This window comes from Nicotiana tabacum, chromosome 8 (assembly GCF_000715075.1).
Source record: "Nicotiana tabacum cultivar K326 chromosome 8, ASM71507v2, whole genome shotgun sequence".
NCBI lineage: Eukaryota > Viridiplantae > Streptophyta > Magnoliopsida > Solanales > Solanaceae > Nicotiana > Nicotiana tabacum.
This window is the reverse complement of record NC_134087.1, coordinates 113584660-113656748: the sequence shown is the minus strand read 5'-3', so window position 1 is coordinate 113656748 and position 72089 is coordinate 113584660. Positions and strand designations below refer to the sequence as shown.

Here is a 72089-nt window from a genome sequence, read left to right as displayed (position 1 = left end):
GGCATCAAAAGAAGGAACAGGTGATGGAATAGGTCCTTCAAATCAGGACAACCTGACAGGGGGAGCTAATCAAGGAGAAATTGAATCAAACCCCCTAGACGAACTTGTTCATGAACTTGTTCCTCAGTAACAGAACATGGAAGAGACATCTAGCAGAAACCAGTTGGTTGTGAAACCTCACAAGTATCAAAGTTCTCATCCCATTGAGAACGTTATTACTGATCTAACATCTGGAGTCAAAACTAGATCACAGCTAAAGAAACTGTGTGCTTTTGATGCTTTCCTATCTCTTATTGAACCTAAAAATGTTGTTGAGGCTTTGCAGGATGCAGATTGGGTGAATGAAATGCAAGATGAACTCAACCAATTTGAAAGAAGTCAAGTTTGGCATCTAGTTCTGAGACCCAAGGACAGATCAGTCATTGGTACAAAATGGGTCATCAGAAATAAACTTGATGAAGATGGAACAGTTACAAGAAACAAAGCAAGACTGGTGGTACAAGGATACAGCCAAGAGGAGGGCATAGACTATGATGAGACATTTGCTCTAGTTGCAAAACTAGAGGCAATCAGACTCCTCATAGCCTTTGCAGCACACATGGAATTCACTTTTCATCAGATGGATGTCAAAAGTGCCTTCCTGAATGGCTACCTAAAGAAAAAGGTGTTTGTGAAACAACCTCCAGGGTTTGAGAGCAAGGAATGTCCTGAGCATGTGTACAAGTTAGGCAAGGCTCTCTATGGGCTTAAGCAGGCCCCAAGAGCTTGGTATGAACGACTATCCAAATTCCTACTGGAGCATGGTTACAAAAGAGGTAAAATTGACAGTACCTTATTTTTAAGGGAAAAAGGTAAAGATCTCCTTGTTGTGCAAATATATGTGGATGACATCATATTTGGGGCTACCACTGATAGGCTGAGTAAGGACTTTGCAAAACTAATGGGCAGTGAGTTTGAAATGAGCATGATGGGTGAGCTTAACTTCTTTTTAGGCTTGCAGATCAAACAAAGTCCAAACGGAACCATGATCCATCAGTAGAAGTATACAAAAGAGCTAATCAAAAAGTTTAAAATGGAGGAATTTAAAGAAATAGACACACCTATTGCAACTGCCACCAAATTAGATATTGATGAACCTGGTTCATCAGTCGATCAAAAGTTGTATAGGGGTATGATTGGTTCAGTCTTGTATCTTACTGCAAGCAGACCTGACATCGTTTTCAGGGTAGGCCTTTGTGCTCGTTTTCAGGCAAATCCAAAAGAGTCCCACTTGACTGCGGTAAAGAGGATACTGAGATATCTGAAAGACACCACTGATCTGTGTCTCTGGTATCCTAAAGGTAGTAATTTTGATCTAGTTGGATATGTTGATGCTGATTATGTAGGTTTCTTAGTGGACAGGAAAAACACCTCAGGTATGGCACATTTCCTTGGTTCATGTCTTGTGTCATGGGCTACCAAAAAGCAAAATTCTGTGGCCCTATCTACTGCTGAAGCTGAGTATGTTGCTGTTGCTTCGTGTTATGCTCAATTGCTATGGATCAAACAATAGCTGATAGATTTTGGAATTGAAGTGGGATGTATTCCAATATTCTGTGATAACACTAGTGCTATAAGTATGACAAAGAACCATGTTTATCATAAGAGGACTAATCACATAGATGTTAGACACCACTTCTTAAGAGATAACTATGAGAAAGGATTGATTTCAATAGAATTCTATGCTACTGATAAACAAATATCTGACATCTTCACTAAAGCACTGAGTAGAGAAAACTTTGAGAGGAACAGGTTAGAGTTAGGGATGATTAAGATCACCTAATAGGTCCAGTTCAGAATGCACAATGAAAAAAAATTATTTTTTGGTTAGGAGTTCTAACTTTGTGTAAATATCTAGATCAATTCTTGCTCAGTTTCATACTTTAATTAGTATACTCCTGTGACATGTGTATGACTCACTGATCTCTTACAAAGTTTCTTCTATTTTGGCATTTGAGGCATGTTCAAGAGAGTTCTATATAAAGAACCTGGTTCATCAGTATGTGTTCATATGAAAAGCTCAGGTATGTTTTCTATACTCTGCACAATTAGAAAGATTATTTTTTCAATCATGAGCATAAGTCCTACATTCATCAAATTCCCAGAAATTCTATTTGTTGAGCATTGAACCAGTTTCGTTCCCCTAGAACTCTAAAAACCAGGATTTTTGCCTAAAATCTAGCGATGCCTAATAATCACTAAGAGACCGGAATTACATCTTTATTAGACTTCTAATTGACCTCTAAAAAAAGCTACTATTACTGCATTTAAGTTTAATCATCTTTAAATACACGCCACACCTCTTCTTCATTAGTCCATAACCGTCAAAACTCTTCTCAAGTTCTGATCACCCTTCTTCTCTCCAAAATTCCCAAATTTTTCTTAAGAAACAATCCACCATGACTAACCCCCATGATAATCCTGGAACTTCCCCACTAGTATCCCTTTCGAATACATCCTCATCTACACCCCCTAGTGAAACCCCAAAACCTAGGTTTCGTAGGCAGAAAATGTTGGCCAGAAAAACTGTAGCTTTTGGAGCTCTAAGAAAAGTTCTAAATGAGAAATTGAAGGCTAGCCAGAGGAAGGAAAGTCCTACTCAAGAATCTGACTCAAGCTCTGAGTCTGAAGCTTTTATTTCTTCCAGCGAAGGAGAAGAACATGGGTCTTCTGACACTGCCAAAAATCAAGAAACCCCTGGTAAGGTAAGTTCTTGTGTGGTACTCTCTACTGTGGTTGAAAATGTAGAAAATAAGTTTGTCTTGGTTGGTCCTGTCAAAGATGTAAAGGGGGCTGAATCTAGTAGAAGTGGAGGTAAAAAGAAAGAAAAAGAGAGAGAGGGAGCAAGTGGTGATGAGAGGAGAAATGGGAAAGAAAAAGTTCTGGCTATCTGTGGAGGTGTTGAAGAAGGTGGCAACAAGTCCGGGGGGAAGTGGTTCTGGGGAGGTGTCTGAAGGGCTTGTGCATCTAAGCAAGCAACAAGATGAACCTGGTTCATCTATTGAGGAAACACTGGCTGATTTTCTGAAGAGGGTTGGGGCCAGTTATGATCCAAAGAAGCGTAAAGCTTCCACACAAAAGGCTCCAACTGCTTCCAAGCCAACAAAGAAAAGCAAAATGTCATCCCCAAAACCTACTATACCTTCAGTACCTAAGGGAAGAGCCACTAGAAGCAGGGTCAGACAAAGTGAAGCTGAGTTACAGAAAGCTCTGGAAGAAAGCAAGAAAAAAAAGAAGGAGAAGGGAAAAGCAAAGGCTGTGGAGAGTTCTGAGGTTGCAGAAGAAGAAGAGGAGATGGAACTGGTCCATCAAGAAAGGGGAACAATTGTGGAGGTTCCTACACCCAAACCAAAAAGGGCCAAGGCTTCTTCCAAGAAGTCTTCCTCTGAACCTGTATCTGATGAACCCTCTTTAGCCAAAAGAACCAGATCTGCAGTGAAAGGTAAGCAGGTAAAAATTACTGAGGAAGAAGAAGAAGAGGAATCTGAAAAGGAACAAGATAGGTTTGCCATCTTTGGCAGAAGAATTTTTTTGAAAGGAAGACTGTTGAGAGACCTGGATGAGCCAGGAATGAGAAGACTGGTGGATGCCCTAGCTGAACAAGGTTATAAGGACATGGTCCTTGAAATGGATGGGAGGCTGGCTAGGAATGAATTGATTGAGTTTATGGCCAATGCCACAGTGAATGGGGTAGTCACCAATATAGTGAAAGGAGTAAGGGTGCAGTTTGATGCACTCAAATTGGGTAAGATTCTAGACATACCTAGTGAGGGGTATGATGATTATACAAGGCAAAGGTGACCATGTCTAGATTCTCTCCTTACTTCTCTTCAAATCACTAGGAATTTTTGTGATGCCGCAACTGCTGAAGATGTGCCTGAAGCCAGGTTTGTGCAGAAAAGTGAGATGAGGCCTGAGCACAAGGTCTTGTTTGAATTTGTTAACAAGTGCTTCTTCCCAGACAGGAGAGGAGGCACACTGTCAACTACATGGACTTGGTTCTTATGGAGTGTCGTGTGAGAGGAATGCAGATCAATTGGCCTGCCTTTATTGTCAAATTACTGGACAGGGTCATAAATGGCTCCATATGGGTTCATATTTACTACTGTTCTGGATAGGCTGAATATGCCCTCGAAGAAATGGGAGATGGCATCAAGCAAGGAACACTTTGGCGTCAAGACTCTTTTGGCTTGTGACTATCCAGTCAATGCCACCCCAGTTGAACCTGGTTCATCTCTAAAGACACTTGTGAACATCAAGATTAGGGCTTTGGTTCAAGAGTGTGGATCTAAGGATGCTGAAATTGCTCAGCTCCAGGCTCGTGTAGCTGAGCTGGAAACTGAAAGAGATGGCCTTAGAACTGAGCTAGCAAAAGAAAAGGAGAAGAGTGATGGGATGCTTCAGAATATGCTCAACCTTCTCCAAACTCATCCCTCTAGTTCCTCCAAGCCTTAGGATGTCTAGTTGTTGTCTTCTGAACCAAACTAGTACCCCTAGTGACCCAAATTAGGGACTTTTTCATTTTTTTTTGCTCATGCTTTGGAACTTTTTCTTTCTTTTTGTGGTTTGTTGGTGGAAACATATCTTATCAATGACAGCTGTTGTTTCTCTTGTTCTATGAAGATTTTTCTCTTAATAGTTTGAATATGTTTGTTGATTATTGATGATTTCATCCATATTTTCACTTGCAGTTGCCCAAATGGCCATGAGTAATTACTAAAATCTGGGATTCACAATGCATGCAACTTTTCAATGATGCCAAAAGGGGGAAGAGATATTGTGCTTTACTCTTTATTCTGAATAATGTGATATTTATAACCTAATTAAATCTGGTCCTTGATGATAAGTTAAACTTCTAAGTTAATGTATTGATGGTCAAGCTGAGTTCCTACAGGTTCTTTGATTAGTAAAAGCACAGAGTTTGTCATCATCAAAAAGGGGGAATTTGTTGGCCCAAGTTCAGGTGAAGTTTTGAAGAATGACAAATGAACTCAGTCGTGGACCAGGTTCATCATGTGAGGCATAATATTTATCAACCTAGACATGTGAGATACATGTAAGGGAGATAAGTCTCAATAATCAAGCAACAATATCTTCTAAACTGATCGAAAAGGTTGCATATTGGATGAGGAGAGAAAGTCTCCTTATGGGAAGAGGTCACAATCACACAATCCGGATAAATGATAGGGTTGGAGTTTGTATTGAACAAGGACTCAACTTCGATAGAAGATCAGCAATTGAGTCTCAATCAAACTCTGATTACTAACTTATTAAATATGTTCTCTTTTATAGGTGTTGCACATACTCAGAAGTTAAACGTGAATAGGGAGCAAAATAGCAACGCTTTTCGCAAGCAGTTCGTGTGCAATTCAAGTGTGCAAACCTGAAGCTACTTGTACGAGATAGAAGAACTAGTTCCGTTGTGTTTATTCTTATTCTAGTTCAATTGTAGTAGGTGGTTTAAAGTTGTACCTTTTCAGCTTTCATAGAAGAATTTGTAATAGGTACTTTGAGTGTTCAAGTTATAGGCTAACTTGAAGGTGTCGCAACAGTTGAGGTTGTGTGCTACACAGGGATTAGAGTTAATCCTTAGGTTTACAAAGAGTTTTGTAAATGCTATTTTGGCTCAGTGATTTTAGTGGATGTTTGGGAAAATCCTACTGAGTAGTAGGTCGTAGTTTTTTCACCTTTTGAGCCATGTGTTTTCCACGTAAAAATCTCTGTATTCTTTATTTTTTGTAATTTTAATTCCGCAACAGTAGCAGTTAGAACACCTAGAAGAACCAGGTTCTTCTAGATCGAAAAATTGGATACCACACAAATCACCCCCCTCTTGTGTGGTGTTGACGTTTAGAACATCAATTTATAAAACGGAAAGCCGAAAAAGAAAAAATTAAACTGGATGATCAAGACATAAGACATAGAGAGGCATCAACTTTCGGTTATCATACGGTGTTAACAAACTTGCCATTAGACTTCAGTAGTCACCGGCTGATGAAGCATTCTGACACGTGTTATGTATAGTATTAACTAATATAATCTAGATGTAATAAGAAGTTATGATAAACACATAGAAAGTCTCAATTACTTCATTAAAGATAGAGCAACTAACATGGTGAACAACGAAGATAGACGACACAGGTATTTGTAGATCACACCATGGCCTTCAAAGAAAAATGCATACTAAATGTGGGTTACTATGACATCTTACGAACATGCAAACTTACAATCATAAACCAAATAATTTTGCCAGATGGCAGAGTGTACAGATAAAAAAAATCCTACTCAAGGAATGAAATGCAGACGAACATAAAATAAATCACAAAATTAGTGAGATTCCACCATGGCCCAAAAGAAAAAAATGTTCGGGACATGCTCCTGCAATTTCCTCGTTCTTTCACTAATTTGAGTTCAATTTACCACCACATGAATAAAAACTTCAGTAAAAGAAAGAAAAAAAAAAGTCGCTCAAGCACAAGACGTCCTTCATGGTATATTAAATATAAATAAAAGAACACAATCAAATAGAAATCCAAGGAAATTTGTCAACTGATTAAAGTTTTGTATAGAATTGCAAATGAAGCCAATCAAATACATCATGGAAACTTCTTTAAGAGATAAATATACATTCACTAACTACTGGTTGTAGGTACCTTTACCAATTCACTTACAACCTCATTCAATCCACTTCTTTTCTGTTGAAGCGAAAGCTAATTCTTCTATATTTTCATATCACTTTAATTTGTTAGTGTTGAACTTTATGAAAAGGAAGTGCGTAAAAGATTGGGTGTGAAGAGGCAGGGTATTGCTTTCTTTCTACTTTAGCAGATATCATTGTATTGAATGTTGCAACCTTTCCATAACCAGGAGAGTGTCCATCCAAATTGCTACTTTTATGAGAATTAATTGTTGTAACTGTCCACTCTTTTTGGAAGAACACGATCCTTGAGAACATAAATTTTAATGTTAAATGGAAGTTTTATATCATAGTAATAGAGAACATAAATAAATGGAAAACAAAGGAAAAGGCCAAAAAAACAGGAAAAAGAATAAATGGAAATCCTTATATATGGAAGGTGCCACATCACCTCTTCCCTTCCCAACTTTATATATTATATAGACTAGACTTTGGGTTCGGGGTTGTGCGTGTGCTGGCACATCGAATTCTTGACGCCCTCTGGCACATATCAAACAATAGAAAAGGAGAAATGTAAACTATTCAAACTTGTATATAGGTTTTATTTTGAGGATCATAATCCTCAAAAAGATATGCTTGAGCCAACTCTCTTAAATATGATAATACAACTGGTAACGCTTTATAACTTGCAATTTTAAATGTTAGCATCCGAGTAAGCAATGAAAGTTTGAGATGCGAGGGATGATAATAAGACAAAATTACAGAATAATGCATTCCATAAGTTGACCTTGTACTATTTTAGCCTAGTTACAAGTTTACAAATGTATAGCCAAATATCAATAAGATCTTTTTTTTCCCATTCCCTCTAATTATATCAACCTTATCTTTTTTTCGTCACCTACCTACCCCTATTGTAGCTCTCTCCTCATTTTCCACCCATAAATATTTAATTTAATAATTAATAAAAAAGAATCACATGCAAACAAATATAAAAACGAAAATTAATTTTCCATTTTTAGTGCAATCATTGATCGAGACACTCAGTCAACACTCATTCGTGCCTTCTCCCATAACCAATACTTCTCCGAATTACTTTTTTTGTTTTTTTTATTTTGTATATCTTCATGCACGAAATATTCGTGTTTTTTATTTTATTTTTTCCTCAAGTTTATACATACCTATCACAACTGCAAAACGCAAAAACAGACGCCAGAAGCCTAAAATCTCATCTCCTTTAATGTTAATCTTGTTAAATTTCGAATATGATTTTGTGAGAAATTTGGAGTGGGTATTGTTTGAACTTATTAGAAATAGTCTAAGTAGGTTGTATACAAACTTTGAAGTTATTTGCTGGAGATTTGGACTAGTTTTATACAAGAATTGCAAGTGAAAATCATACAAAAAGTTCGTCAGATATGCGTATACACTTTTATACAAAGAGGTATATTATGTATATAGTTGTATAAAAGTGTATAAAGATATATAATCACAGTAGTGAAAATATTCATGATACACTATGTATAGAGGTGTATAAAAAAATGAGAGAAATTCACAATACCAGTAAATAATGTATCAACCTTGTATACAATAGTGTATAAGAGGTGTTTATACTCTATTATACACTATTTATACACTATTTATACATTATTATACAAATGAATCCTATCAATGGAACTTCATGGGTTCTTCTTCCTTGGGCATCTTCTGAAATTTAACTCAAATCTAGCTTAAATCTATTCCAAATCACTTGAAATTTAAGTTTTGAACTCCTCTTGATGATTCCAATCAATTGGGACAACACTCATTCTAAACAACTAACAAATGGAAAAAACCCAATTTCTTAAATCAGATTTTCATGACAATAAACATATTTCTCCCCATTTCAATGGAGAAAGTGATCTTCATATGACTCCAAATAATTAATTCTCTTGCAAATTGGTTTTCTTCTTCATCAAAATAGTGATTATCTGCTTTGAATCCGGAAGAAGAATTGAAGTAGAATAACAATGGTAGAGAAATTTTGGAGTGCAAAGGCGTGACACGGGAAGAAGAAGAACGAAGAAAAGAGGGTGGACTAACTGGTGAAAAGTACCTGGACTACACTAGGTAAGGGCTTCAAACGTGAGCCATTTTCTGATGGGTTGTTGTGCCAAGCGATAAGTAAAAATTGCACGGGAACCTATACCCAGTTTTTTAAAAAGTTTTAACTTATACCCACTTTTTAAACAATTTCATCCCACTTTCTCCTCCTTCTCCTCCTCAAAGTTATATCCGCCCTCAATCCGATAGGCACTCCTTTCTGAAGTTGCTGATTGTGAAAATGTTCCAGTAATTGACATGGGTTGTGGAGATAGAAACCTTTTAGGGCATTTCATCCACTTAGATATTTACAACCATCTGCCTTGACTATTGGAATTATGCACATAAGCACGAACCCAAAATCTCAGAAATCGGAATACAAAGATGATCCTTGGTTATTCACAGAAGCTAGAACATAAGAACTATACCCAGATGCGAGAAATCAATATCTTAGAAAATATAACAATGATTATTGGCTTCTTTTAGTTCTTCTGGTAAAGAATTGGAGTATAAAGTTTTTTTTTTTGAATGGTAGTATGAGAGCCTATTGTCCATGCAAGTTTGATACAAAAGGTTATATGTTTACAACCATCAGCCTTCTGCACAACGTGTTTGCATTTATGGCATTTCATCCACTTAGATTTCTTAGCAAGTTCCTCAACTTTAGCTCTAAAGCTGAAGTTTGACAGTTACAAACAAAAACTTTAGCTCTAGAGCTGAAGTTCACCAATTACAAACAAAAACTTCAACACACTTAGTTTAGCACACTTGCTACTTCAGTCCCGTCTACTAGAATGCTGAAGTTTTGCGTGATTGCCTTTGCTACTTCAGCCCCGTATGCTGAAGTTACGCGAAAAAGTGGGTACGCTTGCAATTGTTTTTGCAAAGCGGACACAAGTTAAAACGTGACCCAAAAAACAGGTATAAATGCAAATACCCCAAACGATAAGGAGTGTAATTCTCCCTGATAATAATGTGCGTCATCAGAACCAAATTATCTAAGTATGCATAAAATGCATTAGCCTGTAATAAGATATGCATTAATTTGGCCCATGAAACGCTTAAAAAGAAAACAATACCAGATGGAGCTCAGAGCGCAATCTTCTCTCATGGTTGTTCAATCAATTAGGATTCCATTACTATGATCTTTCACCATCCAAGTCTTTTAGGAAAACATCCTTCTTCCTTTCTTTTTTAAGGCTAATTTATCACCCTGGTACCGTTCTGTAATTTTTTCCTCCCAAGGACCCCGTTACTAGCTCTATTAGAAACGTCCAACAGAAGATCTAAGATAAACATTCAAGCATCTAAGCGCGTAGAGTATATCATACTGTAAACAATTCAAGTACCACATGATACATGAACATGCATACAAATGGGGATAAGTGCTGTTAAAATGGGTTAACGATAGGGCAGATAGAACAGAGGCCCCAGTGTGTCAAATACTATTACATACTCCAGTAAATGGAAACGACTTATGTACTGAATGTTACAGTGCCAAATTCAGCAACAACTAAAAGTATCCACATCCTACAAGCTCCAATGGTAATAGCTATGCTAGAAACAGTATATCTTCAAACTTTTATACCTTTGGGCCCCAAAGTCATATATATCGTTCCTGGCAAACAATGACAGTAGTTAAGAACAAAACTATGTAGGTGGGGGTGCGGGTGGCATATCAGAAAAGATTCATTTGCACGACAGAAAATAAAGACGATACATCATATATATGTGAATATTTGGCTTGTAAAGTATTACCAAAAAAAAAAAAGGAAACATGAAAAGGTCAGGAATTTTACCTCAGGTGTGCAAGTAGTTTGCAGCCATCATCAATTCCAAAGTGATCTCAGGTTCAATATGAAATTCTGTTTCCTTGCCACTGCAGAAAATAAAATATTTCCATATTAGGCCAACCAAACAAAATCTACGGCATAAAAGAAGGGGAAGGAGTTACTTCATAAGATCAAAAGGATAGGAAATCCGAAATACCAACACCCAATAGCTCATGTCTGGGGCTCCTAGATATGTGATCCACAACAAAAAATGGTAAATATTAAAACCCTTTTAACTCTTGTAGCAGCTAGCTCACTAACTCATATAGATACTGCATCAGAACAGAAAACAAGCAAGATACTTCGAAAAACAATGTGTTACTTGAGCATGAAGCAGCATGACTGTGAAAATCTCTATCTTACAAAAAATTATCATACCATATGGACCAAACAAATGCTTATCCCCAACCTCGTAAATGACGCAAAAATTCGATTCAACGAAGCAGTATCTTAGACTAAATTTTGACATGGGAACCGTCTTTATAAAAATTCAACTCTCTCCTCAAAGCTACAAGGAAGACTAATCTTAAATACTAAAGATTTACTGATTTAGAGCTGGTAGTTGTACCACAATAAATTGTAACACCAGAAAGTCCAAAAAATTGCATCCTTCAGTAAGAGCATCATAACAAGAAGGTGAAGAGGTAGCAAGTTTCAAATTCGCATTGTTCTTTGGTTGTAACTGCAGCACTGCTCATTCATTTCGAGCCTAGTTGCTGAAAATGAAGAAGTAACACAGGAAAATCTGGATTTTGCATTGTTCGTATGGTAGTACGCTGCAACCCTATTCATTCATTGTAGACTGCAGCCCTACTCATTCATTCCTTTGAGCCTTCTTGCTAAAACTGAAGAAGTAGAAGTGGTAGAAAGTCTGACAAGGAGTTTGCGTTGTTCTTTTGGTACTAGACTACAGCCCATTCATTCATTTGTTGAGCCTACTTACTAAAATATGAGTCTCCCATTTCCACGATAACTAACATCTAGATATGGCTTATGGCCTCATTTCATCAATAATGAAATTCAAGACTACACTTCAGCCACTTAGTATTTCCAACCTTAACGGCGTAAAGCTGAACCCGGGAAAACTTAGGACAGCCATTAAGGACCAAAAAAACTAAAATCTAGTTTAGCATGCGACGAAACCTTGTGGAGACAAATATCTATATCATGCTCTATATGAGGCTGACCTCATCTAAGAGTAGACCTCCCTAAAAGTATTTTAGACCATCCTGGTATAAATGTAAATAGAGCTATAATTTCAATAATCTATATTCAGTACAATAATCAAAGTGATCATACTTAAGACTCCTTATTGCCCCAAGAAAAACTTGGGATCTGAATAGAGACCAATACAAGTACATGAGCATGGCCTAGTTTACAGCTAGTTCATATAACCTACGTAAGGTATCAAGAATCTTAAATAGAAACAACATAATAATGCAACTGCTTCTCTTAAGCCCACAAACTACTAAACACAGAAACACCTGAAGATCTTAAAACATGGATACAGAAAATCATATCACGGATTTTTTATGCTATTGTCAGATAAGCTCATTGCTCAAACATGATACATCAAATTACATATGAAAAATGATGCCCAATGTAGTTATAAGTCCCTTTGTATTAAAAGGTGAACCTGAATTCTATTACTATAAAGAAATCAACATTATGTCAGAAGAATTTCTCGAGTTTAAAGTAAATGAAGATATGACCTTGCATATTGAAGGGACCAGTAGAAGTACTGGCAGATCTTCTCGAGGATGGTGGTGCTAATCTCCGGAAACGTCACTTCCCCATGTTCTGTCTCAGCAAAACTCCCTATACTCAAAAAAGAAATTGTAAGAAAAAACAATCACATGCCATCAAATAGATCATATTTTTTGCTCCGATTACTATGAATTTTGAGCAAATCGAAATGGGCGAAAATAAAAGCCCTAATTGAAATTAAAAAGAGATAGACCTGGAGAAGTGAGCATGTTACGTATGGTCTGAGAGACCATTGCAGCCTTCTTATCGATTATGAATTCGAAGCCTTCGGCGCTTATTAGCTTCACGGTATCCTCTTTCTTCATCTTCGCCGATTGGTTAATGCCGACAATTGATCAATTTGCTTGTGAAAACAATAAACCAAAAAGACAATATTTTGACACTCGTGTGCAGATGACAAAGAAGAAAAAAGGGTTGCAAGTTTCGGTCATCAACAGATCCGAATCGGAATTCAGTGGATCGGGTTGGAAATTGGGTATTAGAGGAGTTGGGCCATTTGTACATGGGACTCACTTGTAAAAGAGCATGCCCATTAGAAACACTAGTTTAACGGGGGAATTAAATTTGGGAATTTTTAGTTCCTATGTCATATAGGAAACTATATTACGAAAAATATCCATAATATACAAATTACCCGCCCTACTAACAGATTTTCTACAAAATATAAACAACTCATTAGAAATAGAATTTTGTTAGCTGTACAATTTCTTTATTAGGCGCGCGAATGTTGGGATATTAAGGATTCTTCCAAATTTTATCAAACGCAAATCTCGCTATTAAATTTCGCTCGTTTCTCTCCAAAACTCACAACTCTGTTTTTACGACAATACTCTGTTTCACTGATTTTTCTGATTTCACAAATCAAAAGTGACTAAATTAACTATAATTTTTCTATAACAACCGCAATTATGTCGAAAATCCCAATTATGCTTCAACTGAATGGGAATTGGGATAGCTATGGGAGATATAGAGACTTTCAAGTCGATGGAATTGTAGTCGACGAGGATGCGAGTTATAGCCTATTGAATTCTACAATAGCAGAGCATCTAATGATAGATACATCCGAAAAAATAATAGAAATCAAATACATTGTCAATGAACATTTTCCTCTAATGGAAAGTAGGAACGATATGGGTGTTCGTGTTTACATGGAGACGAAAAAGGAAAATAAAAGCTTAGGAACATATCCGCTATGTATAACAGTACGTGATTTCAATTTGGAATTGAGTAAAGTTGCAAGTTTGTTCTGTTACATCACTATCGAATTTTGGTTGTATATTACTTATCTACAAATTAGCTACAATATTTCTACAATAAAACTACATATCATTTGTAGCTCAATATTGTCACGACCCTAAATTCGGACCCGGTCGTGATGACGCCTCTTGTGAAGACAAGGCCAGCCGACACAACTCCCAAATCATTTTAAAAGTTATAATAACACAATTTAAGTCATTAGCATGATAATAATCCCAAAATAAAAGTGAAATAATACAATTTGTGGAAACCAACACAGCCCGACATTGGGATGTCACCAGTCATGAGCATCTAAACATGTGTCTAAGAGTTTGAAAGGGGTTTATGCAGTCTATTACAGTAATGGAAGTAGAAAGTAAGATAGGGGGAGAAACACTGGGTTGCGAACACCAAGCAGCTACCTAGTGGACTCCGAATGGCCTGATGAGAGCAATCAACTATCACTGGCGGGACCTGAAGCTCCTAAGTCTGCACACAAGGTGCAGGGAGTAAAGTGAGTACTCTAACTCAGTGAGTAATAACAATAAATAAAGACCGAGCGATAAGAAATCACGTAAAAACACAACAACATGCTATAAAGAGGCAGAGTAAAACCAATAAAGTGCAATAAAACAGTAAAACACTTTAGTTCGGTATAAGCTTCTTTAAAATACCTTTTTAATAGTTAAACAAGTAAATGAAAGGCAGCTAAAAAAGATAAACACATAAAATCCACCCCTCGGGCAAAATGTCAACAGAATCAGCCCGTCGGGCAATAACGTGGAATAACACCAGCCCCTCGGGATATCTCATATCAGAATGGGTACCCACGCTCACTGGGGGTGTACAGACTCTGGGAGGGGCCCTTTACGGTCCAAGCACAATATCAAGCCACCTCGTAGCATAATCAAATATGCTATCGGCCTCATATCAAGCCACCTTGTAGCGCACAACTCAGGCCCTCGGCCTCATAATCATAATCAGTACAACGCTGTTGCGGCGTGCAGCCCGATCCCACAATAAACCTCACAACACAGGCCCTCGGCCCTACTCAGTCAAAAATCTCTAAAAGCCACTCGGGCACAGTAAAATATGATGCTCAGCCCAAAAATATCATTTAAAGTGTTAAAACAAAGTAAACATGGCTGAGTTATGAAAACAGTATAATATAGCATGACTGAGTACATATATAAAATCAAAACAGTGAGGAAATAGCAGTAAAAATCCCCTAAGGATCCAAATAGCTGGCACGAGGCCCAAATATGGCATTCAACCAAAAACATGATGATAGCAAACAGTTTTCAATCAAATACGCGGTAAAACAGTCATTTGGGATGGACTAAGTGTGAGCACGCGATTTTTGCCCTACAAGAACTACTCCCAAAAATTCAAAATAAAATAGTTTTGTGTTATTTGTGATTTATTTGTACTTGTCTGTGCATGTTTATTTTTACTTTAATTAAAAAAAAATACAAAAATTATGTGTTGCATGTGCATTAGGAGTTAATTTTACAATTAGGAATTAATTAAACAATATTTGGATTTGCGAGAATGAAAATCACAAAAAATATGTACTTGGCATTTTTTAGCATTTAATCTCCAATTGTGTGATTTTATTTTAGCCGGTATTTAAGGGTGTGATAAATGTTATTAGGAATTAATTAGTATTTTTTTTAATTTGGTTTATAATTTAATTTAGAATTTTAGTTTTATTAATTAGGAAATAAAAGAAAAGAAGGAAAAGGAACAAAATGGAAACCGGACTGGGCCAAATTGGCCACAACCCAGTTCTTACCCAAAAAATCAGCCCAATACCCGCCCCAAATCCAGTCCACCTGCGACCAACCCAGAACGACATCGTTTGGGCATTGTGGATCTGGACCATCAATCTCATACGATCAAACGGTCCAGTCCGTCTCCAGATATATCCAAACGACGTCGTATCTGGCCAATAGATCCAAGCCATTGATTTGTTTTGACCGAACGGTCCAGATCACCCCTCCCATAACCCGTTTTTGACCCATTCCCTATACCCGGTCTAACCCGATCCCCTCACAAAACCAAACGACGTCGTTTCTCATTAGTGAAGTAATCCAGGCCGTTGATCGTGAATGATCCAACGGCCAAGATCAAATCCCCACCCCACTATATATTCTTAAAACCTCACCCCACGCCCCCTAAGCCATACCCCCCTTCTCCTTCGTCTCTAACCTAGAGACAGGCCCCAACACCCTCCGCCTTCAACCACCGCCCTCCGCCCACCGGAAATCGCCTCACGGCGGTTCCGGTGGTCCAAACACCCCCAAAATTACACCACAACCTCCCCATGACGTCCTCTTTCCAAATCCCGAATCAGTTTTCCTCGAATCAGTACCAGACGTTTCGAATCTTAGATCGAAGAATCGAACCAAACCCTAATCCGTCCAATGACCACCAAGTTCACACCCCAGCTTCCCCTCGACCTCCCTAACCTAACCCCTCTGACCATCACCCTCGAATCGTGGCCGACTACTTCGAATCTTAGATCGAAGGCAAGATCTCAAACCTCAAACGTACCCAATCAGTCCCAAAGTTACACCACTGAACCACCTAGCTACCCCCGTCCCAAATCCCACACCGGTTCTGTCCAAATCTTGTTAGAGCCTTTCGAATTTCAAATTGAAGGCAAACCCTGGAAGAACAAAACTTCAGATTGTGTACGAAGTTAAAAATTTGAGGTCTTAACCGACTTCAGTCGAGTGTTCTCAGTCGAGAACACTCGATTAAGGTCCGTTTTGGCTTCAAAATTTCAAGACAAAGTGTCAATGAGAACGAAGTTCATTTGGTTTCTGATTTTGAGGTATTTTTCCTCTTTTCCTTTTTCTTTTTTGATTGTTGTTTGTTGTTTTCCTAATTAGGTTTCGTTGCTATGTTCGTCAATCACTTCTTCCCCCCTCTTTCGGACCTTTTTCTGGTCCAGATTTTCATCACTGTATTAATTGGATTTTATAGTTAATTGGATTTAGTAGAAATCGCTCGAACCCCTGTCTATTTGGTTTCACTCTGGATTAGTTTCTTCTTTACATTGTTGAGTATTTCGAGTTAGGCAAGTTCAGTGAGTGATTGTATAAAACTGTGATCGTTTGATATTATTGTTGGTTCAAATTGTCTTATTATGTTATGTTTGATTCTTTCCTCTCCGTTGCCAATCAGTTTGTTGCATATGCACTCGTGATATTACAATGTTTCATTCATCTTTGTCTAGGTTTGGTTTAGAATTGTGAATGTAGTCGGTTATTCCCATATACATGTGCATCTTAGTAGTTTAATATCAGTTTGCTATTTGATCTAATCTATGCAGTTTGAGTTGCTGTTTGATTTTGATTAAGGAAATTGGTTATAGCTGATGAGGTACAGGAGATTGGACTAGGACAGTAAATCACAGTAATGTCAGGGGTAATTTGGGGTTTAAAAGTTTGGCAAACGATCTTGCTAGTGGGTTGTCAGTAAATTACTTAATTAACCATTAATCTAATAGTTAGTGGGAAACAAAATATAATGGTATGTGGAGGCTTAAAAGGAATTGATTAAAATATAGCATTGCCCATACACCTTTGAATTAAACAATGAAATTAGACACTTAGTAATGGCTGTCAGGGAATGTGATGGAAGAAACACATTTCTTAATGATTTAAGTGTTAAAACAGGCTGGAAAAGGGGTCTGTCTGAGGGTATAAAAAACAGGGCAGACCTGGAGGAAGGGAGGAGTTTTTTGAGAGTTCTTTGAAGAGGCAGTCTCAGACAGCATTTTAAAAAGCTAAGGCATTCAGTTTTTTTAGAGTTCTGAAGAGTTTAAGATTTGACATTTGCTATTGAGTCTGTTCGTTTTGATATTTGCTGTTGCTATTGGTTTTGCAACTTGTTCTGGGCTGTGGTCGAGTTGATTCTGGGTAAAAATTGGTCTTGAACTGCGATGGTTGCTGTTTGAATTCCTGGTTGCTGTTGTTTGCTCTTCTGTTGCTAACTCCTCCTTCTACTCGATTATATTTCCAGGTACCTTGTTGTCTCTAATGCCTTGAAGTTTCATTCGATGTATCTGAACGATTATGAAATCAAATGACGAGGCACTGCTACCATATGAATTTGCTTCTGTATTTCACTATTAGTATAGCTTGTAATTATAGATTTCAAATACGCATTAGTAATTTCTGAAACTTGTCTTGTAATTAAACTAGAGAGACTGTGGATTATTGATTATATGACCATGAATCTGTACTGGACTGTATGAGCTACTCGGATTTGCTATAGTTAATTTAGTTAACTGTGACGTTAATGTGAAGGTGAATCTGGATCGTAATAGCCAATTGCTATAGCTTCCATATTTAGGGTGCTGGGATCACAAACGGGTATAAAATTAGACATGACTAATTGTACGAATAACATGGTATAATATCTAATCACCTCAATAAGTTAAGCTTTTTCATGATTGTCCGTGTTAATTCCTAGCATGAACAACGGCTTTAAATCTGATAGATACGTGAACTCGAGTTGGTAATTTTGGTTAGCTAGGGCTGGGGTATAGAATCAGAATAATTGTTCGTTTCGTTGAGCTAGTTCACTAAACTTGATGGTTTAAAACTTTCAGTGAACACTTGTGCACATTGAACTGAAGCGTTGTTTAATTTAAACGGCTGGGGCTCGACAGCCCCTTTTCATAAAGTGTAAGCTTCAGGGCCGAAATAAATGGCCCAGGTCTGGGTCTGATATGCATATCCGTTTGGGGCCTGGACCCATGTCTGCGATTGGTCCAGTTTGTGTTGGGCCTGGATTATGATTCCTTCACGTAGACTGTTTGGAGTTTGCAGATCTAGATGTAGTATTTCTTAAAAGATAATAATTAGTTAGGTTTTATTTTTATTATTAGAGACAAGTAAAAATAGGAAAATCACCATAGCTTTTAGGTTTGCCTTTTGAATAATAAAAATGAGATGAGCCTCGCTAAACAAACAAATAAACTACGGGCCCCTCATTAAATGTATATATAAAAATACTTAGATTTTGGGACGGGCCGTTTAACGAATTTCATGGTTTTTCCCCAAAGTAATAACACACTAGTCTCTGTAGGCGCGTATTTTAATAATGTTACCTTCCTAAACTCGGGCGCGCATTTATGTGACCCAAATCCAAATCTTAACGATGTTAAAATATGTCAAAAACCACGGGTGCATTTATGTGACGTGGTTCAAGACTTGCTTTAATGACGTTGCAATTTTCCTTAAAAAATAGATAAAAAGCGGTTGAAGTTAAAATTTGCACATAGGTTCAACATGTATTAAAATCAGATAGATAAGTCGAATATGACAGTTGAGCGACCGTGATAGAACCACGGAACTCGGGAATGCCTAACACCTTCTCCCGGGTTAACATAGTTCCTTACCCGGATTTCTGGTTCGCGGACTGTAATACAGAGTCAATCTTTTCCTCCATTCGGGATTCAACCAGTGACTTGGGACGCCATAAATCTCCCAAGTGGTGACTTTGAATTAAATAAATAAATCTCATTTCGATTGTCCTTTAATTGAAAAAACTCCCTTTATTCCCTTTTGCAGGGGTGTAGGTAAAAAGGAGGTGTGACAGCTCTGGCAACTTTGCTGGGGACAAGAACCCAGAACTTCTGATTCAGGGTTCCAGAATTCGAGCTTAGAATAATTGTTATAATTGGCTTTATTTATTATCTGATTTTATTACCTGTTTGGGCCTAATGTGCTAAATGTTGCTTTTACCGCTTTGATATTATTTGAACTGTATATATAAACTGCTACGTAACCCCTCTCTTCTCTCTCCTGAGGAGTGCACGCTGGTCGTGACTTCTTTCTGTTAGTGTCATATCCCAAAATAGAACGAGGATTCGGAGGAGTTGCAAAACCGGATGATCTTTTGGTTACCGGTACACAACTCCCATCCTCGGCTCGAGTTGTCCGCTCGGGTAAGCCAGGTCTAGAACAATACACCCAGGCATTAAACCTAGTATAACAAAACCTCATGCTGGATCCCTAGTAGGAACGTTTGTGTGCATCATATGCATTTTTTGACTTAGGGGACTCAACACAGGGGTTGGGTCCGTCTACGACAAGCAACCTGAAATGAAATGGCCATCCTGCTGCATCCTATTTGTTTTACGCATCTATTTGCTTCAAATTTGCATGCTGACCGGCTTCTGAAAATACGGGAATATCGGTAAAAGTGGGAAAAAGAGAAAAAGAAAAATAGCAGTGTAGAGAGATAATTACCTATTTTTAGAAAAAACCAGTGCCCAAATAGCGTCGAAATTCTGCCAAAATTTTGAGGAAATGAAAAAAAAAGTTTTTAGTGTGATTTACTTGAAAAAAACAAAAGAAAGAAGTCTTGTTTTCCAAATTAGTTTATTTTCTTTGCCCGAACTACACCAGTTTGATTCTCACAGGGTGTGAGATACGTAGGCAACCCTCATCGGGTCCAACTTCCTTTTCGCAAAATTAGCCAAAAGAACAAAATTTTACTTTTATTTGAAAAATAGTTAGAGTGATGTTATTCTTGTCAGAAATAGACGAATGTCCTTAAAAAGGGCGCCGGAAGGCCGTTTTTGCAAGAACAACCACATGTGGTCATTTTTTTTGCAAGGCTTTCACCAGTGAGCCAACACAGCCTTAAAATCTTCGTTCTCGAAGTGCTGAAAGGTCGTATTTGCGAAATCGGGTTTTTATTTTATTTTTGAAAAAATGTGTGTTAATTTTATTTTGAGTCAAATAAGTCTTAAATTTTAAACACCCCAATAAACATGCAGAATGAGCACGAGTCAGAATTTGCCGGTAACAGTTATGAACAAAATCCCTTTGGAGTTGCGTATGTGGTGGGAAGATCTGGGCAAGTCAGTGCAGGATAAGGTCAATCTACATTTGGAGGGTCTCACCGGGTTATTAAAGATCAGACCTAGAGGAGACATCATAAAGGCTTTGGTTACGTTCTGGGACCCGGCCCATAACGTATTTCACTTCTCGGATTTTGAACTCACCCCGACCTTAGAAGAGATAGCAGGTTATATGAAAAGTACTGCAGGTTTGAGACATAAGTATCTGATCGCTCCAAGTGCCGTTAACTCTCACAAATTCATGGATTTGCTAAAGATAAGCAAGGGAATCCCATATTTCGAGTTGGAAGGGTTTTTTTCCACTCTATGTTTTATATACCAGAAGTACGGGCATGTAGGAGGGTTCAATGATCCAGAAAGTGGGGTTTGCAGTAAAGGGAACCGAACAAAATGGGACGAGCATAGGCGTTTCGCTTTCATGGTAGCATTCTTAGGCCTTGTGGTGTTTTCCCGAAAAGATGGGAATATCGATTTGCGGGTGACTGGAGTCGTCAAGGTCCTGGTTACCAACGCCAAGAGCACTCTCGCCCCTATGATAGTGTCTGAGATATACCGAGCTCTCACAGCTTGTAAAGCTGGGGCAGACTTCTTCGAGGGATGCAATTTGCTATTACAAATGTGGATGATCGAGCACTTGTGCCACCACCCTCAGTATATGAGTTATGGATCCGCAGAGAAAAGCTGCATTGAAAAATTCAACACAAGGGTTTCAGGGTTCAAGTTATCGGAGGGGTTTGGAGAATGGATAGCCCGCCTTCGCGCCATCACTACGGGACAAATAGAATGGACACTAGGTTGGCTTCCTGTTGAAGAAATTATGTATATACCCGCCACAGGTCCTTACTTCCTCCTAATGGGTCTTCGAGGTATTCAACCTTACGCTCCCTACCGAGTGATGAGACAATTAAGAAGGTGTTAGGTGATGCATCCTGATGAAGATCTCAGTATCCACGCGGTTGAGATTAGTTCCAACGGCCAATTTCACGAAGAAACAGTTCGTTCTGTTTGGAACGAGTCCCAGTATTTGACGGCAAGCACCCGAGTGCGGAACCTATCTAAAGGCGAGGTCTCACCTGCCTACCTTGCCTGGTATAGAAAGAAGAACACTGCAAGGGCCGAATCAGAAAGACCGGCCAAAAAACCACACATTCAAGAATTCGTCGAGGCACCGCAAGAACCGTGGGCTTGGTTGGCCAAAGAAAATAAGTACAGGGCCACAATAGGAAAGCTGGAAAAGCAAGTCCAAGACCTTTAATTCGAGAATGGCTTACAAGCAGCGGCGGATGAGGGTGAAAAGAAATGGCTAGCCAAAGAAAATGAGGCCCTCCGAGCTCAAATTCAGAAACTGAAAGTAGCGGCAGAAAATCAAGTCTGAAGTAACAGAGATGAAAATCTCGTAACTAACCTAAGGCAGAAAGTGAGTAACTATAGTTTCTATTTGAACAAAGCAGAAAGTGAACTGGCCGGGGCTAAAAAACAATTGGCTAAAAATGTAGACGAACGGGTATGCTTGGTTAAGCAGTTGAGAGAAAGGTACGACGATGAGGTCGCAGGGTTGAAGAAAAGGGTTATCGCCATGAGAAACAAAATGATCAAGAAGGAAAAAGACTTCAAGGTTGAAAGGGAACACTGTTACACGATGTTGGCGCAGTTAGAAATAGACTTGCAACAACTTCAGGAAAAAAACTATGCAGCCAAGCAAACTTTGGAGGCCAGGGCCCAGCAGATTGGGCGTTTGTTACAAGAAAAGGGCGTCATAAGAGAGAGAGTTAGAAACATCATTGACTACATCATTATGAAGTGCCACATTTGTGAGGATATGACTCGCACTACATTCTTTGCAGCGGTGATGACCTTTGTTAAGCAAATAATGAACAATTTGGACCGACTTCAAAGGGATCTTGCACATAGGCCTGTGGCGAGACCGAACGATGTCCCACGGACACCAGGAACATTGATGTACTCATAATTTTCCGTTTGAATCTGTATTTCCTTTTTTGTTAGAGTCTGTGAGTCATGTTGGGTTTGCATTTTCTTTCTGTTCTGAGTCTGCATTTCTTTAGAGTGTGATATCTTGATTTCGGAGTCTGTTTGTCGTCTTTGCGTCAGAGTCTGTTGGTCTTTTTAAATTTGTTGATATTGAGTCTGTGTAATCGAAGTATCTATTTTATAAAAGCTAAAACTCCCAAAAATGTTTTATTTACTTGCACACTTATCTGACAGAACTACGCACGGCCTGATTCATGCGGTGACGTGATACGTAGGCAATCTCTATAGGATTCGACCACCACTAAAAGGGAAAAGGAAAAATAAAGAAGGATAGAATAAAGTTTAAAAGAAGAGGCACAATTGTGAGAGGCCGGAATGACGCACGCAACCGAAGCAAATGCATGATAGAAATAGTTAATTGCCTAGGTGCATTGCATCCCAACGTGTAATTGCATGTGTGTTAAACTCTAAAAAACTAACAAGTTTGTTGATTTCCAGAGAATTCAAGCAGTTAGTTTATTTAGAGTATACTGGCACACTATCATTACCAAACCAGATCAAAGGGACCAATACCAGAAATCATGTCTATCCCGGAGGTCGACACTAGTGTTGAGGTAGAGGAGTTGGACGTCAATAAAATGAAAGAGGAGATGTTCAAGCTTAAACAACAGATGGCCGAAATGTACCAGGCCTGGTCCCAAGGGCAATCACCACCGTCTTACCCAGCCAACCCGGCTTTTACCCCACCATTAGCTCAGTCTCAGGATCATCCCGCCACCAATCCAGGTTTTCCCATTTATCAGCACTACCATGGCACTACTTCTCATATGCCACAAGCTCCACCACCAAAATCAATTCCATACCCTCCTCCGCCAATCACCTCTGTCTTTGTGGCATCTCCACTAGCTGCACTCCATAAATCCCCAAGTGAACCTGTGTTCCAAGTGTAGGACAACCAGTATTATCCCCCGGAGCTTACCTTCAAAGTGCCTGAAGCCTATCCACATGATCCACATTCTGACCTACCGGGGAAAGCAGAAAAACTGGCCAGAAATCCTGAACAGGAAGAGATGTTCAGAAAAATGAAAAGCATAGAACAATCCTTCAGGGATATGAGAGGGTTAAGAGGTCAGGTGAGTGTAGCTTACAAAGACCTGTGTTTGTTCCCAAATGTACAACTACCGGCAGGGTTCAAAATGCCCAAATTTGACTTGTACAACGGACACGGTGATCCGGTGGCTCATCTAAGAGGTTTTTGTGGCAAGATGAGGGGAACAGGCGGAAGAGATGAATTACTGATGGCGTATTTCAGCCAAAGTTTAAGTGGATCGGCGTTAGAATGGTACACCAGACAAGATCATAGCAGGTGGTACACATGGGACGATTTGGCCCAAGCATTCGCTTGTCACTTTCAATATAATCTTGAGATCATTCCGGACCGACTGTCCCTGACCAAACTGGAAAAGAAGCACAATGAAAGCTTTAGAGGATATGGTTTCCGGTGGAGGGAGCAAGCAGCAAGGGTAGATCCCCCAATGAAAGAAAGCGATATGGTTGATTACTTTTTGTAGGCGTTGGAGCCGACCTACTTTGGTCATCTAGTGTCCGCAATTGGCAAATCTTTTAATGAGGTTGTAAAAATGGGAGGCATGGTCGAGGAGGGGCTTAAGTCCAACAAGATCATGAGTTATTCAGCGATCAAGGCAACCACCCAGGCCATTCAAAACGGCACTGGGGGTGTGCTTGGGAAAAAGAAGAAAGAAGATGTCATGACTGTTGAGTCTGGAGCCTGGTTCGGATCTAGAGGCCCGTCACCCTACTATATCCAATCACGACCCTACCACCAAAATTACCCCCACATTTCATATAGCCCTCCACAACACTACTACTCACTGCCAGATCCCTATTTTTTCGTCCATCATGCACAAGCCTATACCCAAACCCCGGCACACGCACAATGGCGTACGCCGGCTCCACAAAATCCATACCCATCTCCACAAAACACATATCCACCCCCAAGGGCCTACAGAAATCCCCTCGGGACAGGTTTCCGACCAAACCAAGCCCTCAAGAATGAGAGGTCACAGAAGCAAAAGACTTTCACTCCACTGGGGGAATCATATACCAGTCTTTTCCACAAATTGAGGCAGTTGGGCATGTTGAATCCAATTGAGCCCAAAATGCCAAATCCTCCCCCTAGAAATCTTGACCACTCAGTGAGCTGTGAGTACTGTTCAGGGGTCCCTGGGCATGATACAGAGAAGTGTTGGAAATTAAAAATAGCTGTGCAAGAGCTTATCGATGCTCATCGGATCGAGGTTCAAGCCCTAGAAGAACCAAATATCAATCAGAACCCACTGCCAACTCACCATGAGACACACATGATTGAGTTGATATACAAAGAGGGGGAGCCCAGGAAGCCCTCACAGACGGTAATGATGATCCGTTCCGGCGAAACCAGCTCAAAGGAAAAAGTAACCAGTGGGAAATCAGTGGCCTAGTTGAGAGAGGTAGATGATAATCTAGCTGTGGTAGCCGAGAGAGGGTCGTCAAGCATTGTTGCAGTGAAACCAGAGAAAGCTAAAGTGGTAGTGCCAGGGGTTGCAAGAAAACCTGTTGTGGTCGTGAAGGGTGCTCGCACAGAGCCTGTTATTATAAAACCAGTAACCCAGCTTCCAGTAATCAACAGCAAGGCTGTTCCTTGGAATTATGAATGGGTGACGGTGATTTACAAAGGGAAAGAAATCAAGGAAGAAGTTTGTGAAGCACAAGGTTTAACTCGCTCAGGAAGGTGTTTTACTCCCGAGGAGTTAAGAAGAACTAAAAATGATCCAACGCCGGTGAAGAAAGCTGTAACTAAAGAAGAGGCAGAGGAATTTTTGAGGAAAATGAAAGTGCATGACTATTCTGTTGTAGAACAGTTGAGGAAAACGCTCGCTCAGATCTCATTACTCTCGTTGCTAATCCATTTAGATGAGCACCGTCAGTCACTGATGAAAATCTTGAATGAGGCCCACGTTCCCGACAAGATCTCGGTAAACCATCTGGAAAAGATAGCCAACAAGATTTTTGAAGTAAACAAAGTCACTTTTTCCGATGACGAATTGCCGGTAGAGGGTACTGAGCATAACAAAGCCCTTTACTTGACAGTGAAATGCGAGAACGCCATGGTTACTCGGGTATTTGTTGATAATGGTTCAAGTGCAAACATCTGTCCTCTCTCCACTCTAAGAAAGCTGAAAGTAGAAGAGGAGAGGATCCATAAGAACAGTATCTGTGTGCGGGGATTCGACGACGGAGGCAAAGACTCAGTCGGGGACATAGTGTTGGAACTGACCATAGGTCCAGTAGAATTCACAATGGAATTCCAAGTGCTGGATATAGCTGTTTCCTACAATTTGCTATTAGGGCGACCGTGGATTCACGCCGCTAAAGTAGTACCATCAACACTCCATCAGATGGTCAAGTTTGAATGGGACAGACAGGAAATAGTTGTGCACGGCGAAGATAATTTGTGCGCTCACAACAACACCATTGTGCCATTCATTGAAGTGGAAGATGACGAGGGACCATGGGTCTACCAAGTTTCTGACCCAATGTCAGTCGAGAAAGTTCTAGAAGGGAAGTGTATCCCAAGTCTGAAGATAAACGCCGCATCAGTCATGGTAGCATATGAAATGCTGAAGAATGGTTTTGTACCAGGAAAGGGTTTAGGGTCAGATCTGCAAGGCATCATACAACCCGTGTCTCTTCCTGAAAACTTGGGAACATTTGGTCTGGGATTCAAGCACACAGCCGCAGACATAAAAAGAGCCAGGAAATTGAAACAAAGGACATGGGTCCTTCCAAAGCCGGTCCCACATCTTTCCAGATTATTTGTCAAGTCCGGTACAAGGAGTCGCCTAGTGACAACAATTCCCAGTTCTGCGATTAATCCTGATAAGGAGTTGATTGAAAGGTTTGAGTAGTTGTTCGATAGTGTGAACATGGTGGAAATTGGAGAGGGTTCTAGCAACGCGGAAGTGCAATTTGTCGGGCCAAAAACAAAGCTTAATAATTTGAAGGCTACTCCTCTCCCTACTCGGAAGGAGTCTTGGTAGTTCGCTTTGATTTTCCTTTAAGTTTGTACGGATTATTCCAGGGTTGTAATCCAGATTTCATTTTTTCAGTTTGTTTGAGTGTGCAAACCTTGTTATCTTTTATCAATCAATGAAATACAATTTCCCTTTCTTCATCATTCCTGATGGTTTTCCTTTTGTTTTGTTTTCTTTTCTATACAGTTCTTTTTTCGCTGGTTCTAATGACATGGCATGCATAAGCAATCCTCAGCCCAGTCTTAAAAATCAATCTGATTCCGAAATGTTCGTTCAAGAAGTAGATTGTGGTTACAAATCAGAATATGATGATGAAGCCTTCGAAGAGATTAGTAAGGAGTTAATTCACTTCGAAGAAAAACCCAAACCCAATTTGAATGACACAGAAGCCGTCAATTTAGGGGACACAGACAATCTTCGAGAGACTAAAATAAGTGTCCACCTCGAGCCAAAATTCCGGGAGGAGTTAATCAAAGCACTCATAGAGTACAAAGATGTTTTTGCGAGGTTATATGATGACATGCCGGGTTTAAGCACTGATTTAGTGGTCCACAGATTGCCCACTGATCCGGCATTCCCCCCGTCAAGCAAAAGCTGAGGAAATTCAAAACTGATATGAGTGTGAAGATTAAAGAAGAAGTTACCAAGCAGTTGGATGCAACGGTTATTCGGATCACTCGATATCCTATCTGGTTGGCTAATGTCATGCCTGTACCGAAGAAGGATGGCAAGATCAGAGTATGCGTTGATTACCGCAATCTCAACAAAGCAAGTCCGAAGGATAACTTCCCACTACCCAATATCCACATTTTGATCGATAATTATGCCAAGCGCGAGATTGGATCTTTTGTGGATTGCTATGCCAGGTATCATCAGATTCTAATGGATGAAGAAGATGCAGAAAAGACGGCGTTCATCACGCCATGGGGAACTTATTGCTACCGGGTAATGCCATTTGGTTTGAAGAATGCTGGGGAAATTTATATGAGGGCGATGACTACTGTATTTCATGATATGATACACAAGGAGATTGAGATATACATAGATAATATGATCATAAAATCAAAGCATCAGGCCGACCACGTTGAGGATTTGAGGAAATTCTTCCAGAGGCTTCGCAGGTACAACCTCAAGCTTAACCCCGCCAAGTGTGCATTTGGTGTTCCATCCGGAAAGCTGTTAGGATTCATAGTCAGTCAGCGAGGCATTGAGTTGGACCCATCAAAGATCAAAGCCATATAAGATTTGCCCCTCTGAGGAACAAGACTGAAGTGATGAGTCTGTTAGGAAGGCTGAACTACATCAGCAGGTTTATTGCTCAGCTCACGACAACTTGTGAGCCTATTTTCAAGTTGTTGAGGAAGGACGTTGCGATCAAGTGGATTGATGAGTGTCAAGAAGCGTTTGATAAGATAAAAGGTTACTTGACAAACCCACCTGTGCTGGTTCCGCCAGAACCAGGGAGACCTTTGATTCTTTACTTGACAGTCTTGGAAAATTCATTTGGTTGTGTACTGGGGTAGCATGACGTCACCGACAGGAAAGAACAAGCCATCTATTATCTTAGCAAAAAGTTCACAGCTTATGAGGTTAAGTACACTCACCTGGAAAGGACATGTTGCGCCCTAACTTGAGTGGCACAGAAATTGAAACATTATTTGTCATCCTACACTACCTATCTCATTTCGCATTTGGATCCGTTGAAGTATATCTTTCAAAAGCCTATGCCGACAAGAAGACTCGCAAAATGGCAGATTTTGCTCACAGAGTTTGACATAATCTATGTGACTCGGACTGCGATGAAAGCCCAAGCATTGGCCGATCATTTGGCTGAGAATCCGGTCGATGAAGAGTATGAGCCACTGAGGACTTATTTTCCTGATAAGAGGAGATGCATATTGATGAACTAGAACAGGCCGAAAAACCAAGCTGGAAACCTTTCTTTGATGGGGATGCTAACATGAAAGGAGTCGGATTAGGAGCTGTGCTTATTTCTGAAATAGGGCATCACTATCCTGTTACGACTTAGCTTCTTTTTTATTGTACCAACAATATGGCTGAGTACGAAGCATGCATTTTGGGTTTAAGGTTAGCTGCAGACATGGATGTCCAGGAAGTCTTGGTCTTGGGAGACTCGGACCTTCTGGTACATCAAATTCAAGAAGAATGGGAAACGCGAGATCTGAAGCTCATACCATACCGACAATGCTTGCATGATCTTTGTCAATGGTTTAGATCAGTGGAGTTCAGGCATATTCCAAGGGTCCATAATGAGGTCGCCGATGCTTTGGCTACCCTAGCGTCAATGCTGCACCATCCGGACAAAGCCTAGTCGATCCTTTGTATATTCAAGTACGAGATCATCATGCTTACTGCAACATGATTGAAGAAGAATTTGATGGCGAAATGTGGTTCCATGATATGAAGGAATACATCAGAATGGGGATATACCCACTGCAAGCTACGTGGGATCAAAAGAGAACAATTTGAAGGTTGACAAGCAGATTTTTCTTGAGTGGAGGAGTTTTGTATAAAAGAACACCAGACCTGGGATTGTTAAGATGCATAGATGCTAGACAAGCTACATCTGTCATGTCCGAAGTACATTCAGGAGTCTGCGGACCACATATGAGCGGATATGTGTTGGCAAAGAAAATTCTCTGAGCAGGTTATTATTGGCTCAACATGGAGCGAGATTGTATTAGTTTTGTGCACAAATGTCATCAATGCCAGATACACGGAGATTTGATTTATTCTCTGCCATCGGAATTGCACACAATGTCAGCGCCATGGCCCTTCGTCGCTTGGGGCATGGATATCATTGGACCAATTGAGCCAGCAGCATCCAACGGGCATAGGTTCATTCTGGTAGCCATTGATTATTTCACCAAATGGGTTGAGGCCAAAACTTTCAAGTCTGTGACCAAGAAAGCAGTGGTCGATTTTGTTCACTCAAATATCATCTGTCGATTTGGAATCCCGAAGGTGATCATCACAGATAACGATGCTAATCTTAACAATAAATTGATAGAAGAGGTATGCCAACAGTTTAAGATTACACATCGCAATTCTACCCCATATCGTCCCAAGGCGAATGGAGAAGTTGAGGCAGCCAACAAAAATATAAAGAAGATACTTCGGAAAATGGTAGAAGGTTCTAGGCAATGGCATGAAAAATTACCATTTGCATTGCTGGGTTATCGCACTACTGTCCGTACTTCGGTAGGTGCAACTCCTTATTTATTGGTATATGGAACTGAAGCAGTAATACCTGCAGAAGTTGAAATCCCGTCCCTTCGGATTGTCACTGAGGCTGAGATTGATGATGATGAGTGGGTCAAAACCCGTTTGGAGTAGTTGAACTTGATTGATGAAAAAAGATTGGCAGCTTTGTGTCATGGCCAGTTATATCAAAAGAGGATGGCAAGAGCATACAACAAAAAGGTGCGTCCCCAGAAGTTTGAGGTGGACCAGCAAGTGCTGAAACACATCCTTCCACATCAGGTTGAAGCAAAAGGCAAGTTCGCCCTGAATTGGCAAAGGCCATTCATTGTAATCAGAGTATTGTCCAATGGTGCTTTATGTTTAACAAATATCAAAGGAAAATGCATAGACATGGCTATCAATTTTGATGCAGTAAAAAGATATTATGTATGATTTCTTTGGTATAATTGTTGATTGTTTGTATTTGGCATTATTTCGAAGATTGAAATGACGAAGGCAATTTGTTCTACTATCTAAATACTTTACCCTTTGTTCCCCTTTTTGAGCCTTATTTATTTCTTTCATACCCCTTTTTTGGAATCAGTAACGAAAAGAGAGAAAAAGAAAGAAAAGAAAAAAAGAAAAGAAAAGAAGTGAAAAAAATATAACAACAAGGAAATTCAGGTGTGAACTACGTTTGACCTGATCCCTGTTAAGGGTACGTAGGAAGCTTTATGGCTCGGTCATAGTAAAATAAAAGTCAAAAGATCCCCAAGCAAGAAACTGGGGCAGAGGTTGTATTTGTAATAAGAAATGTGATTCCAAAAGTTGTAATTTTAAACCCATGTCAAATTATTTTGAGCCTTTGATACCCTTTATTTCTAATCCCATCCAAAATCCCACATTACGGTCCAAAAAAAGACCTTCTGATCAGTTTTCGAGAGATGACAAGTCAAGCAAATAGAGTGATTCATATCAAGGTAATACTGCGGTCCAAGCAGGGAAATTAATGAAAATGAGAGTCTTATTGGTGAAAACCTTCACAGGCACCATAAGGCGACGGGAGTTGAGAGAAACGAGAGAGTCTTATTAGTGAAAACCCCTCGAAGGGCACTATAAGGCGACAAGGAATTAAAAGGGGCAAACGAGATAAGCTTTATGGAAAGGATCCGTCGAGACCTCAAGCAGAATAAAGATGTTGTTTCGGCAAAAAGAAGATGGGTTGCGGGACCTTTGAAATACAAAGTAGGGATATCAGGAAGATTGATTGATGTAAACAGACTAGGTTGATTAATCCAAAAATGCACGACATGACCATTGGGATCGGTTATACCATTCAGATAAGTTATTTTCTCTTCAAATAATTGTTCAGAAAGATTTTTCTTATTCTATCTTTCGAAGTCATCATTTTCCATTTCTTTTTGGTCAGTAGTAGTTTGTTTTTAAAGAAGGATTTTCAAAGCCAACTACCAGTTGCCAACATGGTGCAAGGTAAATGGGGATAAAAGAGGCGAGGATAACGTGATGGGACGAGAAAGACGTCGTTGTAAGACCGAATTATGGATTGGTCTAAGTTTTCGGGGACAGTATGGAGCGAAGGTGGAAAACAACAGTGGAGAAGTTGGTGAATACAGAATCATCAAGAAGGTCGGAAGTTATCAGCCAAGTTGCAAGATGGTCAAACAACGTAGAACATGGAAAAGAGCAAAAGGGAAAACCGTCCCGAGCAGGAGCATCCCCACGTTTTAAACTAACAAATTCTCTTTGGTTTTAAGCAGGGACAGGAAATGTTATGGATGACAGAAAGACATGCCACAAGAAAGATTGTCAAACTGGGGCAGAAAATTTTTTAAAATTTTCTAGAAGTCAGGTACCCACTTGGGGAAGAAGGAAGATAACACAAGTTTGGAGAAAAGTGGTATCCCCAGTAGTTAGAAGAAGACAAAACAAGTTTTAAAGAACGCAATTTCGGGAGGAAGATAACACAAGTCTTAAGAGAAGTAGTTCCAACGGAAGGAAAACACCAGCTTTAAGGGAAGTAGTCTTTGAAGGAGGAAAATAACATTTCGAATGAAACACCGGTGTTATCCCCAACAGTTTTCAGAGGAATGGAACACCCGTTTTGAGGGAAGCAGTTCTGAAAGAAGATAATTCAAGTTGGAAGGAAAATGGTTCAAGAGGCAGGAAGGAACAACGGCAATAAAGCGCATATTTTAAGAAGTAGTTGAAGTCAGGAGCCCGCCTAGAGAATGGAGGTGTTATATTTTAAGAAGTTGTTGAAGTCAGGAGCCCTCCTGGAGAATGGAGGTGTTATATTTTAAAAAGTAGTTGAAGTCAGGAGCCCGTCTAGAGAATGGAGGTATTATATTTTAAGTAGTTGAAGTCAGGAGCCCGCCTGGAGAATAGAGGTTGTTATATTTTTCAAGTTGTAGTTGAAGTCAGGAGCCCGCCTGGAGAATGGAGGTTGTTATATTTTCAAGTTATAGACAAAGTCAGGAGCCCGCCTGGAGAATGAAGGTGTTATATTTTTAAGTCGTTGACGAAGTCAGGAGCCCGCCTGGAGAATGGAGGTTGTTATATTTTCAAGTTATAGTCAAAGTCAGGAGCCCGCCTGGAGAGTGGAGGTGTTATATTTGTAAGAAGTTGTTGAAGTCAGGAGCCCGCCTAGAGAATGGAGGTGTTATATTTGTAAGAAGTTGTTGAAGTCAGGAGCCTGCCTGGAGAATGGAGGTTGTTATATTTTCAAGTTGTAGTCGAAGTCAGGAGCCCGCCTGGAGAATGGAGGTATTATCTTTTTAAGTCGTAGTAGAAGTTAGAAGCCCGCCTGGAGAATGGAGGTGTTATATTTTAAAAATTAGTTGAAGTCAGGAGCCCGCCTGGAGAATGGAGGTATTATATTTTAAGTAGTTGAAGTCAGGAGCCCGCCTGGAGAATGGAGGTTGTTATATTTTTCAAGTTGTAGTCGAAGTCAGGAGCCCGCCTGGAGAATGGAGGTTGTTATCATTTCAAGTTGTAGACGAAGTCAGGAGCCCGCCTGGAGAATGGAGGTTGTTATATTTTCAAGTTATAGTCAAAGTCAGGAGCCCGCCTGGAGAATGGAGGTGTTATATTTTTAAGTCGTTGACGAAGTCAGGAGCCCGCCTGGAGAATGGAGGTTGTTATATTTTCAAGTTATAGTCGAAGTCAGGAGCCCGCCTGGAGAGTAGAGGTGTTATATTTTTAAGAAGTTGTTGAAGTCAGGAGCCCGCTTAGAGAATGGAGGTGTTATATTTGTAAGAAGTTGTTGAAGTCAGGAGCCTGCATGGAGAATGGAGGTTGTTATATTTTCAAGTTGTAGTCGAAGTCAGGAGCCCGCCCGGAGAATGGAGGTATTATCTTTAAATTGTTTATTGAAGTCAGGAGCCCGCCTGGAGAATGGAGGTATTATCTTTTTAAGTCGTAGTAGAAGTCAGGAGCCCGCCCGGAGAGCAGAGGGTTGCAACAAAGATCCCAGCATAAAGTAAAGTTCAGAAGTTGGAAGGAAGGCAACACTAGTCAGAAGAAGGCAATTCAAGCTTCGAAGAAAAAATAATTCGAAGCTCAAAAGAAGGAAATAAGCAGTTCAAATTCGATAATTAAGAGAAGACTACAAGTCAAGTCAGAAGTAAAGAAACATCAGAGGAAACACAAGGCAACAAGACAGCAAGGCAGCAAGGCAACAACAGTCACATGACCAAGTTTGAGAATAAATCTTTGTAATTCATAGACCATAGCTTAGTATAACTTCTTTATTTATTTATTTTTTATCAAGGTGTAATAAGGAGTTTAGTAAGCAGTATCAGCAGTAACAGTAAATTCACAGCTCCATGGTAGTCCCAGCTACCATAACTTCCCGAACTACATTGACCTGATTCCCTTTTTAGCCAGGGATATGTAGGAAGCATGCGAAGCAGAGGTTCGGTCAACTCTCTTTCAGAAATATGCTTCACACGGAGTAGCCGAACGGGCAAAAATCGCTCGTATCCGCTCACTTTATCTTTGCACGAAAACTTTTCATGTTTCCGGACAAAGAGGGGCAGCTGTGAGCACGTGATTTTTGCCCTACAAGAACTACTCCCAAAAATTCAAAATAAAATAGTTTTGTGTTGCTTGTGATTTATTTATACTTGTCTGTGCATGTTTATTTTTACTTTAATTAAGAAAATACAAAAAATATGTGTTGCATGTGCATTTAGGAGTTAATTTTACAATTAGGAATTAATTAAACAATATTTGGATTTGCGAGAATGAAAATCACAAAAATATGTACTTGGCATTTTTTAGCATTTAATCTCCAATTGTGTGATTTTATTTTAGTTGGTATTTAAGGGTGTGATAAATGTTATTAGGAATTAATTAGTATTTTTTTAAATTGATTTATAATTTAATTTTAATTTTAGTTTTATTAATTAGGAAATAAAAGAAAAGAAGGAAAAGGAACAAAATGGAAACCGGACTGGGCCAAATTGGCCACAGCCCAGTTCTTACCCAAAAAATCAGCCCAATACCCGCCCCAAATCTAGTCCACCTGCGACCAACCCAGAACGACATCGTTTGGTCATTGTGGATCTGGACCGTCAATCTCATACGATCAAACGGTCTAGTCCGTCTCTAGATATATCCAAACGACGTCGTATCTGGCCAATAGATCCAAACCATTGATTTGTTTTGATCGAACGGTCCAGATCACCCCTCCCATAACCCGTTTTTGACCCATTCCCTATACCCGGTCTAACCCGATCCCCTCACAAAACCAAACGACGTCGTTTCTCATTAGTGAAGTAATCCAGGCCGTTGATCGTGAATGATCCAACGGCCAAGATCAAATCCCCACCCCACTATATATTCCTAAAACCTCACCCCACGCCCCCTAAGCCATACCCCCCTTCGCCTTCGTCTCTAACCTAGAGACAGGCCCCAACACCCTCCGCCTTCAACCACCGCCCTCCGCCTACCGAAAATCGCCTCACGGCGGTTCCGGTTGTCCAAACAGCCCCAAAATTACACCACAGCCTCCCCACGATGCCCTCTTTCCAAATCCCGAATCAGTTTTCCTCAAATCAGCACCAGTTTTCGAATATTGGATCGAAGTATCGAACCAAACCCTAATCCGTCCAATGACCACCAAGTTCACACCCCAGCTTCCCCTCGACCTCCCCAACCTAACCCCTCTAACCATCACCCTCGAATCGTGGCCGACTGCTTCGAATCTTAGATCGAAGGCTAGACCTCAAACCTCAAACCTACCCAATCAGTCCCAAAGTTACACCACTGAACCACCTAGCTACCCCCGTCCCAAATCCCACCCCGGTTCTGTCCAAATCTTGTTAGAGCCTTTCGAATTTCAAATCGAAGGCAAACCCTAGAAGAACCAAACTTCAGACTGTGTACGGAGTTAAAAATTTGAGGTCTTAACCGACTTTAGTCGAGTATTCTCAGTCGAGAACACTCGATTAAGGTCCGTTTTGGCTTCAAAATTTCAAGACGAAGTGTCAATGAGAACGGAGTTCATTTGGTTTCTGATTTTGAGGTATTTCTCCTCTTTTCCTTTTTCTTTTTTGATTGTTGTTTGTTGTTTGCCTAATTAGGTTTCCTTGCTATGTTTGTCAATCACTTCTTCCCCCCTCTTTCGGACTTTTTTCTAGTCCAGATTTTCATCACTGTATTATTTGGATTTTATAGTTAATTGGATTTAGTTGAAATTGCTCGAACCCCTGTCTATTTGGTTTCACTATGGATTAGTTTCTTCTTTATATTGTTGAGTATTTAGAGTTAGGCAAGTTCAGTGAGCAATTGTATAAAACTGTGATCGTTTGATATTACTGTTGGTTCAAATTGTCTTATTATGTTATGTTTGATTCTTTCGTCTCCGTTGCTAATCAGTTTGTTACATATGAACTCGTGATATTACAATGTTTCATTCATCTTTGTCTAGGTTTGGTTTAGAATTGTGAATGTAGTCAGTTATTCCCATATACATGTGCATCTTAGCAGTTTAATATCAGTTTGCTATTTGATCTAATCTGTGTAGTTTGAGTTGCTGTTTGATTTTGATTAAGTAAATTGGTTATAGCTGATGAGGTACAGGGGATTGGACTAGGACAGTAAATCACAGTAATGTCAGGGGTAATTTGGGGTTTTAAAGTTTGGCAAACGATCTTGCTAGTGGGCTGTCAGTAAAGTACTTAATTAACCATTAATCTAATAGTTAGTGGGAAACAAAACATAATGGTATGTGGAGGCTTAAAAGGAATTGATTAAAATATAGCATTGCCCATACACCTTTGAATTAAACAATGAAATTATACACTTAGTAGTGGCTGTCAGGGAATGTGATGGAAGAAACACATTTCTTAATGATTTAAGTGTTAAAACAGGCTGGAAAAGGGGTTTGTCTGAGGGTATAAAAAACAGGGCAGGCCTGGAGGAAGGGAGGAGTTGTTTGAGAGTTCTTTGAAGAGGCAGTCTCAGACAGCATTTTAAAAAGCTAAGGCATTCAGTGTTTTTAGAGTTCTGGAAAGTTTAAGATTTGCTATTTGCTATTGAGTCTGTTCGTTTTGATATTTGCTGTTGCTATTGGTTTTGCAACTTGTTCTGGGCTGTGGTCGAGTTGATTCTGGGTAAAAATTGGTCTTGAACTGCGATGGTTGCTGTTTGAATTCCTGGTTGCTGCTGTTTGCTCTTCTGTTGCTAACTCCTCCTTCTACTCGATTATATTTCCAGGTACCTTGTGGTCTCTAATGCCTTGAAGTTTCATTCGATGTATCTGAACGATTATGAAATCAAATGACGAGGCACTGCTACCATATGAATTTGCTTCTGTATTTCACTATTAGTATAGCTTGTAGTTATAAATTTCAAATATGTATTAGTAATTTCTGAAACTTGTCTTGTAATTAAACTAGAGAGACTGTGGATTATTGATTATATGACCATGAATCTGTACTGGACTGTATGAGCTACTCGGATTTGCTATAGTTAATTTAGTTAACTGTGACGTTAATGTGAAGGTGAATCTGGATCGTAATAGCTAATTGCTATAGCTTCCATATTTAGGGTGCTGGGATCACAAACGGGTATAAAATTAGACATGGCTAATTATACGAATAACATGTTATAATATCTAATCACCTCAATAAGTTAAGCTTTTTCATGATTGTCCGTGTTAATTCCTAGCATGAACAACGGCTTTAAATCTGATAGATACGTGAACTCGAGTTGGTAATTTTGGTTAGCGTAAGGGCTGGGGTATAGAATCAGAAAAATTGTTCGTTTCGTTGAGCTAGTTCATTAAACTTGATGGTTTAAAACTTTCAGTGAACACTTGTGCACATTGAACTGAAGCGTTGTTTAATTTAAATGGCTGAGGCTCGACAGCCCCTTTGCATAAAGTGTAAGCTTCAGGGCCGAAATAAATGGCCCAGGCCTGGGTCTAACATGCATATCCGTTTGGAGCCTGGACCCATGTCTGCGATTGGTCCAGTTTGTGCTAGGCCTAGATTATGATTCCTTCACGTAGACTGTTTGGAGTTTGCAGATCTAGATGTAGTATTTCTTAAAAGATAATAATTAGTTAGGTTTTATTTTTATTATTAGAGACAAGTAAAAATAGGAAAATCACCATAGCTTTTAGGTTTGCCTTTTGAATAATAAAAATAAGATGAGCCTCGCTAAACAAACAAATAAACTACGGGGCCCTCATTAAATGTATATATAAAAATATTTAGATTTCGGGACGGGCCGTTTAACGAATTTCACGATTTTTCCCCAAAGTAATAACGCGCTAGTCTCTATAGGCGCGTATTTTAATAATGTTACCTTCCTAAACTCGGGTGCGCATTTATGTGACCCAAATCCAAATTTTAACGATGTTAAAATATGTCAAAAACCACAGGTGCATTTATGTGACGTGGTTCAAGACTTGCTTTAATGACGTTGCAATTTTCCTTAAAAGATAGATAAAAAGCGGTTGAAGTTAAAATTTGCACATAGGTTTAACATGTATTAAAATCAGATAGATAAGCCGAATATGACAGTTGAGCGACCGTGATAGAACCACGGTACTCGGGAATGCCTAACACCTTCTCCCAGGTTAACAAAGTTCCTTACCCGGATTTCTGGTTCGCGGACTGTAATATAGAGTCAATCTATTCCTCGATTCGGGATTCAACCGGTGACTTGGGACGCCATAAATCTCCCAAGTGGTGCTCTAAATTAAATAAATAAATCCCGTTTCGATTGTCCTTTAATTGGAAAAACTCCCTTTACGCCCTTTTGCGGGGGTGTAGGTAAAAAGGAGGTGTGACTCTAAGTCACAATCCCCAACGGTGCACGACCCCACGCTCATCATCTAGCGTGTGCATCACCTCAATATAGCACAACGATGTGAAATCCGGGGTTTCATACCCTCAGGACAACATTTACAATCATTACTCAACTCTATCCGGTCCAAGCTCTAGCCCGCGATGCCTTTGCCCCTCGAATCGGCCTCAATGCGCGTCGAATCTATCCAAAATCAGAATCACGACGTCAAAATATTCTAAGGGAACGAAGCCCATGCGAAAATAATCAATTTACAACATAAATCCCGAAATTAACCAAAACCCGACCCCCGGGCCCACGTCTCGGAATTTGATAAAATTTACATCAATAGATTCCTTTTCTCCTCACGAGTTCATACATATCAAAAGTCCCAAAATCCGACCACAAATGACCCCTCAAATCCTCAAGTCAAGGTCTCTAATACCAAGCCCTAATCCCCAATTTTTAACCCTTAATTTCCATTAATCTTAGGCCAAATCAGTGAAATAATGTTATAGGATCGATTATTAGGTTCAAAAATCTTACCTCCAGACGTTATCCCTTGAATCCCTCCTCAAAATCTCCCAAAAAGCTCCAAAAGCGACTCGAAATGGTGAAGAACAACTCAAAAATCGTGAAGGAATTCTTTTATACTTTCTGACCCAGGTTTTTCGCACATGCGGTCCCTTTCCCGCTTCTGCGGCCTAATCCACCGCATCTGCGGTTAAAAACTTCGCATCTGTGCTACTGCATGTGCGCCCACTTCACCACTTTTGCGGTTCCTGATGATCCTCTTCTTGGCCGCATCTGTGGCTGCCTTCCGCTTCTGCGAGCATCGCAACTGCGGCCTCCTTTCCGCAGGTGCGGTTATGACAGCAACAAAATACTTTAGCTGCCCCAACTCAACTTCAAACTTTCCGCCAATCATCCGAAATCACCCAGAGGCCCTCGGGACCTCAACCAAATGCACAAACAAGCCATATACCACTATTATAACTTATACCAATCCTCAAAACATCTCGAACAACATCAAATCAACCAACACACATCGGATTCAAGCCTAAGGTTCCAAATTCTTCCGAATTACGCTTTTGATCAAAAAGTCTTCCAATCCACATCCGAATGACCTGAAATTTTGCACACACATCCCAAATGACACAAAGAACTTACTACAACTCCCGAAATTCCATTCCGACCCCTATATCAAAATCTCACCTATCAACCGGAGAACACCAAAATTCCAATTTCGCTTATTCAAGCCTAAATCTACTCCGGACCTCCAAAAAGTGTTCCGATCACGCTCCTAAGTCCCAAATCACCTCCCGAAGCTATCCGAACCATCGGAACTCACATCTGAGCCCTTTAACACATAAGTCAACATCTGGTTGACTTTTCTAACTTAAGCTTACTCAAAAGAGACTAAGTGTCTCAAACCTTACCAAACCTCTCCGAACCCGAGCCAACTAACCCGGTAACACAAAATACAGCTAAACAAGGCAATAAGAAGAAGAAATGGGGGAAACGGAGCAGTAACCCATGAAACAACCGGCCGAGTCGTTGCATCCTCCCCTCTTAAACAAACGTTCATCCTCGAATGAGTCAAAAAACATACATAAAGCCTCAAACAGGTGAGGATATTTGCTCCACATCTCCCGCTCGGTCTCCCAGGTAGCATCCTCTATGGGCCGACCTCTCCACTGCACTTTCACTAAAGCTATATCCTTTGACCTCAACTTTCGAACCCGACGCTCCAAACTAGCTACTGACTCCACATCATAAGTCAAATCATCATCTAACTAAGCCGTGCTGAAATCCAGAACATGAGACAGATCCCCAATATAATTTTGGAGCAAGAAATATGAAATACCGGATGCATACTTGACAAGATGGGTGGCAAAGCAAGCTCATACGCCACCTCCCCAATCCTCCGAAGCACCTCAAAAGGCCCAATGAACCAAGGACTCAATTTACCTTTCTTCCCAAATCTCATAACACCCTTCATGGGCGAAACCTTCAACAGAACCTTCTCACCAACCACGTAGGACACATCCTGAACCTTCCTGTCAGCATAACTCTTTTGCCTCGACTGTGCTGTACGAAGCCTCTCCTGAATTACCTTCACCTTTTCTAAAGCATACTGCACCAAGTCTATCCCCAATAGCCTAGCCTCACTTGGCTCAAACCAACCAACTGGAGATCTACAACGCCTCCCATACAAAGCCTTATATGGAACCATCTGAATACTCGACTGGTAGCTGTTGTTATGAGCAAACTCTGTGAGTGGTAGCAACTGATCCCATGACCCTCCAAAATCAATGACACAAGCACGCAACATGTCCTCCAATATTTGAATAGTGCGCTCGGACTGCCCGTTCGTCTGAGGGTGAAAAGCTGTGCTCAACTCAACCTGAGTACCCAATTCTCGCTGCACAGACCTCAAAAACTACAAAGTAAACTGAGTGCCCCTATCTGAAATGATGGAAACTAGGACACCATGCAAACGAACAATCTCCCAGATATAGATCTCTGTCAACCGTTCTGAAGAATAAGTAGTATACATAGGAATGAAGTGCACGGACTTGGTCAGCCGATCCATAATCACCCAAATAGCATCGAACTTCTTCAAAGTCCACGGGAGCCTGAATACAAAGTCCATGGTGATCCACTCCCACTTCCACTCTGGAATATCCATCTGTTGAAGCAAGCCACCCAGTCGTTGATGCTCATATTTCACCTGCTAACAATTGAGACACCGCGCTACAAATTCCATAATGACCTTCTTCATTCTCCTACACCAATAATGTTGTCTCAGATCCTGATACATCTTTGCGGCACCCGAATGAATGGAATACCGCGATCTATGGCCCTCTTCCAGAATCTACTCCCGAAGCCCATCTACATTGGCCACACATATCCGGCCCTGCATCCTCAACACCCCATCATCACCAATGGTCCCATCTCTGGCATCATCGTGCTGAACTCTGTCCTTAAGGACAAGTAAATGAGGATCATCATACTGGCTCTCTCTGATACGATCATATAAGGAAGACCGAGAAATCACACAAGTCAATACCCAACTGGGCTCCGAAATGTCTAACCTCACGAACCGATTGGCCAAGGCCTGAAAATTAACTGCAAGAGGTCTCTCCCCAACTAGAATATATGCTAAACTCCCCATACTCACCGCCTTCCTACTCAAGGCATCGGCCACCACATTGGCCTTCCCCAGATGGAACAATATAGTAATATTATAATCCTTTAGCAACTCCAACCATCTCAGCTGCCTCAAATTGAGATCCTTCTGCTTGAACAAGTGCTGGAGGCTACGAAGATCGGTAAACACCTTACAAGACACACCATACAAATAATGCCTCCAAATCTTCAACGCGTGAACAATGACAGTCAACTCCAAATCATGAACAAGGTAGTTCTTCTCATGGGGCTTCAACTGATGAGAAGCATAAGCAATCACTCTACCCTCATACATCAACACACACCCAATACCAACTCTCGAAGCATCACAATACACGGTATAGGAACCTGAAGCTGATGGCAAAACTAATACTAAGATGTCTTGAGCTTCTGAAAGCTCTCCTCACACTCATCTGACCACATGAATGGAGCACCCTTCTGAGTCAACTTCGTCAAGAGCGATGCGATAGATGAGAATCCCTGAACAAACTAGCAGCAATAACCCACCAAACCAAGAAAGCTATGAATCTCTATGGCTGAGGACAGTCTAGGCCAACTCTGAATCGCCTCTATTTTCTTCGGATCAACCTGAATACTTTCACTGGACACCACGTGCCCCAAGAAAGACACTGAACTAAGCCAAAACTCACATTTGGATAAAGCTTCTCCTCCCTCAATCTCTGCAACACAACTCTCAAATGCTCCGCGTGCTCCTCTCAACTACGCAAATACACCAGAATATCATCAATGAAAACTATGACGAACGAGTCGAGATAAGGTCGGAACACGCTGTTCATCAAATGCATAAACGCTTCTAGGGCATTGGTCAGCCCAAAAGACATCACCAAGAACTTATAATGACCATATCGGGTCTTGAAATCCATCTTAAGAATATCCGAGTCCCTAATCTTCAACTGGTCATAACATAAACGGAGATCAATCTTGGAGAACACTCTCGCTCCCTGAAGCTGGTCAAACAAATCATCAATACGAGGCAAAGGATACTTGTTCTTAATTGTTACTTTGTTCAACTACCTGTAGTCAATGCACATCCTCATAGTGCCATCCTTTTTCTTCACAAATAGAACTGGCGCACCCCAAGGCGATACACTAGGCCGAATGAACCCCTTATTAAGGAGTTCCTGAAGCTGCCCCTTTAACTCCTTCAACTCCGCTGGTGCCATACGATACAAAGGAATAGAGATGGGCTGAGTGCCCGACACCAGATCAATACCAAAATCGATATCCCTGTCCGGTGACATGCTCAACAGGTCTGTAGGAAACACATCGGGAAAATCCCTCACAACTGGAATAGAATCAATACTTGGAGTCTCTGCACCGACATCCCTCAGAAAGGCTAGATATGAAATAAAACCCTTCCCAACTATGTATTGGGCCTTCAAGAATGAAATTACCCTACTGGGAACATAATTAGTCGAACCTCGCCACTCAATCCATGGAACACTCGGCATAGCCAACATCATTGTCTTAGCATGACAGTCTAAAATAACACGACATGGAGATAGCCAATCCATGCCCAAAATAACATCGAAAACCACCATACATAACAACAAAAGATCCACTTGGGTCTCCAGATTCCTAATAGTCACCACACACAACCGGTACACACGGTCTACAACAATAGTATTGACCACCGGGTTAGATACATGAACAAGTGAAACAAGAGACTCACATGGCATATCCAAATAATGAGCAAAGTACAATGACACATAAGAATAGGTGAAACCGGGATCAAATAATATAGAGGCATCTCTGTGGCAGACTGAAACAATGCCTGTAATAACAGCATCGGAAGCCATAATATCGGGTCTAGTTGAAAGTGCATAGAAACGAGTCTGACCACCACCTGATCGACCTCCCCCTCTAGGGCGACCCCTAGCTGACTGACCTCCACCCCTAGCTAGGTGGGTGGGTGGTGGTGAAGTAACTAGTGCTGAAGCCGATGGCTGACTCCTCTGTCGAGATGAACCCGCAATATGATGAGGACAATGCCTCCACATATGACCCATCTCTCTACACTCATAGCAACTCCTGGTTACTGGAGATGGGGACTGAAGGGAACCCCTAGCACCGGAATGACTAGCAGATGCACCTGCCATAGAAGAGCCCTAAACTGATGGAGCACGGGACGAACTCTGAGCTGGAAGGGTACTTAGTGATGACTGGCCCTGATGAGAACTGTGAGAACCATGACCCGATGACGCCCCACAATTACCTGGACGAGCTGGCTGAGCGTGCCTGAATGGACAACCTCTACCGTGCTGAAACTGACCTCTCAAAGGAGCACCGCCATAACTACCAGATCACCAAGGCCTCTTGGACTCCCTCTCATCTCGCTCCTGGAGACGAACTAACTTAATCTCTCGAGCAATATCTATAACCTCCTCAAAAGTAGCACCAAACACCCTCTCCCTGATCATGAGAATCCGAAGCTAATATGTGAGGCCATCAACAAACCTCCTAATCCTCTCTCTATCTGTCGAAACCAACCAAATAGCATGATGAGCTAACTCCAAGAACCTCATCTCATACTGCGACAGAGTCATCTCTCCCTGACGCAACCACTCAAACTGCCTGCACAGCTCCCTTCTGCGAGATTACGGCACAGACTTCTCTAAAAAGAGAACGGAGTACTACTTCCAGGTAAGGGGTGCTGCACCAATAGGCCTACGCCTCTCATAAGCCTCCCACCAAGTGAAAGCGGCTCCAAAAAACTGAAAAGTAGTGAAAAAGACCCCGTTGGTCTCTAGAATACCCGCTGTGCGAAGAATCCTTTGACACTTGTCCAAGAAACCCTAGGCATCCTCGCCCTCTACACCACTGAAAGTCGGAGGCTGAAGTCTACCAAACCTCTCCAACCTACACTGCTCGTCCTCTAGCATGGCATAAGCTACATAGTCCTGAGCAGCTGCAACCGGCTGGGCTGGATGTGCCCCCAGTGTCTGAAGTCCCTGCATGACCTGCTCAGGTGTACGAGCGGTGGGAGTCTAAGTGCCTCCCCCGGCCTGAGAAGTAGCTGCAGCTGTAGTAATTGAAACCGCCTGAGCTTGTCCAGTGCATACTAATAGAATCTGAGCCAAGGCCTCCTGCAGATCCGGAATCACAATGGGCACAGCTGGTGCCTGTGCCTTAGCTGGTGCTTCTGGAGCATCCACAACTGGGACGTGATCCTGAACTAGGGTGTCTGGTAGATCTGCAAGTGCTGTGTTAGCTATAGTGCGAGCACACCCCTGCCCCTACCGCGACCTTAACTGCGTTCTCGGCCTCTATTGACCACAACTGGCGGTAATGGTGGTCGTCCATCCTGATCGGTAGCGCATGTCCTCACCATCTATGAGAGAATAGAATACAGAAGTTTAGTACTTGGATCAACAGATTCGCACGACAAGAATTTCAAAAATATGAAGTTTTTCCTAAAGGTTCTGCAGCCTCTCGAGGATAAATACAAACATCTTCGTACCAATCCGCGAGACTTTATTAAACCTTCTCATAAATCGTGAGACCTATGTAACCTAGGTTTTGATACCAACTTGTCACGACCCTAAATTCGGACCCGATCATGATGGCGCCTCTCGTGAAGACAAGGCCAGCCAACACAACTCCCAAATCATTTTAACAGTTATAATAACACAATTTAAGTCATTAACATGATAATAATCCCAAAATAAAAGTGAAATAATACAATTTACGGAAACTAACACAGTCCGACATCGAGGTGTCACCAGTCATGAGCATATAAACATATGTCTAAGAGTTTGAAAGGGGTTTATACAGTCTATTACAGTAATAGAAGCAGAAAGTAAGATATGAGGGAGAAATACTAGGCTGTGAACGCCAAGCAACTACCTAGTGGACTCCGAATGGCCTGCTGAGAGCAATAAACCCTCACTGGCGGGACATGAAGCTCCTGAATCTGCACACAGGGTGCAAGGAGTAAAGTGAGTACTCCAACTCAGTGAGTAATAACAATAAATGAAGATTGAGTTATAAGAAATCACATAAAAACAAAATAACATGTTATAAAGAGGCAGAGTAAAACCAATAAAGTGCAATAAAACAGTGAAATCTCATAAAACACCTTAGTTTAGTATAAGCTTCTTTAAAATACCTTTTTAACAGTTAAACAAGTAAATGAAAGGTAGCAAGAAAAGATAAACACATAAAATTCGCCCCTCGGGCACAATGTCAACAGAATTAGCCCCTTGGGCACTAACGTGGAACAACACCAGCCCCTCGGGCTATATCAAATCATAATGGGTACCCGTGCTCACTAGGGGTGTACAAACTCTGGGAGGGGCCCCTTACGGTCCAAGCGCAATATCAAGCCATCTCGTGGCATAATCAAATTGGCTCTCGGCCTCATATCAAGCCACATTATGGCGTACAACTCAGGCCCTCAGCCTTATAATTATAATCAGTACAACACTGCTGCGGTATGTAGCCCGATCCTACAATAATCCTCACAATACAGGCCCTCAGCCCTACTCAGTCAGAAATCTCTAAAAGCCACTCGGGCACAGTAAAATATGATGCTCAGCCCAAAAATACCATTTAAAGTGTTAAAACAAAGTAAACATGGCTGAGTTATGAAAACAGTATAATATAGCATGACTGAGTACAGATATAAAATCAAAACAGTGAGGAAATAGCAGTAAAAATCCCCTAAGGTTCTAAATAGTTGGCACGAGGCCCAATTATGGCATTCAACCCAAAACATGATGATAACAAACAGTTTTCAATCAAATACGCGGTAAAACAGTCATTCAAGATGGACTAAGTCACAATCCCCAACAGTGCACGACCCCATGCTTGTCATCTAGCATGTGCGTCACCTCAATATAGCACAACGATGTGAAATCCGGGGTTTCATACCCTTAGGACAACATTTACAATCATTACTCGGCTCGATCCGGTCCAAGCTCTAGCCCGCGATGCCTTTGCCCCTCGAATCAGCCTCAACTCGCATTGAATCTATCCAAAATCAGAATCACGATGTTAAAATATTCTAAGGGAACGAAGCCCATGCGAAAATAATCAATTTACGACATAAATCCCGAAATTAACCAAAACCCGACCCCCAGGCCCACGTCTCATAATTCGATAAAATTTACATCAATAGATTCCTTATTTCCCCACGAGTTCATACATATTAAAAGTCCCAAAATTCAACCACAAATGGCCCCTCAAATCCTCAAGTCAAGGTCTCCAATACCAAGCCCTAATCCCCAAATTTTAACCCTTAATTTCCATTAATCTTAGGCCAAATTAGTAAAATAATGCCATAGGATCGATTATTAGGTTCAAAAATCTTACCTCCAGATGTTATCCCTTGAATCTCTCCTCAAAATCTCCCAAAAGACTCCAAAACCGACTTGAAATGGTGAAGAACAACTCAAAAATCGTGAAGAAAATCTTTTATACTTTCTGACCCAGGCTTTTTGCACCTGCGGTCACTTTCCCACTTCTGTGGTCCCGCTTCTGCAGCCTAATCCACCGCATCTGTAGTTTTCACTTAAATGACCATTTCCGCATCTACGGTTAAAAACTTCGCACTTGTGCTACCGCAAGTGCGCCCATTTCACCGCTTCTGCGGTTCCTGATGATCCTCTTAATTGTCCGCATCTACGGCTGCCTTCCACTTCTGCAAGCATCGCACCTGCGGCCTCCCTACCCCAGGTGCGGTATGACAACAACAAAATACTTCAGTTGCCCCAATTCAACTTCAAACTTTTCGCCAACCATCCGAAATCACCCCGAGGCCCTCGGACCTTAACCAAAAGCACAAAAAAGCCATATACCACTATTCTAACTTATACCAATCCTCAAAACATCTCGACCAACATCGAGTCAACCAACACACATCAGATTCAAGCCTAAGGTTCCAAATTCTTCCGAATTACGCTTTTGATCAAAAAGTCTATCAAACCACGTCCAAATGACCTGAAATTTGGCACATACATCCCAAATGACACAACGGACCTACTGCAACTCTCAAATTCCATTCCGACCCCTATATCAAAATCTCATCTATCAACCAGAAAACGTCAAAATTCTAATTTCGCCAATTCAAGCCTAAATCTACTCCGGACCTCCAAAATATGTTCCGATCACGCTCCTAAGTCCCAAATCACCTCCCGAAGCTATATGAACCATTGGAACTCACATCCGAGCCCTTTAACATATAAGCCAATATCCGGTTGACTTTTCCAACTTAAGCTTACTCAAAAGAGACTAAGTGTCTCAAACCTTACCAAACTTCTCCGAACCCGAGCCAACTAACCTGGTAATACAAAATACAGCTGAACAAGGCAATAAGAAGAAGAAATGGGAGAAATAGAGCGGTAACTCATGAAACGACCGACCGGATCGTTACAAATATGAAATACAGAATTTCAATATTTCTACAAATTAACTACAAAATATCTACAAAAAAATAGTTCATAACAGTATTTAGCTCTAGTTTATTGCAGGTTCATCTGGAACACTGAAGTTAATTGATATTCCAACATCTCCGACGATAGTGGAATATGAAAGTATAATAATAATAGAAAGTACACCAAGTGTTATTGAAGTAGGCCAAGTATACGAAGACAAGCAAACAATTGCAAGTGTAATGAAGCACTATTCTGTCATGAACAAGTTCCAATTTAGGGTGAAAAGATCTAGTGCTAGAAGGTAGGAACATATGAATGGTCAAAAATCATGTTTTTTATATTGTTTAACAAAATTGTAGATAGTTTGTAGTTGTTTTATATATAAATTGTTGAATATGATCTTTTATGCTACAACAATTTTTTTATCTACATTTTTTATACCAGTGTTTAAATTGTTTTTATTTTGTAGATACTGGCTGGTATGTGTTGGTGAAAATTATACATGACACTTCAAGGAAACTAGCATAAATGATTCTGCAATGTTCAAGATTAGAAAATTCAACAGCTTGCACACATGCTCTTTGATGGACAGTACATTCATACAACGCAAACCTATTTCCATGGTAGTTGGTAGCATGTTTATTCCAAAATATGCTGATCCTAAGACAATTTACACACCAAAAGACATACAAACTGATATGTTGTCTGAACACGGCGTGAACTTAACATACATGCAAGCTTGGAGAGCAAAAGAAAAGGCTTTGGAGTTTTTGAGAGGTCTACATCAAATAACCTAGTTATTTGTATATTTTGGAGAAGACTTATCCGAGGTCTGTAGTTAAATTGAAGAAGACGCAGGATGACTGCTTCTTGTATGCATATTGTTGTGATTTGTACATCAATCAGTGGTTGGGAATATTGTAGGCCAGTGATAGTAGTTGATGGGACCTTTTTAAAGTCAACATATAAGGAAATAATGCTAACAGCTAGTACATTGGATGCAACAAGTATTGTAGATTTATTGTAGATATATTGTAGCTTGTCTGTTTTTTGTAGTACTTGTAAATTTATTGTAGATATATTGTTAAAAAGTTGTAGTTTGTATGTATATGTCTTCCTCTGCATTTTTCATGCAGCCAATTAATTGCTTTTTGCCACATAATGTAGGTACCATATTACCATTTGGCATATGCTGTTGTTGATTCAGAAAATGACGCATCATGGAAGTGGTTTTTTGAGCAATTCAAACATGCATATGGTAAAAGACCAAATATGTATGTTGTTTCGGATCAGAATGAGTGTATCTTGAAGGAAACATCTATTGTTTATCCCGACATGCCACATTATTCTTGCATGTGGCATATTTGGACAAATATAAGGGCAAAGTTCAAGAAGGGTCATCTAAAGTTAAGCGAATTGTACTTTGCCACGGCACGATCATACACGCTTGATGAATTTAATGAAAGGATGTCAAAGATTGAAGAGATTGACCCGCGTGTTAAAGCATACTTATACGATATTGGCTATCATAGATGGTCTCGAGTACATGCTATGGTGAACAAAACTTTGACTATGACATCAAACATTATAGAGTCGTTGAATGCTGTAACAAAAGATGCAAGAGAGCGGCCGATAGTAGAACTATTAGAGTATATGAGGACTCTTCTTGAACGTTGGACTAATGAAAAATTATTGAAAGCAAAAGGTACATTCGCATACCTTGGGTTTAAATTCAACAAAGAGTTGGATGATAACAGAACATTTTCGCACAAGCTTAGAGTAAGATATGACCATTTATTGCATCAAAATAAAATATTAAAGTCAATGTAGATAATTTGTAGATATTTTGTATTTAACCGTATATGAATTGTTTTTTGTTTATAATGTAATTGTAGGTGAGGGCTTCAACAGATTACATCCATACAGTACTAGATGGTGCGATGCTCTATATTGTTTGTCTTGAAAACAAGAGATGTAGTTGTGGGCAATTCCAGCTTGATGAACTTCCTTGTCCACATGCTTTGGCTGCTTTAAGGCACAAGGATGAGTCTTATGAACAATATTGTTCTCCTTATTACACAAGAGAGAGCCTCTTACATACTTATGAAATACCAGTAAATCCCCTACCTGATGAAAGCAAATGGAATGTGCCACAACATATAACTTAAGAAGTTGTAAATCCACCTTCAGGTGGGAAAAGACAGCAGGAAGACCTCAAAAATAAAGATACAAAACATATGATGAAGTAAATTCCAAGAAGTACAAAGTTTCATGTGGCAACTGCGGAGTAGAAGGGCATAAAAAAAGATCTTGCAAGAATGCTCCCAAAAAGAAATAAAATTTTATGTAGTAAACTGAATTTTTCATAAAAATTGTAGATGAGTTCAGGAGAATTATATTTGATGTGTAATAGTTGAGTCACCTTCAACTCTTAATGTAGTTAGTTTGAAATTATTTTGTTTAACTAGTATTCTGTTTTGAGTTAATACTTTCATAGCTTGATTGGTTTGTGAATGAGTTCTATCTATATAATACATAATTATTTTATTATCTCTAGCACCCATCGATATTTGTTAATGATCCATATAATTTATCTACAAAAAAACTACAAAATAACTACATAATCTGGAGTTGACAGAGTAACTACATAATAATTAAGTTGAAAAGGAGTTAAGCAGTAACAATAATTAAATCAAGTACTGTTTACTTTCAACAAGTGAATATAAAAACAACAGAATATTTTCCCATTGATCGAACTAGTATACTGGATAAAATAAAAAAACAAAGGGTAAAATAATTATAGCACAAATTTGCTACAATTAAACTTCAACAATCTGCTTCATAAACTTGTCTACTATCTTTCTACAAAACTAGCTGCAACTAAACATTTAACTAAATGTTCCATACAAAAAATTGCAACTAATTCTTCTTCCTCCGGACTTGTGTTTTCTCATTCATAACTGGTGCACCTTTTTCCTTGCTAATCTGCCAGTCACCTCACTTTCACTAATTGCACCATTCTCTTGCTTCTTCCTAGCGTAGTCCCACAGTAGCGCTCCATAGCTTCTACGATATCGATCAATATCAGAAAGGTCATCTGCAGGAATTGGTAGGTCTCCAATGCTGACATACTCTGCAAAGGCAGCAACATATACACCACAGTCGCTGCAAAAATAAAAAAGTGTCAATATTTAGCAAACAATGAACAAAAAAAATGTTAAATAGATAGAAAGAAATAAGATTTTTCATATAGTGATCCTTCTTTTTGTTGTGGTATCTCTCCGACGATCCACTGAATGTCAATAGGGTCGGTAACAACTTTTTCAATGTATGCCTTTGTGTTCTTGAAGTTGATGTCTGAACGCTTGCCATAAAAACCGGTGCATGACAAGTAAAGGGGGATCATAACAGAAAACTTGGTGACTACAGATTCAACAATAGTGTGATTATGTGAAGAGACCATAGAATCATACACATAAAGAACCCTATCGGCAATGTCAAAAATAACCAACACCCAGTGAAATTTTTCTACAATGTTGACGGGCATGATCACATAATCGAATTGATCCCATGCAACATTTTCGAGTAATCTGCACCCCTATATGTATTGTGCTACGACGTCCTAGGGTTTGACAACATCAAGCTTCTTTTCTTGAGGAGAATTGATGAACTTATTATAAATTTATTCAATTCTAGTCTTGAACATACAATCAGTGGTTGTAAACCTTATCTTGTTGTGGGGGCCATACTTTCCTCTTTTCCTCGAGTAGTACATTATAACATCAATGTGCTGCAACCAAAATAGGTTGCATTTAATTTACTCCTTTTGGTAATTATCTACAAAAAATTACTAAATAACTGCAATTACAATTATTTTAAATCAGTATTATAAATTATCTATAGAATATCTACAAAAAATAAACAATTTTTTTAATCATTATTACAAATTATGTACAATATATATACAAACTAAGTACAATTCCGTTTGTTATTAGGCATTAATATAATTTATGTATAAAACATCTACAATATACCTACAATTCAGTTTGTTATTAAACATTTATACAGAATATTTCCAATATTGTGACGACCCAACCCGTCGTCTCATGAGAATCGCTTCGTTTTTCCCATTTTATGCTTCTTCATGTTTCGTTATCGGTATTCGGTGTGTTAGAGTTAAATCGGATTGGTTTTGATAGGAAATCAGACACTTAGTCTCTTTAAGGAAGGCTTATTTTGGAAAAGTCAACCGGATATTGACGATTGAGTTAGAGGGCTCGGATGTGATTTCCGGTGATTCAGTTAGCTTCGGGGGATGATTTGTGACTTAGGAGTGTGACCGGAAGTAATTTTGGAGGTTCGGTGTAGAATTAGGCTTGAATTAGCGAAGTTAGTATTTTGGCGACTTCCGGTTGATAGGTGAGATTTTGATCCGAGGGTCGGAATGGAATTCCGAGAGTTTCTATAGCTCCGTTGGTGATTTGGGATATGTGTGCAAAATTTCAGGTCATTCGAACGTGATTTGGTTGGGTTTTTGATCGAATGCGTGTTTTGGAAGTTTTAGAAGAACTTAGGCTCGAATTTGAGGTAATTTGATTGTTTTTGGTGTTGTTGAAGTGTTTTGATGATTGGAACGAGGTTGAAAAATGTTTTAGGATGCGTTGGTGCTTTTGGTTGAGGTCTCGGGGGCCTCAGGTGTGTTTCGAATGAGTTTTGAGCGAGTACGGACATCCCAGAACTTAGAAAATGGATGGGGCAGTCATTGGTGCGCGGGGCGCGGTGGCCTAGCGCGGGGGCGCGGGGGCGCGGTCAAGTGCGCGGTCCGCGCGAAATGAAGACCTGCAGGTTGCTGGTTCTACTTCGGAAGCTCATATCGTTTGATCCATAAGGAATTTGGAGGTGATTTAAAAACGAAAGTTGTATCCCTTCGTGTCTAGTTTCAATAAAGGTAAAGATATCACAATTTGGACATCTGTAGCGAAAGTTATGGCCAAAATACTAAAGCCTATCCCTGCAGAGCAAGACCTGCATGGCCGCGGTCATTTTTGCGCGGACCCCGCTGGTTTTGCGCGGACCGCGTTAATTTTTGTGCGGTCAGCAGTGTCGGAATCCGAGGGGTACTCTATAAATACGAGGTTTTGGATTTTATTTGATATTTTGACCTAGAGAGCTCGGATTTTGGCAATTTTTCGAAGGTTTTTCAAGAGATTGGTCGGGGTAAGTGATTCTAACTCAGATTTGGTTAGAGTACATGAATCTATCACTGAATTCATGATTTAATTCGTGATTTGAGATGGAATTTGGGAAGAAAATTGTGGAACCTTTCAAAAATGTAAAATGATGATTTGAAGGACCAAATGGTATCGAAATTGGATAATTTTTGTATGGTTAGACTCGTGAGGGTATGAGGATTCTGAAAATGTAAATTTTACCTGATTCCGAGACGTGGGCCCGGAGCTCGGGTTTTGCTAATTTCGAGAGTTTTGATATTTTTCGAATGTTTTCGCTTGGGCTTTGTTCCCTTAGCATATTGTGACGTATTCGTTCTGATTTTGGATAGATTCGACGCGCGTGGAGGCCAATTCGAGGGGAAAAGGCATCGTGAGCTAGAGAATTAGCCAGTTCGAGGTGAGTAATGGTTGTAAATGATGTCCTGAGGGTTTGAAACCCCGGATTGCATATCGTAGTGCTATATTGAGGCAAGATACGTGCTGGATGATGAGCGTGAGGTCTTTCGCTACTGGGGATTGTGACTTGGTCCATCCCGATTGATGACTTTACTGAATATTTGACTGAAATTCATTTGTTACCATCATGATTTGGGCTGATTGCCATATTTGGGCTTCGTGCCAACTATTTGAACCCTTCGGGGATTTTTATCACTGTTTCCTTACTGCTTGACTTATTATTTGAACTCAGTCCTGTTGATATCTAATGTTTTACAAACTCATCCACTTTTACTCATATTTGAAACTTAAATGATATTTCTACATCATGTTTTGGGCTGAGAACTACTGTTTTACTAATGCCCAAGGGGCTTATGATGATTTCTGGACTGAGTGAGGCCGAGGGCCATATGTGAGGATATGCTGAGTGATATGAGGCTGAGGGCCTGAGATACTATTTATGCCATGCGGTGGCTTGAGTGATGTGAGGATATGCTGAGTGATGATGCCACGAGGTGGCTTGATATAGCGCTTGGGCCGTAAGGGGCCCCTCCGGAGTCTGCATACCCACAGTGAGCGCGGGTACCCATGTGATTTGAAACAGTGGTAACAATGACACTATTTGATGAAAGTTGGTCAGGTAACAATGGCTGACCATTATGCTGAGTGATTGTGAGGTAGCCCGCGGGGCTGATACTGTACTGAGAGTAAGCCCGAGGGGCTGATACTATGCTGAGCGATTGATACTGTGCCCGAGGGGCAGATTTCTACTTGTTAATTACCTGTTAAATTACCGGTTTTACTGTTTTAAAAAAAGGAATATCATTTGATTTCTTCACTGATTTACTGCTTTAAGTGATTTTACTGCTTGATATGGAATTGCTTTGTGCCTTTACGTGTTTTCATACTTTCAGTCATTATTTTTAATTATTACTCACTGAGTCGGAGTACTCACATTAATCCCTACACCATGTGTGCAGATTCAGGTATAGCAGAGTCCGCACCTGAGCGCTGATTCCTTCTAGGCTAGGCAGTGATTTGGAGTTACGAGGTAACTGTTGACGTCCGCAGCCCCTTGTCTCTCTTATCCTCTATCATTTATGTTTTCTTCAGACTGTTGTATCGGATTCCGTACTTTGTAGACCTATAGTAGATTCTGTAGTAGCTCATGACTTGTGACACCCCGGTTTGGGCTGTGTCGGGATGGTTCCTGTTGTTATTATCGTTAAATTCCGCAATTTATGAGCATTATATTATATGTTATTACTGTTTATGATGATTAACTGTTTAAAAGAGGTGTTCCGTTTTGGTCTGGCTGACCTTGTCTTCATGAGAGGCGCCATCACGACCGGTTTCGGGGATCGGGTCGTGACAAATATATATACACAATAACTACATATACTGGAGATGGCACTATAACAGCGTTATAGATACAAATAAAAAAAAACATCAACAAAATAACTACATATTTTGAGTATGAGTTTACCGTGTGGTTGAGGACTTGTCCGGGGTGTGCCATATTATAGAACCACTCATTCTTATCAACCTTTTCCACTCCAAGATCAAACCATGGCTTAATTTGCTTATCCTTTATATAATACATAGCCTTCCTCCTAATTAAACAAAGAAATTAAAATAAATTTGTTGAATGAAGTAGATATCTAAAAGATGAATACTGGAATCAAAGGGTCAAATTGTTAATACTAACTTATTTGAAGTTGTGTCGGTACCAAAGTATAATCATTTGTTGAATTCTTCCAACAACTCAGGATCAACATCTTGACCAATAACACTAGTAAATGGGTGCTTCAGGTGAAAAATTTCAGGTCCAACCGAAGTGCTGCCACCAGAACTCTATAAAGGGAGAAATGGTGGTCAGGCATACTTTCCAGGCTGCCTTGTTCTACCTTGATGCACAGGTGTTGTTTCATATTAGTTAGGCTCGCCGAGCTTAACCAACTAGGAGAAGTTATCTGGCAGCTCAAAATCATCAAGTGTAACCTCCTTCTTCTCACCTCTGGAGTCGTCCAAATCACCTACATTTGCATACTCGGCTTCTTCACCTACATTAAAATCTTCCTCATTCTTCTGTTCTCCATGAATTGTTACAGTGACTCTGTGAATTGGAGATTGTGCATGCATATCTGTCACGACCCAAACCCGGACCCGGTCGTGATGGCGCCTCTCGTGAAGACAAAGCCACCCGACACTTTCCATTTTTCAATCACTAATAGTTAAGCATTTAAGAAACGATCTAATCATGATAAAATAAATCCGAAATAACAATGATAACATAAATACGCGGAAGAACACCCATACACAGCCCTAACCGGGGTGTTACTAGTCATGAACATCTATAAGTCATAATAAAATTTTGCCAAATCCATAACTGGTACAACTGTCTGAAGGAAAATAGAAGCGATAAAGGAGTAGATACACGGGGATGCGGACGTCAACAACTACCTCGTAACCTCCGAAAGCCCGCCTGAAGCTGGAGGAATCAGCACTCGGGAGCGGAACCAGCTACGCCTGAATCTGCACACAGGGGTGCATGGAGTAAAGTGAGTACTCCAACTCAGTGAGTAACAAATGTAAATAACGACTGAAAGTAAGAAAACACGTAAGGCACAAGGCATTCTATAATGAAGCAGTAAAACCATTTAAAACAGTAAAACAGTGGAAAGTCAAGTAAGATCCTCTTTCAACCAATAAGGTAAAGCAAACAAATAGAAGTTCGCCCCTCGGGCACAGTACCACCACATCCTCCACTCGAGCAACATCTCAGAACGATAACAACCCCTCGGTATCGATCTCACATCACAATGGGAAACCGAGCTCACTGGGGGTGTGCAGACTCCTGGAGGGGCCTCTTAAGGCCCAAGCACAATAACAAGCTATCTCGTGGCATCAAACTAGGTCCTCGGCCTCATATCAATCAATCCACCTCGTGGCGTACATATCTCAGTCCCTCGGGCTTAAATCAATATCAGTGTTTCCTCACAACATAGGCCCTTGGCCTTACTCAGTCAAAAATCCTCACAAGCCCCTCGAACAATAGTAAAATAGTGTTTCTCAGCCCAAACATCATTTAAAATGTCATTTAAGTATTCAAACTGAGTAAACATGGCTGAATAGTAAAACAGTGGAAAATAACATGACTGGGTTCAAGTATAAAGTCAAAACAGTAAGGAAATATCAATAAAAATCTCCGAAGGGGTCAAATAGTTGGCACTAGGCCCAAATATGGCATTAAACCCAAAAAATGATGACAGCAAATAGTTTTCAATCAAATACGCGGTAAAATCATCAATCGGGACAGACCAAGTCACAATACCCAATAGTGTACGACCCACGCTCGTCATCAAGCGTGTGCCTCACCTCAATATAGCACTACGATGTGCAATCTGGGGTTTCAAACCCTCAGAACATCATTTAAGATCATTACTCACCTCGAACTGGCTAAATCTCTAACTCACGATGCCTTTACCCCTTGAATCGGCCTCCACGTGCATCGAATCTATCCAAAATCAGAACGAGAACGTCAAAATATGCTAAGGGAACAAATCCCAAATGAAAACAATCAATAAAGGGCACAAATCTCGAAATTACCAAAACCCGACTTCCGGGCCCACATCTCAAAATTCAGAAATTTTTACACCAATAGATTCCTTATCTTCCCACGAGTTCATACATACCAAGAACACCGAAATCGATCCACAAATGACCCTTCAAATCCCAAATATTTGGTCTCCACTTTCAAGCCCTAGTTTTTGGCTTAGATTCCATGATTTTCTAGGTGAAATTCACATAATAATCGAGTTTTTAGTCCAAGAATCTTACGTCCAAGTGATTCTCCTCGAACCCCTCTTCAATCTCCTTCAAAAATCTCCAAAAATGACCAGCTATGGAGGAAATGAGCCCCAAAACCGCAGACAAGACGAGTTAAAAACATTCTGCCCAGGCCTTATTTTCCTTTTTTCGCGAACACTGTCAAAGCCTCGCATTCGTGAAGCACAAAAATAATGTTGACTATAATCCTCTTCCGCGAACGCGATACAACCCACGCGAACGCAATGCTTTTCCCAGATGAACCTTCACGAACGCGATTGGTTAATTTCCACTGAAGCTTGACCTTTCAATTCCTTCTATGCAAACGCGACCACACGCCCGCGAACGCGATGCACAACCTCGCAGCCCTTCACGAATGTGTCACCTGCCTCGCGATCGAGAAGGCTAAAGTTCCACCTCCCTTAACAGACTCTTCGCAAATGCGAGGGTCCTCTCACGAACGCGAAGACCAAAATGTCTGCAACTGCTGGAACTCAAAATCTGCAATTTTTCAAACTTCAAAATGATCTGGTTTACCACCCAAAACTCACCCGAGGCCCACGGGACCTCAACCAAAGGCACCAACATATCCTAAATCCTTATTCAAACTTGTTCCAATCACCAAAATACCTCAAACAACATTAAATCAGCCAAAACACATCGGATTCAAGCAAACTTTCTAAAATCTTCCGAATTACGCTTTTGATCAAAAACCCAACCAAACCATTTCCGAATGACCTGAAATTTTGTACACACATCCCAAATGAAACAACAAAACTACTGCAACTCTCGGAATTCCTTTCCGACCCCTATATCAAAATCTCGCCTACCAACCGAAAATCGCCAAAATATCAACTTCATCAATTCAAGCATAAATCCACTACGAACCTCTAAAACTCATTCCGATCACGCTCCTAAGTCATAAATCACCTCTAGAAGCTAACCGAACCATCAGAACTCACATCCGAGCCCTCTAACATATAAGTCATCATCCAGTTGACTTTTCCAACTCAAGCTTCCTCAAAAGAGACTAAGTGTCTCAAACCTTGCCAAAATCATTCTGGATTCGATCCGACCAACCCGATATCACATAACACGGGTAAACAAAGCATAAAGAAGCAAAAATGGGGAAAATGGGGTGGTAACTCATGAGACGACTGGCCAGATCGTCACATCCTCCCCAACTTAAACAAACGTTCGTCCGCGAATGAATCAAGAAACATACCTGAAGCCTCAAACAGGTGAGGATATCTGCTCCGCATCTCCCGCTCGGTCTCCCATGTAGCTTCATCCACGGGCCGATCTTTCCACTACACTTTCACTGAAGCTATATCCTTTGACCTCAACTTTCGAACCTGACGACCCAAAATAGCTACTGGCTCCACATCATAGGTCAAATCATCATCCAACTGAACCGTGCTGAAATCCAGAACATGAGATAGATCCCCAATATACTTTCGGAGCATAGAAACATAAAATACCAGATGCACACTCGACAAGTTGGGTGGCAAAGCAAGCTCATAAGCCACCTCCCCAATCCTCCGAAGCACCTCAAAGGGCCCAATAAACCGTGGACTCAATTTCCCTTTCTTCCCAAATCTCCTAACACCCTTCATAGGTGAAACCTTCAACAAAACCTTCTCACCAACCATGTAGGACACATCTCAAACCTTCCTATCAACATAACTCTTTTGCCTCGACTGCGCTGTACGAAGCCTCTCCTGAATCACCTTCACCTTCTCCAAAGCATCCTGCACCAAAAATCAGTCCCCAATAACCTAGCCTCACCGGGCTCGAACCAACCAACTGGAGATCTACACCGCCTCCCATACAAAGCCTCATATGGAGCCATCTGAATACTTGACTAGTAGCTATTGTTATAAGCAAACACTGCAAGTGGTAGAAACTCATCCCATGACCCTCCGAAATCAATGACACAAGTACGTAACATGCCTTCCAATATCTGAATAGTGCGCTCGGACTGCCCATCCATTTGAGGATGAAAAGCTATGCTCAACTCGACCTGAGTACCCAACTCTTGCTGTACAGACCTCTAAAACTGCAGTGTAAACTGAGTGCCCCTATCTAAAATGATGGAAACTGGGACACCATGCAAATGAACAATCTCCTAGATATAGATCTCTGCCAACCGCTCTGAGGAATATGTAGTACACACAGGAATGAAGTACGCAGATTTGGTCAGCCGATCCACAATCACCCAAATAACATCGAACTTTCTCAAAGTCCGTGGAAGTCCAATAAAAAAGTCTATAGTGATCCTCTCCCACTTCCACTCAGGAATGTCCATCTGCTGTAGCAAGCCACCAAGTCTCTGATGCTCATATTTCACCTGCTGACAATTGAGACACCGAACTACAAATCCCACAATGTCTTTCATCATTTTTCTCCACCAATAGTGCTGCCTCAAATCCTAATACATCTTCGCGGCAGCTGGATGAATGGAATACCGCGAGCTATAGGCCTCCTCCAGAATCAACTCCTAAAGCCCATCCACATTGGGCACACAAATCCGGCCCTGCATCGTCAACACCCCATCATCTCCAATGGTCATATCTCTAGCATCATCATGCTGAACTCTATCCTTAAGGACAAGTAAGTGCAGATCATCATATTGGCGCTCTCATGCGATCATATAAGGAAGACCGAGAAACCACACAAGCTAATACCCGATTGGGCTCCGAAATATCCAACCTCACGAACCGATTGGCCAAGGCCTGAACATCAACTACAAGAGGTCTCTCCCCAACTGGAACATATATCAAACTTCCCATGCTTACTGCCTTTGGACTCAAAGCATCGGCCACCACATTGGCCTTTCCCGAATGGTACAATATAGTGATATCATAATCCTTAAGAAACTCCAACCATCTACGCTGCCTCAAATTAAGATCCTTTTGTTTGAACAAATGCTGAAGACTGCGATGATCAGTGAACACCTCACAAGATACGCCATACAAGTAATGCCTCCAAATCTTCAACGCGTGAACTATGTTAGCCAACTCCAAATCATGAATGGGGTAGTTCTTCTCATGGGGATTCAACTGACGAGAAGCATAAGCAATAACTCTACCCTCCTGCATCAACGCACAATCGATCCCAACTCTCAAAGCATCACAATACACGGTATATGAACTTGAAGTTGATGGCAAAACCAACACTGAAGCTGTGGTCAAGGCTGTTTTAAGCTTCTGAAAGCTCTCCTCACACTCGTCCGACCATACAAATGAAGCACCTTCTAAGTCAACTTGGTCAAGGGCGATGCGATAGATGAGAATCCCTAAACAAAATGGCAATAATAACCCGCCAAACCAAGAAAGCTGCGAATCTCTGTGGCTGAGGACGGTCTGGGCCAACTCTGAACTGCCTCTATCTTCTTCTGATCAACCTGAATACCCTCGCTGGACACCATGTGCCCCAAGAAAGACACTGAACTAAGCCAAAACTCACACTTGGAGAATTTTGCATAAAGCTTCTCCTCCCTCAATCTCTGCTACACAACTCTCAAATACTCTGCGTGCTCCTCCTGACTACGTGAATACACCAGAATATCATCAACGAAGACTATGACAAACGAATTGAGATAAGGCCGGAACACGATGTTCATCAAATGCATGAACACTGATGGGGCATTGGTCAGCCCAAAAGACATCACCAAGAACTCATAATGACCATATTGGGTCCTGAAAGCTGTCTTAAGAATATCCGAGTCCCTGATCTTCAACTGGTGATAACCTGAACCGAGATCAATCTTGGAGAACACTCTCACTCCCTGAAGCTGGTCAAATAAATCATCAATATGAGGCAAATGATACTTGTTCGTAATTGTTACCTTTTTCAATTGCCTATAATCAATACACATTCTCATTGTGCCATCCTTCTTCTTCACAAACAGTACCGGTGCACCCCAAAGTAACACACTAGGCCGAATAAACCCCTTATCAAGGAGTTCCTGAAGCTGCTTCTTTAACTCCTTCAACTCCGCTGGTGCCATATGATACGACAGAATAGAAATGGGCTGAGTGCCTGGCACCAGGTCAATACCAAAATCAATATCTTTGTCCAGTGGCATGGCCGACAGATCTGCAGGAAACACATCGGGAAAATCCCTCACAACTGGAACATAATCAATACTGGGAGTCTCTGCTCCGACATCCCTCACAAACGCTAGATACGAAATACAACCCTTACTAACCATACACTGGGCCTTCAAGAAAGAGATTACTCTATTAGCGACATAATCAGTCACACCTCGCCTCTCGATCCGGGGCACACCCGGTATAGTCAATATGATTGTCTTAGCGTGACAGTCTAGAATAGCACGACACGTAGATAACCAATCCATGCCCAAAATAACATCGAAATCCACCATAATCAATAACAATAGATCCACTCGGGTCTCTAAACCCTTAATAGTCACCACACACGACCTGTACACACGGTCTACAACAACAGTATCACCCACTAGGGTAGATACATGAACAGGTAAATCAAGAAACTCATGGGGCGTAGCCAAATAACGAGCAAAGTATGATAACATATAAGAAAAGGTGGAACCGGGATCAAATAATACATAGGCATCTCTGTGGCAGACTGAAATAATACATGTAATAACAGCATCTGAAGCGATAGCATCGAGTCTGCCTGGGAGTACATAGAAACGGGCCTGACTGCCCCCTGATCCACCTCCCCCTCCGCGGAGACCCCTGGCTGACTAACCCCATCCCTAGTTGGCTGAGCAGGTGGGGGTGAAGAATCTGGCGCTGAAGTCGATGACTGACCCCTTTGCTGGGATGAACTAGCAAAACGATGGGGACACTACCTCTACATGTGACCCATCTCACCACACTCAAAACAACTACCAGGTGCTGGAGAAGGGTACTGAAGGGAACCCCTCGCACCAGAGTGACTAGAAGATGCACTTGGCATAGAAGAGCCCTGATCTGATGGAGCACGGGTCGAACTCTAAGCTGGAAGGGCGCTGAGTGATGACTGGCCCTGCTGAGATCCATGATAACCATGAGCCGAAGATGCCCTACGATAACCTGGGGGAGCTAGCTGAGTAGACTTGAATGAACGACCTCTGCCGTGCTGAAACTGACCCCTCGAAGGAGTGCCACTATAGCTGCCAGATCCTCGAGGCCTCTTCGCCTCCCTCTCCTCTCGCTCCTGGCGACGAACAAACTCAATCTCACGGGTGATTTCCACAACCTCCTTGAAAGTAGCACCAGTCACCCTCTCCCTGGTCATGAGAATACGGAGCTGATCAGTAAGACCATTAACAAACCTCTTAATCCTCGCTCTATCTGTCGGGAACAACCAAATGGCATGACGAGCTAACTCGGAGAACCTCAACTCATACTACAACATGATCATCTCCCCCTGACGCAACCACTCTAACTGCCTACGCAACTCCTTTTTGCGAGACTGCGACACATACTTCTCCAGAAAGAGAATGGAGAACTGCTGCCAGGTAAGGGGTACTGCACCAACAGGCCTACGCCTCTCAAAATCCTCTCACCAAGTGAAAGCAGCTCCTGAAAACTAATAATTAGTGAAAGCTACCCTGCTGGTCTCCAGAATACCTGCTGTACGAAGCATCCTCTAACATTTATCCAAAAGGCCCTCTACGACATTTATCCAAAACCTCTACCAAACCTCTCCAACCTGCGCTGCTTATCCTACGGCATGACAGGAACTACATAGTCCTGAGTAGCTGCCACCGACTAGACTGGATGCACCCTCGACATTTGAAATCCCTACACGACTTGCTCAAGTGTGTGAGTGGCCGGAGTCTGATTGCCTCCCCCGGCCTGAGAAGTAGCTGTGGCTGTAGTGGCTGAAACCGCCTGAGCCAGGCCAGTGCAAACTGATAAGATCTGAGCTAAGGCCTCCTAAAGACCCGAAATCACAATAGGCACAACTGGTGCCTGAGTTGGTGCTGCTAGAGCATCCATAACTGGGACCTGGTCCTAAATTGGGGTAGCTAGTAGATCTACAGGTGCTGCCCTTGTGGCTCTACCCCTACTAGGACCACGGCCGCGTCCTCGGCCTCTGGTGGCCATAGCTGGTGGTACTGGTGGTTGGCCACCCTGACCGGTAGCACGCGTCCTCACCATTTGTGAGAGAATGGAATAACAGAAGTTTAGTACTTGGGTCAACAAATTTGTACGACAAGAATTTAAAAAATATGAAGTTTTTCCTAAAGGTTCTACAACCTCTCGAGGATAAATACAGATGTATCCGTACCGATCCGCGAGACTCTACTAAACCTGCTTATGACTCATGAGACCTATGTAACCTAGGCTCTGATACGAACTTGTCACGACCCAAGCCTGGACTAGGTCGTGATGGCGCCTCTCGTGAAGACAAGGCCAGCCGACACTTCCAATTTTCCAATTATTAACAGTTAAGCATTTAAGAAACGGTCTAATCATGATAAAATAAATCCGAAATAACAACGATAAAATAAATACGCGGAAGAACACCCATACATAGCCCCAATCGGGGTGTCACTAGTCATGAGCATCTATAAGTCATAATATAATTTTGCTAAATCCATAACTGGTACAACTGTCTGAAGGAAAATAGAAGCGATAAAGGAGTAGAGAAATGGGGCTGCGGACGTCAACAACTACCTCGTAATCTCCGAAAGCCCTCCTGAAGCTGGAGGAATCAGCACTCGGGAGCGGAACCAGCTACGCCTGAATCTAAACACAGGGGTGCAGGGAGTAAAGTGAGTACTCCAACTTAGTGAGTAACAAATGTAAATCATGACTGAAAGTAAGAAAACACGTAAGGCACAAGGCATTCTATAATGAAGCAGTAAAACCATTTAAAAGCAGTAAAACAGTGGAAAGTCAAGTAAGATCCTCTTTCAACTAGTAAACAAGTAATTGACAGGTAATTAAGGTAAAGCAAACAAATAGAAGTTCGCCCCTCAGGCACAGTATAACCACATCCGCCCCTCGGGCAACATCTCAGAACAATAACAGCCCATCGGGCTCGATCTCACATCACAATTGGTACCCGCGCTCACTGGGGGTGTGCATACTCTTGGAGGGGCCCCTTACGGCCCAAGCGCACTAACAAGCCATCTCGTGGAATCAAACTAGGCCCTCAGACTCATATTAATCAAGCCACCTCGTGGCATACATATCTCAGGCCCTCGGCCTCAAATCAGTATCAGTGTTTCCTCACAACATAGGCCCTCGGCATTACTCAGTCAAAAATCCTCACAAGCCCCATGAGGAATAGTAAAACAGTGTTTCTCAGTCCAAACATCATTTAAAATGTCATTTAAGTATTAAAATTGAGTAAACATGGTTTAGTAGTAAAACAGTGGAAAATAACATGACTGAGTTCAAGTATAAAGTCAAAACAGTGAGGAAATTTCAATAAAAATCCCCGAAGGGTTCAAATAGTTAGCACTAGGCCCAAATATGGCATTCAGCCCAAAAAATGACGATAGCAAATAATTTTTAATCAAATATGCGGTAAAATCATCAATCGGGACATACCAAGTTACAATCCCCAATAGTGCACGACCCCACGCTCGTCATCAAGCGTGTGCCCCACCTCAATATAGCACTACGATGTGCAATCCGGGGTTTCAAACCCTCAGAACATCATTTAAGATCATTACTCACCTCGAACCGGCTAAATCTCTAACTCACGACGCCTTTGCCCCTCGAATCGGCCCTCACACGTGTCGAATCTATCCAAAATCAGAACGAGGACGTCAAAATATGCTAAAGGAACAAAGCCCAAGCGAAAATAATCAATAAAGGGCACAAATCCCGAAATTACCAAAACCCGACCCCTGGGCCCACGTCTCGAATTTTAGAAAATTTTACACCAATAGATTTCTTATCTTCCACGAGTTCATACATACCAAGAACACCAAAATCCATCCACAAATTACCCTTCAAATCTCAAATGTTTGGTCTCCACTTTCAAGCCCTAGTTCATCAATTTTAGGGTTAGTCCAAGAATCTTACCTACAAGTGATTCTCCTCGAACCCCTATTCAATCTCCTTCAAAAAGCTCCAAAAACGACCAGCTATGGAGGAAATGAGCCCCAAAATCGCGGTCAAGACGGATTAAAAACATTCTGTCTAGGCCTTAATTTCCTTCTTCGCGAACGCTGTCAAAGCCTCGCGTTCGCGAAACACAAAAATAACGTTGACCATAATCCTCTTACGCGAACATGATACAACCCACATGAGTGCGATGCTTTTCCCAGATGAACCTTCGCGAACACATTTCTTCCATCGCGAACGCGATGGGTTAATTTCCTTTGTAGCTTGACCTTTCAATTCCTTCTATGCAAACGCGACTACATGCCCGCGAACGCGATGCACAACCTCCCAGACCTTCATGAACGCGTTACCTGCCTTAGAACGCGAAGGCTAAACCTCTACCTCCTTCAGCAGAATCTTCGTGAATGCGAGGGTCCTCTCGCGAATGCAAAGACCAAAATGTCTGCAACTGCTGGAACTCAAAATCTGCAATTTTTCAAACTTCAAAATGATCAGGTTGACCACCCGAAACTCACCCGAGGCCCCTGGGACCTCAACCAAAGGCACCAACATATCCTAAAACCTTATTCAAACTTGTTCCAATCACCAAAGCACCTCAAACAACATCAAATCACCCAAAACACATCAGATTCAAGCCAAACTTTTTAAAATCTTCTGAATTACACTTTTGATCAAAAACCCAACCAAACCACGTCCGAATGACCTGAAATTTTTCACACACATCCCAAATGACACAACGGAACTACTGAAACTCTCGGAATTCCATTCCGACCCCTATATCAAAATCTCACCTACCAACCAGAAATCGCCAAAATATCAACTTCGCCAATTCAAGCCTAAATCCACTACGAACCTCCAAAACTCATTTCGATCACGTTCCTAAGTCATCAATCACCTCCCGAAGCTAACCGAACAATCAGAACTCACATCGAGCCCTCTAACACATAAGTCAACATCTGGTTGACTTTTCCAACTCAAGCTTCCTCAAAAGAGACTAAGTGTCTCAAACCTTGCCAAAATCATTCCGGATTCGATCCGACCAACCCTATATCACATAACATGGGTAAACAAAGCATAAAGAAATAGAAATGGGAAAAATGGAGAGGTAACTCATGAGACGACTGGCCGGGTCGTCACAATATCTTCCCTCACTGTTACATTTAGTATATCGCTTAATAGAATAGTAAAAAAATTGAAACAAAAAGCAAAAATTTCTGAATACAATTTCATACCTGTATTTTCTTCATCAACTACACCTTTAAAATGGGAATATAAATCAACATGTGCTGGAAGATTCTCATTATTTTCCATGTCATTCACATGCCCTGTTTTTTTCATTAAAGAATTTGAATTATAATGGATAGTAGTTGATTGACAGTTTTAGGAGATATGTAGGTATATTATATAGATCTACATAAAATCTGTAGATCTATGTAAATATACTATATTTTAATTGTATGAATATTGTAGATATGTTAAAGATAATTTGTAGATAATTTGAAGATATTTTGAAGATATGTTATATATATGATGTAGATAACTTGTAGTTAATTTGTAGATAAAATGTATGTATTTTTGTATATACCTGTTTTGCTATTGTTGGCATGCACTGGTTCGCCACTAGTGCACTGAAATTGTTGATTGTTCTTTTCTTTTGGGTGGTTAGCATTTTTTGTAGAACTCCCGGCAAACTAAAAGTGTTATATTTGTTAAGATATCTATTTTATGAATAACAATATAACTTAGAGGTGACGGAAATAGTTTTGGTTAATGAATAAACTGATAAATATTACCTTGGCATCAATGTTATCATTTCGACTGTTTATCACCTGCAAAACAGAATTGATTGAATCATTTAGTAGCGCTCGAAGTCTACCTAGTTCTTCAAAGACATTTTTCCTGAAAGATGCAAGATCTGAATCAACCTACATATTAAAAATATAGAGAGTTAGCTTCAAAATATAGCTTAACATACATTAAAGAACAGATGCTATTTTTTGTATACATGTTACCTTCTCAAGACCATTTTTTAATTTTCTAATTTGTTTAAGAATAAACTTCTTGTCCTCTTTTCCAATTAACTCTTTGGGTTCCAATGGAGGAGCAACAACGTTAGGATCCTCATAAATGTGTTCAACTTCTTCAAGTATGTACTCAACTTTATAAGCAAAGACATCATAAAAAGCTCTTTAGGTGCTTCATTTATGTTGGTGAACTGAATGAAAAAAAATAAATTAGCTTGACTAAACAGAATATGTATACAAATTGTAGATAATTTGTATTAAATTGTATATTCATAAATAAAAACCATTTACCTTGATCCATTCAGGTTTGATCATTCTATCTTCAATTGCAACTAACCATATCTTGTCCTTACTAGCTGACCAGTTAAGTATGCGAGGGATTGAATTATCAACTCTTATAGCTATATCAGTATTGATGGTAGAGCAACACTCATACAACCATACTTGTATAGCTAGTGCGAATCCTCGAATGAGATAAGAATGAACAAAAGAATTGAGTCTGTGCTTAACTGATTCAATCAACTGTTTGCAAGGCTCAATACCCCATGTTTATGTTGCATACTGTCCGGAGTCCACCAAATAAAACCTAAAATGGTCTACCAACCCAACATTGTCTTTGTCTGAAGGACAAATGAAAAATTCTATGAGATATAGAATACATAACTTGACTGCGTCCTCATAATTTACCCAGCTTTTGTTGGTTACAATCTATTTTAGGTATGACTTTTCCACTTTTTCCTTGTTTGGAAAATAACTCCTCATTATCTTACTGTCATAATCCCGAGTGTAACCAAAGTCTATCGCTTCGATAAAACATCTAAGACCAGTTATTAACGCAAATTCTCTCAAGCCAAAATTCAACCTCTGACCCTTTAACTCAGTTGAAAAATAGGAAGCACCAGATGCATTCAATTCATACTTCATTAGAAGATGAATAGCTTGGTTTTGCATACATATTTTGGGAATTGACAGCAAATAACCAAAACATATCTTCTTGAAAAGCTTTAAACCATTTGGAGACAATAACTCTTTAATTTGGCTAGGAACACTGGGGTCGGATAATGTCTGAAACCTAAGGACCCCATAATCAATATTATGAGGTGAAAAAAAATGTCGATTCTGCACAAAAAATAAACAATGTCTTATTAATACACTGCTCCAATCTAAAAAATAACATATCTACATTTGTCATACAATATATCTATAATATATCTACAACTACATAATACAGTTAAAAACAAAAACAATATACCTACAATTTTTAACAATATATCTACAAGTTTAAACATATTCAGAAAACTACAACTAATCTTCACAATGTAGACAAATAATCTACAAACCACAAAAACATAGATTATGGAGCCTTTTAAGAAGTAAAACAAAAAAAAAATCTATTGTTGAAATGACTAAATTCTTACCTTCACCAATGAATGTTGTCAAACATTTTTAAGAGATTTTACAATAGGAGCTTTTTTTGGAGCTTTTACAGTAAGAGACACTTTAACCTTCTTTGCAGGTTTAATGACAGGTTCATCTTTTACAAAATCATCATCAAAATTTATCTCTTTGCCTTTCCTTTTCGCTGAATTGATTTGCCTCGAAGATTCACCGAGATTAAATCATTTTTTTAGTTCTAACTTCTGCCCTAGCTTGACAAGGGGAAAGCCTATGCTTCTTCTCTTCATTTGCATGAGCAGAATTTTCATGCTTTTTCGGTGAATTTGGTGATAAAACCCCCAAATCGAAAGAAGGAACATCTGCTTCTTTAACTTTTTTAGGGCTGTTCTTTGAAGCTCTATTCTTCTATATTGAAAATCTTTGAAGCTGGTCGTTAATGGGTGAATGAACTTTGAAGAATAGTAGAAATTTTGACTGATTTTAGAAGAAAGAACTTGAGAATATGTAACGACCTGGCCGGTCGTTTCATGAATTACCTCTCTGTTTCCCCCGTTTTTGCTTCTTATTGCCTTGTTCAGCTGTATTTTGTATTACCGGGTTGGTTGGTTCGGGTTTAGAGAGGTTTTGGTAAGGTTTGAGACACTTAGTCTCTTTTGAAAAAGCTTAAGTTAAAAAAGTCAACCGGATGTCAACTTATGTGTTAAAGGGCTCAGATGTGAGTTCTGATGGTTCGAATATCTTCGGGAGGTTATTTGGGACTTAGGATCGTGATCGGAATGTATTTTGGAGGTCCGGAGTATATTTAGGCTTGAATTGGCGAAATTGGAATTTTGGCGTTTTCCGGTTGATAGGTGAGATTTTGATATAGGGGTCGGAATAGAATTCTGGAAGTTGCAGTAAGTTCATTGTGTCATTTAGGAGGTGTGTGCAAAATTTTAGGTCATTAGAACGTGGTTTGGTAGACTTTTTGATCAAAAGTGTAATTTGGAAGATTTTGGGAACCTTAGGCTTGAATCCGAGGTGTTTTGGTTGATTCGATGTTGTTCGAGGTGTTTTGAGAATTGGTGTAAGTTTGAATAGTAGTATATGGCTTGTTGGTGCTTTTGGTCAAGGTCCCAAGGGCCTCGGGGTGATTTCGGATGGTTGGCGAAAAGTTTGGAAGTTGGATGTAGCAGCTGAAGCTAAGTCTGCTATCATAACCGCACCTGCGGCTAGAGGACCACAAGTGCGAGCTCGCAGAAGCATGGAGGGAGCCGCAGATGCGGCCAAGAGGAGGATCACCTGGAATCGCAGAAGCGGTAAGGAAGCACACCTGCGATAGCGTAGGTGCGAGCAATTTCATCGCAGATGCGTAAATGGCCACTTAAGTGATGTTCGCAGAAGCGGTGCTTGGACCGCAGAAGCGGTTGCGCAGGAGCGAGATATGGTCCGCATATGCAAAAAGCCTGGGCCAGAAGGTATAAAAGAATTCCTTCGCGATTTTTGAGTTGTTCTTCACCATTTCAAGTCGGTTTTGGAGCCTTTTGGGAGATTTTGAAGATGGATTCAAGAGATAACGTCTGGAGGTAAGATTTTTGAACCTAATAATCGATCCTATGGCATTATTTCACTGATTTGGCTGGAAATTAATGGAGATTAAAGGTTAAAAATTGGGAAACTAGGGCTTGGTATTGGAGACCTTGACTTGAGGATTTGAGGGGCCATTTGTGGTCGAATTTTGGGACTTTTGATATATATGAACTCGTGGGGAGATAAGCAATATATTGATGTAAATTTTATCGAATTCCGAGATGTGGACCCGGGGGTCGGGTTTTGGTTAATTTCGGGATTTATGTTGTAAATTAATTATTTTTGCATGGGCTTCGTTCCCTTAGCATATTTTAACGTCGTGATTCTGATTTTGGATAGATTCGATGCGAGTGGAGGCCAATTCAAGGGGAAAGGGCATCGCGCGCTAGAGTTTCGATCGAATTGAGGTGAGTAGTGATTTTAAATGTTGTCATGAGGGTATGAAACCCCGGATTTCAAATCGTTGTGCTATATTGAGGTGACGCACATGCTAGATGACGAGTGTGGGGTCATGCACTGTTGGGGATTGTGACTTAGTCCATCCCAAATGACTATTTTACTGCGTATTTGATTGAAAACTGTTTCCTATCATTATGTTTTGGGCTGAATGCCATATTTGGGCCTCGTGCCAACTATTTGGACCCTCAGGGGATTTTTACTGCGATTTCCGCACTGTTTTGATTTTATATCTGTACTCAGTCATGCTATATTATACTGGTTTCATAACTCAGCCATGTTTACTCTGTTTTAACACATTAAATGATATTTTGGGTTGAGCATCATGTTTTACTGTTGCCCGAGTGGCTTATGAGATTCTGACTGAGTAAGGCCAATGACCTGTGTTGTGAGGATACACTGATTTATGATTATGAGGCTGAGGGACCGAGATTTTATGCCTCTGAGGCCGAGGGACTGAGATTGTACGCCACGAGGTGGCTTGATATGAGGCTGAGAGTTTGTTTGATTATGCCACGAGATGGCTTGTTATTGCGCTTGGGCCATAAGGGGGCCCTCCCGGAGTCTGTACACCCCCAGTGAGAGCGGGTACCCATTGTAATATGAGATATATCCTGAGGGCCTGGTGTTGTTCCATGTTATTGCCCGAGGGGCTGATTCTATTGACATTGTGCCCGAGGGGCGGATTTTATATGTTATCTTTTCTAGTTGATCTTCATTTACTTTTTTAACTATTAAAAAGGTGTTTTAAAGAAGCTTATTCCGAACTAAGGTGTCTTTATATGATTTCTCTGTTTCATTGCTTTTTATTGGTTTTACACTACTTCTTTATATCATGTTGATGTGTTCTTTACGTGATTTTCTTATCGCTCAGCCTTCATTTATTATTATAACTCACTGAGTTAGAGTACTCACTTTACTCCCTGCACCCTGTGTGCAGATTCAGGTACTTCAGGTCCTGCTAGCGAGGGTTGATAGCTTCCAGCAGATTTCGGAGTCCACTAGGTAGTTGTTCGGTGTTCGCAGCCCAGTATTTCTCCCTCTTATCATTATTTCTTTCCCTTGTACTGGATTTTGTAATAGATTGTGTAGTCCCTTTTCTGTATTCCTAGACTTATGTTAGATGCTCATGACTGGTAACACCCCGATGTCGGGTTGTGTTGGTATTTTCGCTAATTGTACTATTTTACGGTTTATTTGGGATTAAATTATGGTAAAGACTTAAATTGTGTCATTTTAATTGCTTAAAAATGAATTGGTTGTTGTGTTGGCTGGCCTTGTCTTCACGAGAGGCGCCATCACGACCGGGTCTAGGTTTAGGGTTGTGACAAGTTGGTATCAGAGCCTAGGCAACATAGGTCTCACGAGTCATGAACAGGTTTAGTAGAGTCTCGTGGATCAGTACGGAGATGTCTGTAT

General features: G+C 40.6%; 2 protein-coding genes across 2 annotated transcripts; one reads left to right on the top strand and one right to left on the bottom strand.

Moving 5' to 3' along the window:
• Positions 1–10053: 10053 nt before the first annotated feature.
• On the bottom strand, positions 10054–12764 carry LOC107789763 (uncharacterized). Its single transcript, XM_075219547.1, has 4 exons — positions 12548–12764; positions 12300–12405; positions 10555–10634; positions 10054–10373 (listed from the first exon to the last, which is right to left on the bottom strand). The coding sequence occupies exons 1-3, from the start codon at positions 12657–12659 to the stop codon at positions 10556–10558; spliced, it is 297 nt and encodes a 98-aa protein (XP_075075648.1). The 5' UTR covers positions 12660–12764; the 3' UTR covers positions 10054–10373; position 10555.
• A 4451-nt stretch (positions 12765–17215) lies between these two features.
• Positions 17216–49837, top strand: LOC107792194 (uncharacterized). The gene is made up of 5 exons (XM_075220521.1): positions 17216–17300; positions 47766–47970; positions 48139–48148; positions 48837–49448; positions 49565–49837. Exons 1-5 carry the CDS (start codon positions 17216–17218, stop codon positions 49835–49837), a joined length of 1185 nt encoding a protein of 394 aa, XP_075076622.1.
• Positions 49838–72089: the final 22252 nt, after the last annotated feature.

What these genes read in the sequence shown, in the direction of transcription:
- LOC107789763 (XM_075219547.1), bottom strand. Translation starts at nt 12,659, where the DNA reads ATGAAGAAAGAGGATACCGTGAAGCTAATAAGCGCCGAAGGCTTCGAA. An exon ending in TAACATGCTCACTTCTCCAG is followed by an intron (nt 12,406 to 12,547) that starts GTCTATCTCTTT and finishes TTTTGAGTATAG; the next exon opens with GGAGTTTTGCTGAGACAGAA. An exon ending in TGGTCCCTTCAATATGCAAG is followed by an intron (nt 10,635 to 12,299) that starts GTCATATCTTCA and finishes TATTTTCTGCAG; the next exon opens with TGGCAAGGAAACAGAATTTC.
- LOC107792194 (XM_075220521.1), top strand. Translation starts at nt 17,216, where the DNA reads ATGGCTGTCAGGGAATGTGATGGAAGAAACACATTTCTTAATGATTTA. An exon ending in GAAAAGGGGTCTGTCTGAGG is followed by an intron (nt 17,301 to 47,765) that starts GTATAAAAAACA and finishes AGTTTATTGCAG; the next exon opens with GTTCATCTGGAACACTGAAG. An exon ending in CATTTTCGCACAAGCTTAGA is followed by an intron (nt 49,449 to 49,564) that starts GTAAGATATGAC and finishes ATGTAATTGTAG; the next exon opens with GTGAGGGCTTCAACAGATTA.